The sequence below is a fragment of the Perissodus microlepis genome, chromosome 22 (assembly GCF_051167445.1).
Source record: "Perissodus microlepis isolate ML-2025 ecotype Zambia chromosome 22, ASM5116744v1, whole genome shotgun sequence".
NCBI classification, from domain to species: domain Eukaryota; kingdom Metazoa; phylum Chordata; class Actinopteri; order Cichliformes; family Cichlidae; genus Perissodus; species Perissodus microlepis.
In genome coordinates this window covers 26,187,920-26,246,988 of record NC_140481.1, presented here as the reverse complement: position 1 = coordinate 26,246,988, position 59,069 = coordinate 26,187,920, and the positions used below count along the sequence as shown (strand labels likewise).

At 41.9% G+C, this 59,069-nt stretch overlaps 1 protein-coding gene across 1 annotated transcript; it reads right to left on the bottom strand.

Moving 5' to 3' along the window:
• Window positions 1-2,911: 2,911 nt before the first annotated feature.
• On the bottom strand, window positions 2,912-50,578 carry nfatc1 (nuclear factor of activated T cells 1). Its single transcript, XM_084919489.1, has 10 exons — window positions 50,175-50,578; window positions 47,819-48,866; window positions 47,351-47,510; window positions 42,067-42,269; window positions 39,863-40,035; window positions 37,569-37,709; window positions 26,643-26,698; window positions 23,262-23,394; window positions 18,545-19,162; window positions 2,912-5,818 (listed from the first exon to the last, which is right to left on the bottom strand). The coding sequence occupies exons 1-10, from the start codon at window positions 50,191-50,193 to the stop codon at window positions 5,763-5,765; spliced, it is 2,607 nt and encodes an 868-aa protein (XP_084775615.1). The 5' UTR covers window positions 50,194-50,578; the 3' UTR covers window positions 2,912-5,762.
• Window positions 50,579-59,069: the final 8,491 nt, after the last annotated feature.

The window sequence follows — 59,069 nt, the reverse complement described above, 5'->3', positions numbered from 1 at the left end:
TGTGTATTATTAACTTTTTCTTTAAAAATAAGGCTTAAATAAGAAGACGACAACAGACATGACATGAAATGACATTTATGAATATAATCAGACAACAAAATAACACTGAAACTCAAAGTCTGTGCTTACCAGGTGTGTAAAGCTGCTGCTTGAAGGCCAACAAAAATGACAGACTTTACAGCGCACACAGTACAAATGACACCTGATTTCCCTAAAAGGCGACGAGTAGGTTAAAGACAGCCAAGCAAAACACGTCCTGATTTTCCTACTGGCAAAGTGTGAAGGATGTTCGTGATGGTACTGGCTGTGACATTCTCAAACATAAAGGAAAAACAAATGTAAAGAAACCAGCAGCTGAGCGCTGAGATTTATTGTGTTAGGCAAAGCAGAAATCCCACAGACCACAAGGTGTCAGTGTGGACCATAACTGAGAAAGAAATCCTGCGCGCTGCACTGAAAGCACTATAAGGAGCACACAGGTTATCACACAAGACTCAGAACAGTACTTTTATTTTTCTTTCTGAATATACATTTTATGTTGCTGCATCACAAATGTTTCTGCTGTGGAAATGAATGGTTGTGTTATTTATTTATTTATTTTTAGCTCCAATCAAACACATTTGTTAATGAAGAGCAGATACTGGTCTGACTGGACGAGTCAGGGAGTTAATGGTTGCAGGATTGATTTCTGCTTTCATGCAAGAACTCTGATAATCCCAAGAACAGTTAGTTGTTGTAAAAAGTATCAATATTTTTCTTTTCCTCTTTTTTTCTGGTTATATCATGTCACTTTATATTAATGATTTTTCTCTGTTAGTGTGATAAATGTAGCCTATATGAGAGATGTAGCCACTGTGATTTTAACATCGCTGTTTCCATATCAGATTTTCAGAGTCAGATGAAATCATGCTTGGATGGTTGTTCTAGTATTTTATGTCCCCATTACTTTGCAGGTATCTGTTAATGTGCATCGCTAACCAAGCTTACTAAAGTTAGGGGGTAATTTCCCGTATATAATGTACATAGCATACTAGTGAACATGTCATGGTCACTTGTGGATCAAGAAAATGAAGATAGATGAAGATACATCAGCTATAAACTTAAAGTTCAGACTTCAAAATGGACAAAGTGATGACTTCACAGTGCCAGCATCCACCTTTTTATACAGTCAATGGTCAGGTTTCTCAAACTTCGGCCGAAGGAGAAAGGAGCTTTTCTCTTTATTTTCACCTTGACCTTTATAGTCCTTATAACCTTCCTAACACTGATGAATACATCTGTTGGCAAGAAATGCCACCGCAATAATGGCTAAACAGCTATGAACCAGTACATCGATGATGCAGACATTAATCTGGAACATTTTCCTTGTAAAATAACAAAAAAGGTCCTCAGTCATACGTTGGCTTCCTAAACTGGCACTCTCAAAACTTAAGAAGTCAAGGTCTAAATGTTAACTCACTGAGGGCTAGAATCATCCAGGCTTCCACCCCACACTACAAACACAACCGCCGAATTTTGGATTCAGTATGTAAAATAAACACTGCATTTGGTTGTTAGAACTAAAATAAATACAATAAAAAATACTGCGAGTTGGCAAAAGTACTCGTTTGAATCACGAACACCCCAATTTATATATAAGTGTGTGTTTATCACGAACGCGTAAAATAAACACACTGACAACTATAGTAAGACTCAGTATAAAGAACTTATAAACACTGTCACTCACTATTTCACTGCTTAAATTTAATTCTGACTTAGGAAAAAACACACATGCAATGTATCAAGAGAAGTTTTTTTTTAACAGATATTTTTACTGAGAATTTTTCTTTAGTGTTCATATTTTACTTTTACCATAATTAAAGGAACCCTTTGCCCTCCATTCATTTCAATTCATTCATAACATATTTAAATGAATACACTCTTGGAACCTGATTTGTATATGATGTGTAACATGGAACATGACTGACATGACCTAGTTACCTTCAACAACAACCAGTGCTTAAAGCAAATATCAGCTGAGGTTGATCTTTATGCACAAACCGAGGTGAAGTGGAGCCTAACATGATCTTCTCACGATTTAGAGGATGTTTCAGAGCAAGGAAACGCTGATTACAGCTCCTCCCATGTAGATAACTCTGAGCCAGCAAGCGAGACATTTATCCTGAAGGCTTTTGTGACTCCTTGCATGCAAAAAGCGACACCACCTTCTTACAGCAGCTTCAGCGGCACTGGTAAAAGGATCACAGCGTGGGTCTGGCCTTAATCAAGAAGTCACAAAAGAAGCCAACATAAGAGGACAGGAAAGGTGGAGATGCAACTTTTGCTCTGCAGAAATACAGCAAAACAGGAACAAATGTGGGAAACACATGCAGAACTTCAAGGTTTCCTACCACTGCTATGAATCCACAATTTGACAATTAAAGTCGAGTTAGAGTTGACAATTATAAATGACAGTTATGAAAAGTTTTTTAAAAAAGATATAGCAGCAAGGGCAGCATTTAATGGTTGTAATGATTATACATGGTTATATAATGAATCCCAGCAGCTGGCTGTTATGTTTTCATATCTTTGGTAAAAGAGGAGAGGATATTGTGTGCTGTGAAAGCTAAAATAACACACTCTCTATGCTCTTTGAAACATTAATTGAGGATTAATAATAAATGTATTTATGCCAGATATTATAAATTCTGAACAGATGTGTTGTTCAAAGTTCAGTATAACAAACTTATTACGAGGGAACTTTTGGTCCATTATCTTTACCATATTACCAGTATGTAAACTAATTATTTCTTTTAGTCTTTTTTCTAACCTAAGGCGATGAGACAAATGGCTGCCTTTGTTGTGACAACACACATAACGTACATATAAAACTGCTGATTTCATTCCTACAGTAAAACTGAGACAACACAGATCAAAGAGATGAAGGCTTATTTATTGACAAGTACACAAAATATGACAAAGGAGAGTTATGAGTTACTGACAAAGAGTAACCTTCTCCTCTGAAACATTTCAGTATGGCTTCTCTCATGCTCTTCAGTTACACAGATTAAGACTCATAAATACATATAAAACTGGGAACAAGTGTGCGAGCGCTGACAAATTAGCAGGTAAACCACAGTATGCCGTCTAAAACAAGCTGTATGATAAACATGAATAAACGTTGAGCTCATGCTAAGAGAATAAATATGAAAATACAAAAACAAAAATGTGTGTATATTCGTATTGCTGTTCACCGCTGCAAAGTAATCTTTGGATTAGAGATATGACGGTGAATGTTTACATTCTCTCAGAGATTAATGCTACCTGCATGTTGCATAGCTTCCAGGGAGTAATAAAAGTCAAGCTTCATCAAAACTGAGATGATTTTTTTTTTAAATAGTCGAACCAGTATTACTGCAGCTAACATTTTATTTGTTACTTTTCAAGTCTGTATGTATTCTTTTTTTTATTAAAAATGACTAAAAAAAAGGTGTAAAAAGCAGTTAACGGCTGGGTTGGAGGAAATGACTTGTCAACTTAATGCAGTGGCTGAGCCAGACAAGTTTAAGGGGTGGCCAGGCTGAAACCATTATTTACACAGGGGTGCCAAAGAAACAGATGACTATTTATTTTTCCAGCTTAGCATTTTTTTGTGTCACTTATCATTTGCTTATGCAGGCATGTAGTAGCACATTATGACGGCTCATTTAACACTCAGTTACAATTAGAAAGTCTTATGCTGCTAAATTGAAGCTAAAGTTCATAAGATAATTACAATTTCAACTGATGGATGAGCTGTTAAAATGGTCATGGTGTTTACAAAAAAGTTCTGCTAGAAAAATAGAGGTTACTAAATGTAACTCCAGTTCTGTGATTATTTGCATCCCTCTTAAACAAGCTGAGAGCCATTCAAAGAGAAGTATTCCACTTCCTATTAATGCTATTGCACAAAAACTGGTTTGCAGCCGGGCTTTCAACAGATAGTCATCAATGATTAGGATTTAGTGGATGGCTAAGATAATTATTTATACAAGCATGCTAGACAAAACCCCCATTTCTACTTTGCTTTTTGCTGATACAGTACCGATAATGGATGAAAGTATTGGGACACAACTCTCAATCGTTCAGGTGTTTTCAGTCTCATTGCCACAGGTGTATGAAATTAAGCACCTAGCCATGCAGTCTGCCTTTGCAAACATTTGTGAATGAATGTGTTGTTCTAAAGAGCTCACTGAATTTGAGTGTGGTACTGTAAGGGGATGCCACTCTTACAAACAAGTCAGTTGCTTTCTTCCCTCCACGATCAACTATAAGTGGTATTACTGCAAAGCGGAGGTGTGTCAGACCACGTGAAGCTACAGAGCAGGTTGGCTGTGCATTCTGGGTACAAGTCGCCAACGCATAACAGTTTTTGTTACGCATAACTGCATAACAAAAACTGTGTACCAGGAATTCGTGGTGTGGGTTTTAATGGCTGAGCAACTCCTGTAAGTGTAATGTGTAGGCGGTCCAGTGCTTTTGTGCATAAGCTGTATGCCCAAATTGAAATAAAATGACACTCATGCTTTTGCTTTTTCCGAAAGGAAACTAATTTTGCCCAAAACACTAGCCATTTGCTAGTTGTCTGTTAAGGATTTAAGTCAGGACGCCGCTGCTGCCCACTTCATGGCTGAAATCAATACAGCAGTTGCCATAATGTGTCAAATAGTGCTGACACACAGAAAGGTATTTAACCACAACATACAAACTGAACTACATCTATAGTCTGTCAGGAAAAACTTTTACCCCGCAAACTTTCATTTTTGGGATACGGCTTCAGTTCATCCAGGACTATGTCGCTGGTGCCATTTTTTTTAATAGTTTTTCGAAGTCCTGGTTGGCTTCACCTTTGGCTGTCCTTGGCTCCACCCCTGCATTAATGAAACATTGACAGGAAATGCCACTAGTTTAGTGGATAAGTGCTTGTTGTTGGTTCTCTGCAAGCAAATTATGTCTGAACAATATGATGATGGGGAAAAATACAACTTTCCATTTCCAAAATGAAAGGCTGAACTCCAGACAGACATCACAGTATAACAGACAACATAGTTTGCTGACTACATGCAAGTTACACTGCACGTACTCTATCTTCTTGCATTCGCCATAATCCCTTAATTGTCACTTTTACCCACAGTATCCACTGTTCAGGAAAATGTAAGTTAAGTTGCCCCTAAAATATATTTAATTTGAAATTTTGAGGTTGAAAATGTGAAGCCAAGGCCATGTCTTTTTGCTTCCAGTCAAAAAGGCACTTGTCTTTTAAATGGTTTCTCTGTAAAGCCAGATATGCAAACTGGAGCACTACACATCCAAATTTATATACAAATGACATAACTCATGGGCGCCGACTCATTTACAAACCGCAGCCATACAAACAAAACCCCCAAAACAACAAAAAAACCCAAAGAAAACAACAACAACAAAGCAAATCTTGGTCCTCTAAAAGCACACTTTCTTGTAAAGGCTGGAAATGGCAGGTTTGGTTGCTACATACTTAACTTACATGTCAGTCATGTAATCTATACCTTGGATAGGTTCTATGTAACGTTATTATATATGAAAAACAAGGCACACGTTGGACCCTGATCATCTGGACAATACATTTAGAATTGTTCTCCTTGCGTTTCCTTTTGCTGCTTCCTGCATGCCTTAGTCCAAACATGTGGAGCATAATGTCAAATTCATTTGGTGCTTCCCTTTTTAAAAAAAAAAAAATTCCTGTCACTTTTGGTGGTGATGGGAAACTACGCGTGGCTGTGGACGGAGATGCTCGACAGGTCGTTCCTGATGATCTCGTTTACTGCAAAAGGAAAAGAGAGAAAGGATGATCAGTATTTCAGGTTTCCTCCAAAATACCTAAAAAGGCCCGTTCTAAGTCTCTTTTTCACTTCTTATTCAGTCCGAACTTGAAACATTGATGCAATGGTTTTTTTTGGTCACTTTTCAGTTCTTTTCGCAGTTTTGTCTCGGAGTGTTTTCATCAAAGTGGGCAGTGTGTCACCTTTATGCACACAGTGTTAATTTGGCAGGGTTACTGCTCCTGAAGGGAATTATTCTGAACCTGAACCTAACAAAGAGGTTGTAGTGCATTGATTTAACCAGCAAATAAAAACCAAGAAAAACAGTTGGTGCAGTAAAGTTCAGCACAAAAATGTCAACTGATAAACATTCATGATAAAACCTGATAAAGTCTTTAAAACACACGGATTAATTCTTGGCTGTATTGCCGCACTCAGTGCATCAAGGATCACTGCCAAAGATCACCTCGTGATCATCTCACCAAACCTCCTCAAGTGATGCCGTTAATGACAGTGCAGCTCCATCTTAATGCCCCAGTGAGGATTTGGACACATTTAAGTAAAATCCAACCTGAGCTTGTGCTTCTAAGACATGGCCAATCAAAATTTTCTTAAGGCTTGATTACAAGTGTCCATCTGGGATTCTTCAGGTTCATTTTTATTGTTACTTTTGAATTTCTAATGTTCATTTAATTCTTGCAGCAAGTTTGCATAAGATGAGCCTGAAATTGTTTCAGCAATCACACAAAAACAAACACTGACATTTTATAACATCTAACACACACAGAGTTTTCATTCATCTCAATTCAAATTTATTTATATAGTGCCAAATCACACCAACAGCTTCCTAAAGGTGCTGCAACGTAATAAGCTACGCAGTAACGGAGAAAACCCCCTACAATCAGACAATCTCCTTTAAGCAGCACTAGGAGACGCCTCCCAGGCTCAAAGGGGCACCTCCCCGAGCCTGGGTCTGCAGGAGGTTTTTTTCTGTTAGGAAGAAAATAAAGAGCATAGGGAGACAGGAAAAACACATGCAGCAGTGACATATAAACACCTGGGCAGGGAAAGGAGGAGGAGGCGAGAGGAGAAGAAATGCTCAGTACATCACAGAGTATAACATGAAGCTCCCCAGCTGTCTGAGCCTATAGAAGCAAAGCTTCCAGCCCTATCTATAAGCTTTATGAAAAAAAATGAAGGTTTTAATAAAGTTTTTGTTTTTTAAAGTCTTGGTCTAACTTTGCCTGTTAGCTGTTGGGTTCATCAAATATATGCATTTTTAAAAATGATGCCCTTATAAGGATAACTAGAGAGCCCAGAAAAAGTAAATGTGCTTAGTAAAACTTTGCTTTTCTCATTGCACAAGGCTATTATACACTTGTTAGTACATCTATAAGGTGCTATTTCTGCCAGTGTGAGCAAAACTCCTCTGAGCCATACAGAACCTGTTATTTCCTCTGAGTCAGTCTGATAGAATCACTTTACACTGGAGGTCCCCAGGCATTTTTTATCAGGAGAGATGATGCAACATCCTGCTGCCTCCAGGTGCACTTGTTTATCTGTTTTTATCAGCTGTGTACAGATGGTGTGGCGTGTTCAAAGAGCAGCTACACAGTCTGACTGACTGTAGCTGCTACACAAGAAAAACCTATACGTACATATGAATGTGCCGACAACGGGGAGACTCACAAATCAGTCATTTTTGGTTACTATCATTGATTGTGTTGTTTTTCGTCTGTCTTGATTTTTACAGTTCTTTAAACTGTGAATGTAAACACATTTATTACTTGGAAGTCAGTTTCTCCCTCATTAGTCTGCTGTTTACGGTTTTACCCAGTATCTAGGTTAAGCCCACATCCGCTCCCCTTTCATAATGATGAGAAATGTGAAAGGAGAAGGGGAAGACCCCTGGATCTGGCCTGAAGAAACCAAGCCAGAGGGCTGAGAGAGGAATTCCCTCTGTCTGGCTGGTCAGAGCAGCCTGGAGACCTGAGCCCCCCCCACCCACACACAATGGAAGGTGTTTTTTTTTTTCCTTCTTAAAAACATCTATTTTCATTGCAGGCAACAGAGCAGCTCTTTCCTCAGTGACCCAGCACTGGCACGGACACTTCCTACCAGAAATACCCCACACTTCCTATCGCAAAAATATAATGGGTTGCATGTGTTGCACAATGTCAGCATACACACACACCCACCAATAAGGAATCAGTGTGCGTGGGAGGCTGTCATGGTGAAAAACAAAATAATAAAAGTGTGTCATAATCACCTAAATGTGTGGATGCAAAACTTTCGTACCAAAATGCCAAAATCATCTAAATTCTCACCGAAGCTGTTTACAATTACAGAGAGATACGCTACGCTCGTCTAGACGTGAAGTAAATGTGCTTGGCTCGCTGACGGACTGCGATTAATAAAGGAACAATGAGATCTGTTTGGCACGTTTGATATCTACAGTACAGCAGCGGTAACTCCTGCTCGTACCACAGAAACACATGGACACACTGAAGCTATTATGCAAATATGAGGCTGAGATTCACAGCAATGTGTCCTCATAAGAAACAAAGTCGGGGAAAGGCAAGGAGGCAAGGCAGCAGGTGCTTTAAATCACTTCCTGTCGAAAAAACGGGGAGGACAAGCCTCTCCGGCATTATTAAAATGTAAAATTAGAGGTAAAATCTTCACATTTCCTCTTCTTCTAGGTCAAAGGTATTTGATCTATTCTTTCACTTTTGTACCAAAATCATCTTGCAGACAATAAACAGAAGGCTGCAAAGGAACCTTTTAGGTTTTAGCTGCATGCTGATGAACGGGGCTGAAATGATTTGCCAGTTAATGAATTAGCAGATCCATAAAAATGAAAATACACACACTTTATTAAGAACATCTGTTCTGCTGCTCATTAACACAAATAACTAATCAGCCAGTCAAACAGAAACTCAACTCAGTGCATTTAGGCGTGTGGTCAGGATGACGTGCTGAAGTTCAAATAATAAATCAAGGCATTTTTCTTCACTCAGAATATTGCTGACTACAACTTTTCAAATTTAAGGATTTTCTACTTATCCTTGAAAATTGAACCATTTGTCAGACCTACTTGGCATCGTGAAAATTATGACTGCGGCAGCAACAATTTAAATCAATGACATAGCCGAACATTTCGCAATAACAGCAGCACAGTTTTGGTGCTTAAACAAAGTTGACAAGTTGATCACCTCAGCAAATGTAGGAAAAAGACTGGAAAATGAACCTACAGCTAATCATCAGCTACTTTTATTCGTGCTTCATTTGAAATTCGTTGCAAAGCCTCTAATGATTCATCAGTGCAAACCGGCAGTGACTTCTTGTGCAGTGGCCTCCATCTTGCAGCTGAGGCCATGAAATCGTCTTGAAGGAGGCTTGACTTGGCTGCACGCAATCTAAACTCTCCAGAATTTAGCTTCAGGTTCTGTTGTTGTAACAGTAGAATCAGAACGGCCTGTTCTTGTGTGCATATGGTAAGGCGAGATGCTTTTGACGTGCGTCACCAGGACAGCGTACTGCCACCACTCATGCGAATGTGAGACCGGTGTTACCAGAAGACATACTTGAACCTGAAGAAATAAACTCCCAAACCTCATCTCCACCCTCCTACAGTCTGTCGCTCCACCGCCATGTGTGCTCTCCTGGCCCGACTGAACCAACTGACCTCCTCTCCTCTATTTGATCTGGCTTTGACCATCTGTGCATCTGGAGGTGGAAGGATATAACAGCCGAGTTCAGGCCTCGGGGGCACGTTATTACACCGACTTCTCAACGCGCGCGTCGAGCCAGGCCGCCGGCTGTAAATTTAGGACATCAAGACATCGTCAGGCCTCCACATCATGTCATCACCTGTCCGGTAACTATCCAAATCATGGATGAATTATGCCGTGCAGATATTTTTCTTACGCATCATCATGCGCCACATCTGGCTCAATGGCTTTCACATGAGACTGAAACGGTAAAAAAGACATAATTCCGTTTATTCTGATATGAAACAAAGGAAGAGCAGGCAGTAAAAAATTATCTTTTGCCTCAGTGAGGCCACGGCATGTACTGTTTATGTGCCTGTTACCATGGCCTACTTTTCGTTGTGGTGTCACATTTGATGTGGAGGGTCTAATTGAAAGAAAAAATAAAGTCAATCTATCGATCTCTAAGTGTGTTTACAACAAAGCTCTAAAAATAGGCCCAGCACTAGTGTGACATCTGTGTCATGTGGGTCACAGAGACGCTTCAAACAAGTCCACAAACACACAGAGACGCATAGTAACATCTGCCCTTATTTTATTTCACAAAAGGAAATAAATATGTGGTTTTGATCAAAACTTTGAGGGAACTAAATTTGTTTTTACGCCATAATCTGGAAAGGGAGGTTGCTAAACAAGATTTTTGTGGAAGAAATCAAAGAAATTGAATTGAAGCTTTATAGTGGTTAATATATTTGATATGTTGGTCTATTAAAGATAGCCTGTAGCAGTATAGGCATATACTCATCAGTGCATTGACTGCGGGTTATTTGCAGCAGAGTAGCTTAACAACGGGGCAGACAGGGTTACAGAGTGAAGCTCACAGCAGCTTGTGGAATAAGTTTTCTTGGATGGAAAAGGGGTTGTTCTCTAACAGAGTAAGTTGAGGTGGTTCAAGCATCTGATTAGAATGAATCCTCGACGCCTTCTAGGTGAGATGTTTTGAGATTCTCCAACTAGGAGACAAGCCCAAGACAAATCCAGGACACGATGGACGGATTATGTCTGCCAACTGACTTTGAAAGGCCTCGATTTTCCCTGTAGCAGCTGAAGGAGGAGCTGTGGAGAGGAGTGTCTGGGTCCTAACAAATGCCAAAACATGCTCTGACTAACTGACAACAGCAGGCCCGGCTCGAGTGTCTAAAAAGAATATCAGCTGACATATTGATGGATCATTTTTAGGTTCCAAAAATCAATATAGGCACTAGCATCAGCCACAACTTGGAGTATTGGGCAGGCTCTAAAATAAACACGAGCTCTGTTCAGTAGCTGCCTTGAGGCTTTCAGTCTTATCACATGTTCATTATCAGCAGATGCTGCTTTGGTTCAGTCATCACTGAATTACTCAAGTTTTCATTTTTCAAATTTTCACATGACAACAACTTAATCTTTTGATAAAGATCAGGAGTTTATTTTAAATAATAAATACTTTTACCGGCATGTTCATGCATCTAACTCTAACCCAAACTCAAAGATAATCATCAATATGAATATGATTTAACAGAAGATACTGAGGCAATCTTTATCAAGCGTTACATCTGTAGAGCGTGGATGTTGGGGTTTGATATGAAGTAATCCAGGAACTGGTTTCCTCTCCCATGGTGGCTGACAGCAGCTGGATCGGACCGATATAGCCCGGCTCTCCAACCAGGAAACCCCAAGGAACTCCCAAACAATTAGCAGGACAGCGCTGTTTGCCTCATTAAAGGCTGGAAGCTGCCAACACCAACCAGCCTGTAATAATACAAGGCTACAGACGAGGCGATCCGGCAGCGAGATATTCAGCAGCCTTGCTGAACGAAGGGAATACGTCAGCTTGGAGAGTTGCGCTGATACAATGAGAAAAAAAAAGCTGGGGGGCAGAAAACACCACGAACCCTCCCCCAGTTTACTGCCACGTCAAATCCAGGCCACAAGCCACAAGATGTTCTTGGCCCACATTATGAGGCTCCTACTGGGTTACTGCAAGTCAGTCCCACAGAGCGGTTCCGTAGTTCACCACAGATTCAGCCAAGTTTTTATTTTAAACTCAGGTATTATTTAAAAATGTCTGAACAATAGATTACTGGAAACTTTTTATGTCTAAATAAAATAGAATTACAGAAAGGGAGAAGAAACCGTGATCTTGTATTTATATCCTTTGTCAAATTTTGGTTGTCGACATTTTCTCCAAATGTTGTTAGTTCAAATGTGGAATCGTCTTTAGCCATGCCAGCAGCAGCCTTGGAGGACGCCAGAGCCGCTCTGTCGGTCTGTCCAGACTGAAATATCTCAAGAGCTCTTGGACAGATCACCTGTAGATATTTCGCAGGCAGTTATGGCCCTCGTAGGAAGAGTCTAACAGACTCCGGTGATGGCCTGACTTTTTATCTACTGTCACCGTGAGGTTGATATTTTTGTTTTTTAGTGAAAATGTCTCAGGAAGGAGGAGATGGATGCTATCGGGGTGAATTTTAATAACATGGTGATCCAGCAAAGTCACAAAGATTCGTTTTTCTGGTATCTAAATCCAAGTATCTGTAAAACTAATAACATTCCTCTAAACCTCAGCTGCACTTTGCATTTAGTGCCGATCAATAAATGTTAGTTTGTCTCTGCACACGCTATGAGACAGAAAAAAGGTTGGATTCATCTTTCACTATAACTTAGGCAAAGGAGAGAAAAAACAATTACAGCAGCAAATAGACTGCATTCATGCAGCGCTTTAACCTAAAAACTACACTCATCAAAGGACACATATGTAAATGTGTCTTTTACACTGTAGCTTCAATGCTTCTTCTGTCACACACACTGATTCCCAGCAACTTTTTAGACCGTAAAGACCGCCTCTTCAATTACAACTGCCCTACCAAATTCGTAAAGTAGTCTCTACATCTATTTTCACTCGTCTCCATCACCTCAGGCAGGTATTCAGTGCATAGAATCACCTGGTAATCTAATAAACTGTTTCTGGACTGCAGAAGGACACCAGGGCACCCACTCCACACGACAAGGAAAAGTGCAGTTTTGCAGGCGACAGTATTAACCGCTGCACCAAACTTTACATAATTAAGATAAATCTTTACCCTGGGACTTTTCCACTGCATTACAACATATTTTGTGTGTGCTTTTTTATTGAGTTTAATGATGCACCAGTAAATGAGCAATGAGTAACACATGGCAGATGTGAATATTGGTGAATAGAGCACAAACAAATAAAAAGAAAGCTAACAATTCCTTCTAAACATAATAAAATTTGTAAAACTGCCTTTTACTGTATAAAATCTGAGTGATTTAACAGAGTCAGGTATGACTCACAGATTTATTCCAAAATATTTTTCCTCTGATAGCCTAAATCTCTGGTCATCAATTGTACATTTCTGACATCTAACAAGCCACAACACGCCATAAAAAAGCATTTCATAATGCGCTGGCTCACATCGGGCTCAAATGCTTTGCTCGTGTTACCTCACCACTGACAAAAGTGTTGGACACACTACTGTGCAGTATAACGTATGGCTTTCGCCACCTCATCCAGACTCATTCTGAGCTAAAGGGAAGCATGCAAACCTCTCCAGTCAGCAAGTTTTATAGCAGTGTGGCAGACCTCCATCTCCCTCAGCAGCACCCTGCAGCCTATACTGTACCTTTGGCTCCAGACTACGCGAGTCAGACTTTCCACAAACAGACATGTTTGTGGCCTCTCGGGGGACGGTGTGAAAAAATGCGCAGCAGAGGTGGGTCCTGATGAATATTAGAGGCTGTGCAAACACGGATAATAAGACAAAAACAGTACCAGTGGAAGAGGGAGACGAAAACCACCTGTGCCACTTTCAGTTAAAAATGAAGCATAGTGTGGCTGTTTAACAGGATAAGTGTTTAAATTTCTGTGAAATTAAATCAAATTGGGCAAAGACTACTCGTTATATACTAAAAAAAATAAAATCTACCCGCAATCATATTTCAGAAAGTATGAGCAAAAAAGCCTCAGATATGGATGTCTGTGGTTTAACAAGCACGCTCGACATCACACCTGAGCGAGGCCGTAAAGCTGTATCAAACCATGCCAAAGGTTTAATGAAGTGAGAAGCCACAATAACGAAGGAATGTTTAGCAAAATTTCCCTCAATTTGCCAGCGAAAACACGTCTAACGAGGATGCCAACCCTTCAGGAATATCCATTATGGTTGTGATGGCGTAGTTAAATACTTTGATTTCATTAACTACACCTGGCTGGAACGTTAGAACCTGAAAAAAGCACATTAACAAATCAAATCTGGAGCTCCAGCCTGCCAAATATTACCGCAGACGGGGTAAAGAAGTGATAATGTATTTATCCAGACTGTTCAGAGGAAGTGGCATGAGAACAGTTTGAGTGCCGCAATCTGAGGCCCAACAACAGCATCTCACTCTCCATCATCACAAAGCTCGGCCAGACGATTCAGCGGGGGCTCTGGTGATGGATCAAAGCTGCGCTGCTCTGTCTGCTGATAGCTGCTGGTTAGTGTTTCTTCATCTACTGAACTCTTTCCGCTGTGGACCTTACACACAGCCACAAACTGGGGTTTTTTTCTGCCCCGAGGAAGATCACTTATCCAATTTATTTCCAATCACCACAATGCAGCGCACATAGCCCCCAAAACCTCAGTGGTGAGCGCAGAGGGCCAGAGCAGTGAGAGTTAGCGCTACTAAAATCCTGCCTTCTGTGACATAAATAAAGGGCGATGCAAAAAGGGCATTTATTTTTTCAGTGAGGTTTGAGCTGAATCGTCTTATTCTGTGTTTAAAGTCAATTATATCAAATTCTAGACCACCAGAGCTTAGGCAGCGAAGAAAGAAACACTTTAAAGCATTGCAACAGCAGTGATAAACATCTTGGCACACCGTCTCGTCACTACCATCTACTGCCTCAGCAGGCTGTAACTGACACAAGCTGTAACAGTGCGGAAGTACTGCCCAAAGCGAGAATTTAAATATGTCTTTCATAATTTCGACGCTGATACGTGGATCGAAATTTGGATTCCATTTTTTTTGTAGACATATAAGCAGGATGTTTTGTAGTGGACATAAAAACTTATTGCACTTCAGTTTTGTACTGATTACCCAAAGAAAAATAGCTGGGTTTGGCTAGATGTATCTTTGGGGCCATTGGTGGATGTTTTTTGGGCTGTACTGAGGATTGACAAAGTGCAGTTTTACACCACGTGAGGGGACCTTGAGAAGAAGTCAGTGCAGGTCAGTGCTTGCATGCAGTAGCACGTTGCTGCAGTGGACAGCTCTACTGCCTTTCTGTGTTGACTATACATGCTGTCTGTGTGGCTGTATGGATTTCCTCTGGGGTAGACGTGTCCTGTGATGGACTAACAACCTGTCTGGGGTGTACCCTATGACAGCTGTGATTGACTCAAACACCCCTGCCACCATAAGTTGGCTAATCGGTTAAGCAAATGAATGTAAGAATGTCACTCTGAATATACTCCCAGATAAGTGGGGACTTCCAGTTCAGTGCAGTTCAGAGCACATTGCAAAATTAAGCTCGTGTAACAGAAACGTGGTTATAAAGGCCACGTGCCGAAAAGGCTTAAGTGCATTTTTACTGTGATGTGAACTAATAATAGAAGATTTTTGTCCTGATGTTGTCTGTTGCAAAGCTCTTTGGCTGAGAAATAAGGGATTAAAGGAATTCAAGCAACTCAGAGGCTAACAGAGACGTTCTTGTAAGTCAGCTGTGTGTAGACCATCAAATGCAGATTTGGCTTAAACAGAGATCAATATAGTTAATCATGAAGAGGAAGAAGCATAAAAAAATCCATCAAAGATTAAAAAAAGCACTAACAATGGCTGCTGTTGATCCTTGTCATTATTTTTAACACTGTTTCACTTCGCTACAAAAACAGTTCTTTGTCTCGTATGACTTCTACCTTCTCTGCAGCTAAGCTAAGGCCCCAGTCACACTAGAGGAAAAACAGGTCAGCAAAATAACAATAATACAAATAAACAAATAAACATCAATAAAATAAAATGCTTCCAATCATGTGGGACTGATTGGAAATAGCTGCACTGACAAACTGGTCACCCAGATATTAAGCGTGCAGCATCCTTGTCCTCTGGTTGACCAATTTTTTTGTCACAAGGCGATTGCATGCAAGGTTGTGTGGAAGGAGGCAACCTGTCTCCCTCTGACTCATTCCGACTGCAATCAAATGCAGGCAAAGGTCTGCAATTAATCGCCATCAACTCTATAAATGGCAGACAAAATGCCAACTCACTGACTCAGTCAGAGTCAATCTGCGGCTGTGTGAAGCTGCTCTGCTCCATCATTTATTTCTCCAAGTGAGGACACAGGGTAAGGAACCACACAAGCCTAAGTTACTGAGGTTTGTGGTAGAAAATTTACTGTAAATTGTGCTAAATTTAACAGTGAAAAGCAGGCTTTATTTTGCCCCCGATATGTGTGTGAGAGTTACCGGTGGTTATTTATTTGGAATAAAAGACAGAGATGTTATCAGAACAAGTACGTAATTGGCACGGCTGGATGGTTCAAAGTTGCGGGCGCAGCTCCAAAACTCTTTAGTCAGTGCTGACTCGGAGTGTTTAGAGCTGAGGCACATGTATTCCTGCTCTGCAGTAATGCTGGGATTTTACTGAAATAGAGCAGAACTGAGCAGAACTTAACGGAGCATTGGAAGGAGGCAGGAACAAGGATACATCTGGTTTTCCTTTTTATACTGAACAGAGGAGGTTTCCACACTGAGACCCGCACACACAGCAGCGTTTGTGTTTCTTTCTCTTACTTTACTTGATAGGCGGTATTACAAATGTCAGAAAGAACTCAGTTATTAACTGATCTGTGTTAGAATATTGTCAGGATGTTACAGTGTGCTAAGTTCGTTAAATTAATATTAATATTCCCAATCTCACCGTTTCCTCTTCAAAAACTCAAAGTTAAAAGCTGAATGAAACCTCCTATCTACTGCCCCTTAACCTAAATATTTATTTGAAATAATGTCAAAATGCAACAGCACAAAATGCTGCCAGTTTATGAAATATTACACTGAGAAAATTCCTCAGAAACCAGTTTGCTTTGATGAGGGATTTGTTTCTGTTTACCCTGTACACGAAAGGAGGCATCTTGTTCTATTTACTGAAATCAGCAACAGACTTTCTGACTTTTAGACCTAACAAATATGCGAAAATCACTCGTAACATGTAACATGTTTTAAGTTGCTCTAAATGTGAGTGATGCGGCGGTGAGGTTAGGGTTGATCTTTTCATTCAGGGGTGTGGCTGCTCCTCTCCATCGGCCAGTGACAGGAGCGACACTAGCAGATGCATAACCAGCAAATGTATGCCTAACATATTAAGGCTTTGTAATTAAAGCACCTTATCTCTGGATAAATCCCGCGCTGCACCTGAGTCTCAGTTCTCAGGACCTCACATGGCCTCCAACAAGTTCTAACAGAAGATTTCACCCTTATATCATAAACATTCATTCTTCAGCCTCACTCTTGTCAGAGAGAGAAACATGAGTAAAACCTGCGCTTACAGCGAGTACAACATTCACTCCCTGAGCTGCTGGTAGAGTGCTGGTCATTAATGAAATTAACTTACAGCATCTGTTTGTTTACGAGCTTATACATGTGCCTCATTTGGATCAGGCCCAGGTTGTTACTGAGAGAGTCATGCCTGATGTGTGGATTCTGCTCAGTCTGCAACAAATGTTTCTGGCAAAACTTCACCTACTTCCAAGGTGCATGGAGAAGACAAAGATCTGATGACATGAAGACTCCACGACACTTAAAGTATTAGGGAACAGCTTTATTAAGGGACTTAATAAAGCTGTTCCCTAATACGGTGGAGTCTTCACATCATCAGATTCTGCTCAGTCCACCATTGTTGAGTCCACCTCGGCAGTATTGCAACAGATTTGAGATTTACCACAGTTAATTGTAAACAGACTGCATGTAAGTGCCAACTTGACCCTGTTAATTAAAAAACTGATTGAAGCAGACTGTCACCGCCTTATTGCCAATTTATCCCCATTTTATCACTGTTCTGATACACCAATGCTGCTTTGAAGAGTGAAACTGACTGGGAGTCATCACAGACCAGTTCCCCATCCCTGACCACGTCAAGCAGGGCCATTACAAGTTGATTGCACATGGTCACTATAATTTTGATCGTGTTGCGGTTTCAACCACTGTTTTTGCTAGTGTGACTGTAGCTTAAGCTAATAGAATAAAAGCAAAGCTAAACGAGCACACACACACACATGTTGCTGGTTGTGCCACATATTTTTGACTGCATACATCTTAGGCATGTAGATCTGAGTCTGAAAAGCTCTAATTAACACATAGAGACTACCAGCCATTTTTTGAAACACATTTTGGATCTTGGGTGTAGCGCTACACTACAAGTTTTATTGCTGAAGTGCAAATGTTTTATTTCAACAAGCTATATGACAAAGAAGGTGTAGTCAGTGCACTTTAGATGTGCTTGGAGGATTTTGTGCTTCCAGGTTTCCAGGCTAGTAGTTTCCCACGCTTCCCCTCTCCTTACTATGATGAAACCCTAAATCCTCCACTTGCTATGACTTCGTATTCACCAAAGACAAATGAGATCAATCTTATCTCTTAAGTCTCAGCAACAAAGCAAACAAACATTTTCCACAAATGTTTAACTGTTCTTTCAAATGACTATGAGTCAGAGGATTTCCACACAAAAAAAAGAGGAAAAAACTTCTAAGTTGTGATTTGATGGCCAAAAATTTCCTGGCAAAAGTGATAAGTGAGTCATATGATAATCAAAAATGCTATCAGTGCCTGGAGATATAGTACGGTCGTTTTGTGCTGGAGGGTAATAAAAGCCATATTGTTTCATCAATTAGGGGGCTCGATGGGGATTTCGCTCTATAATTTTTTCCATGCAGTGGATTAGAAGTATTTAAATTCGGTCTTGTAAAAGTAAAAAAAGTCTCACCATCATCAAGGTACATCTGGTCCAGCTCTTGTGGTTCTTGTTTGATGCTGACAGCCAGTGCCGAGGGACTGCCATCCTCCTGCAGGGAAGAGCGAGCCCTCTCTGGCACTTTGGGGTGCTGCTGAGCGGCTGGGCTTGTGCTGCCGCTCACCGGCTGCGCTGGTGTCATGCAGTGGGTCGGAGAAAAGGGGGCGTCAGTCGGGCTGGAGGCCTGCGAGGTTGGGGAGGAGGAGCAGCTGCTGGGCGAGTAGAGGTTGGGTGGCTGGTAGCGCCCGGGAGTCTCCTGAATGATAGAGACGTGCGGGATCGGGGACTGCGAGCCCGGCTGTTGGACGGCCGGGCTCGCAGGGAGGCATTTTGAGAAGGGTGAGGGTGGGAGATCGTGCTGTTTAGGGCTGGTGCTCGGAGGTGAGGAGGAGGAGGGCTTGGCTGCAAGTTTCTGCTGGCTGGCTGAATAAGGCCCGCCAACAACACATGGCCTGAGGTCAGAGGTCATCATCGGGGCCATGACTTGTGAGGGGTAATATGGCTTTGGGAGTAAGGACAAGCCAGGGCCATGTTGGGTGCACATCAGAGGAGCATCATAGTCATCGCGAGGCTCCGTCTTTATTGTTGGAACTGAAGGAAAACAGAAGGAAAAGCTAAATGAGTAAACACATATTCCAACCATCCTGCAAGTGTGAGTGAGCGAGTGAGTTAGTGAGTGGGTTTGTGGCTAGGATACACACTGCCAAACAAACACTCTCATCAATGAGTCTCTGTGTTAGGGCCTGAGCTCACCCACCCAACAGAAAACATTCACAAAAGTAGAAAAAAGAAGTAAAAAAAGGGATGAGTCATCAACACGAGAAAAATCTGGCTGCTTCTATAATAAAAGCCCTGTTTTCTTTGGATCCTGTTCTGGTGCTAATATCCACTACAGTACATGTGCGATATGATATATGTTGCAGCAGCAGCAGCTTCGTGCTCAGCAGGGTTCAGTAATTTCAAAGAAAACTACTGCCTCCTCACCGAGACAAAGCAAGAGTTTAACTGAACGCAAACACATGGAATTGGGTCTTTGGGGTGTCGGAGGATTGCGGAGGACCAACGCTGAGTTCAAATGAGCCACGTCTTGTTTTCAGTCGCAGTCATCTTGGCCATCCGTCCAGATTTCACAGCGAAACATGTTGGACACAAAGTTTCAAAATGCGGGCCATCAATCAGCTGCAGCCAATGACACCACATCAATCTTATATAACAAGCGTTTCAGTGCGGTTACAAGCACACGACAGCGCAGCTCTGACCCTGAACTGCATCACTGCATCACCAAACTGGATCTATTTCTTCTACTTTTTTTCTGCCGAGCATATTTTAGATCATAATATGAAGCATGTGCTTGAAATAGAAGCTGAAATACTTAATAACCCATGCTTTATTCTTCTTATTCTTGTCACGCTTGTTTGATTTGCAGACTGTCTACTGATTTTATGTAATTCAGCATCTTTCTCGGGGATGTCTCTTTAAAAAGATATTTTTAATCTCAGAGGGATTTCCCGAGCTAAATAAAAAGGCTAATTAGATTAAAAGGAGTGAAACTAGGACGTGTCATGCATGGTGAAGCCTTGCCTGTCAACAACTGTAAAAGAGGAACTGCAATGAGATAGTTACACAAACCGCACGACTAAAATAGCAAACGCACCCCTATTTTGGGTCTGTTTGGAGGAAGTGTGTCTGCCTGCTTGTGGAGGGTAGATGCATGCATGTGCAAAGAAGGGTGCAGAAGAAGTGCAAATAGTTTGTTTTGCCAGAAAAGAGAGCCTGCCCTTGGGTTTCCGGAGTGAGAAGATCAACCATGTGTACTACGTGTCCCAAAATAAATCTGTTGTTTTTGTGTGAGCTGTTGAAACACCTGCTGTTGATGAAAAAAAGAGAAAAAGGTACAGATGTGATTTCTTCAAAACAGAAGCAAAAAACCTGAGGCGTAAATCAGAGCGGAACAAAACGATTTACAGATTTCTTTAATTGATTATTTCGCTTAAACGCATCAAATTTAGAAATGTGATTGAAAAAAAAAATCACGCGCATTTTGAATTTGACGTCAGCAATGCATTTAAAAATGTTGGAGGACGACAAAAGACTGGAAAAGGGTTGTAATGCTAAAAAAAAAGCTCTACACAGCCCGCAACATGTTAGTGATGTGTAAAAACTGCTTTTCAAAATATAGATACTGTGAAAGACTACATGAGAATACGTTTTTCCAATCTAAACCTTTCATCATCTGCGTTCATACTAACATAAAATAATCCAAAGAATCTGCAGAAAACTCCAGATTTCAGTCAAAGACGATGCTGAAAACAACGCCAAATAGTGAATGGTTGTGATCGTCAGGTCAGATGTGAAGAACAGATATTAAAAAAAACCCATAAATGCTGCTGCCTTCTCTTTTTAGATTAACTTGGGTGAAGGGGAAAACTTCAAAATCTTAAGTTGTTTTTGTAAAACACTGACACAATACCCTTCAAGGATCAGTGATGACATCGGGGGTCCATCTTACTCGCACGTCTGTGAAGGCTTCATTAATGCTACATCATTTAACTGTCAGCCTGCTCACGTTACAATGGCACAACTCCATAGGAAAAGAGTGCGGGTACCAAACTGGTGCTCATCCAGTCCTGGTTTGGCATTTGGCGCTTTATGAAACAAAAAACAATGACAAAGAAAACACCTGAGGCGAAAATCCCATATTTAGGAAAAATGGGGAACTTTTACTTTCAAAAGTGCAGCAAAGACCTCCCTCAGTCCTCCTTTTCTTAAACAAATTGCTGTAATCAAATTTAGTATTTAGTAAATTGAGTATTTTTTTTTAGCAAACAACAGAACAGTTGAGCCTCAACATCTGAAAGGTTGTCTTTGTATTATTTTCAATTAACCATCAGGCTGAAAAGATTGGGAAATGACTGCATTCTGTCCAGACATCTCATTGAGGAACTGAGGCCTTGATCACTTTTTCCAGCTGTGGTTTTACTCAGTCTGTCCATTTGTTTAAACTTTCTCAATGATTTTCTCCCTTTCTAGAAGACTGGCAGATTATATTGTTCAGCCTGCTGGCTTGCTGCCTTAAAAGCTTTCACCTTCTAGGAGACACTGACCACACTTGCTGTCCCACAGTCTGTCCACTCCCTTACACTCTGCAGCGTGAGGACAATGCTCCACTTTCACGGCGGGGCAATCCGTCGCCCACGTACAGGGCCGGGCCAGTTCAGCTGAATCGCAGCTTTGAACCACCCACTGGATTTTCACTCCAAGCCTGGAGTGCAATTAGCAGTGGTTTTTACATTTCAGTTGGTGGGTCAATGTTTATATTTAGCTTGGCAAAAGGCTCTCTATTCAAATAACATGTTTTTCCCATGCCCCTTTCCCCACCCTCGTGTGTCCAGTTGCCTCAGCATTCATGCAGCAACAGGTATGGAAAAGAACAGATTTTATGGATTTCTTTTTACAATGGAGGAATAATAGCGTTGCTTTGTTCCTCCCTAGAAAACCACCAGACAAGGGGGGAATACAAACTGTTTGTTCTCGTCTTCAGAAGTAAAATCCCAGCGAAAATGTTTCTAATTAGTCTGTGATGTGGAAGGAAAAGAGCAGACTGAGAGTAGTGAGGGGCTGGCATGGTGACAAAAAAGTCAAAAACAAAAAATTAGCCAAAAGTCTGGAGATTAATGGAGGGTTATATATGTATATTTTATTTTACTTTGAGACCAAAATGGTTTGACTATTTGGGTTTCAAGCTGACGGGACTGTTTTGTTAAATTAGCAAAAACTCAACTCTACACTAAACGATAATGAAAGCAGCTGTTTTTTTTTTTTTTTAATTATTAAAACGTGAACAAGACTAAATGGTGAGTGATACTATTGATCCCCAGCTTAACATATATCTGAAGACAGTTTTTACCTTATTCACACTATATTTTCCCTTTTTTTGCAGCTTCATCACATCAAAATTTGCTGAAAAAGAAGTTACAACATAAAGTGGATCCACTATGCTAATGTCCATTCACAGAGAATATTTTGCTGATTCAAAATAAATTCATCCAGAGTTCATGTTCAGGCTAAAACAAGTTGCTTTAGATCCCTTCCCCCTCCCTTTAAGATGGTAGTTCTCATGATTTGGACCTCATTTGTGAGGTATAGAGCCACTACAAAAAATATGTTTAATGAATCAAAAAAACTTAACATTTTTTCTAATGCTGTGGTGCTCACACTTTTTATTGTTAGTAATTGACTAAAAAAAGTGTGGTGTGGGTCCGGAAAAGCTTTGAGATAAATGTTTTAAGTGACTTTCTTCTGATTGGCTGCCCCTCTAAACATTGACAGCAGGTGGGTGGGGCTTGTGTGCTCACAACCAGATTCAGGAGTAGAATTAGCCAACTTGAAACAAAGCTTTTGGCTAAGAGTGAACATAGACTGACAGACTATTTTGAACTTTAGCCATTTTTATATGAGCATCCCTCACTGTAAGAGCATATGTAGGTGGCTTGATTTGGCTGTTACGAGCCCACAGGGATTTGGAGCTCCCCCTGAAATTGAACCAGAGAACTTTTTGTATGGTAAAAAAATGTGTAAGCCACCACACTATGGACTCACTGTAACAGCAAACATATGAAAGGAGTTTAACATCTTATGAAGGACAGCAGTGACCAAACCTATAAATTGCAGACTATAAAGACAAGTTTACCGGTGGCAGGGACGTAGGTGAAGCGCTGGTACTGGCTTCTTTTCCTCTTGCCATTGCAGATGTAGAAGTTCACGTGGACGGGAGTGGACAGTCTTTGGTTTCGGTAGGGAGGGATTTCAACAAGAAGCGAATTCTGCAACACAGAAAAAGTTCTGTCATTAAAAACACACCATCTATTTAAATATCCATTTAATTAGCTTATAGCTTTGCATTTGCACTTAAACTTCTTAATTAGTACATATAAAAGGGGGAAGTCGTCACTGTGGCTTTACTTCTCTTGTTTGTCATCTTGAAGAGGTAGTTGTGACAAAGAAACTGAGAACACTACATGCCCGTCTGTGCCAATTTGACAATCACAGGTAAACCCTGACCGCTACACAATCTGATTATTTTGGCAACATGTGTGTCACCCCCTGTTGGCCATTAGAAGGGGGAAAGAGGAACACAAAATCCAGGCTGCAGTCCCTTCCACTATATTGTAGCTTAAATTTAAGGGGCGGCAGATACAATATAAAAATCTGGTTGTCATCCGAAAGCCACAAAGAGGCCATGAAGTAAGGTTAGAGGGAGCTCTGGTTGTTTGCACAATGAATAACTCAGTCAAAGTGAATAAATTGAACCTGGGAGTGTCCAGATAGTTTATTTCCCCAGCAGAGCTTCCTGCTGAGAGTGAAGGCCAGAAGTGACCACACTCCTGGGTTCAGCCTGTGGACGCATGAGCCCCATGTGTGTGTTTCTGTGCATGTGTGTGGGAATATATATGACCGAGTGTGTTGGAGGCGCTGCTCAGTAGTCAGGGAGGAAGTCATCCGTCTGCAAAACTGAGCTTCGGAGGACGGCCGGGCCTGACATGTACAGGTGAGAGCTGACACACATTATATTAAATCACTACCACTGTAAAGCTAAGTGGAGCCAGATGAGGCTTTTCTACTTTTCTTACTCCCTGAAATCCATCGGCCCTTCAGAGAAATAGCAATTAAATTTCAGGAAAGGGTTCCTCATTTGGACTGTGTAAACTGTGTCCCGGTTAGGCAGCTGTATTTGCAGGATTCCACTGGTGTCACATGTAATTGAAGTCATTCAAATATTTCTGAAAGTTTTATGCCTGCATTTTGTGTGTTACATCATAAAATTGAAAATTGAGTTAAAACAAACACAAAAAGCAAAAGAAAATCTCAAAACAAGGTCTGGGAGGTTTAATATAATAAAACTGGTTCCTATCATGCAAACAGTGGGAAGAAAAAAATGTGACAAATTGAGCATAGAGGAGCATTTTTGGACTCCCTAAGTGAGTGCATCAAGACCATCTATCTAGGTTTATATGAGAAATCTGTATCTAATTATAAGTAATTCTTAAAAAGAAAACGTAATCATCCCTCGTCTTCCCAGATCTGCGCTCATTGGGGCAGGTCTGTCTGTTCAGGTGACGTATTCTGGATTTGTTGTTTGGTCTGAGATTAAACTTGGCCAAAGCAGCGTCAGTGTTTGAAATGGGACCAATCCAGCAGACTGGACTGAGTGGGGAGGGACGGAGAGAGGGAGGCCCTTTGTCTATTCAAGCAGACAGATGTGCCCCAGCAGCCACTCTAAGTGAGTGTGTGTGTGTGTTTTGCAGAGGGAAGACACTGGGAGCAGGTGCAGAGCTTCACATTTATACACGCTCTAATCCCCTCGTCTATCTCCCAGACTCCCACCACGTCTCTGGCTCTGTCTTTCCCTCAGCTGTCTGAGCGCAAGACAGGATACACTGCCAGGCTCAAACCCCCACAGGTGGAGGGCTGAACTTTTGAACACCTTTTCCACACATTTCAAACACAACACTGAAGCTTCTGTCCTGGGCTGAGGAAATCAGCACTGTTGTTACAGTCACAGTTCGCTGATTCAGAACAAAAGGCAACGCTGGTATTGATACTTCATTAGGCATTTCATTAGGTACACCTGTTTGGTTGCTTGTTAATGTAAATGTGTAATCAACCAATCACATACCATCAGCACAATTAGACATGTAGACATGGTCAAGGTGATCTGCTGAGATGATTTAAGTGACTCTCAATTGCATCATTGTTGGTGCCATTTGAGAAACTCCTGATCTACTGCATCTAGTGCTGAGAATGGCTTGAAAACCAGACAATATCTAATGAGCAGCAGTTCTCTGGGTGAAAAAATGCCTTCAGGTTAATGCCAGAAGTCAGAGGAGAATTGCCAGACTGCTTTGAGATCTCAGGAAGGCAAAAGTAACTCAAATAACCACTTGTTACAACCAAAGTAAGCAGAAGATCATCTCTGAATGTGAAACCTTGCAGCAGATGGGTTACAGCAGAAGAAGACCACACCGGCTGCCACTCCTGTCAGCTAAGAATAGGAAGCCAAGGCTGCACTTCACACGGACTCATCACAACATGAAAGCACGGATCCATCCTGTCTGGTAACAATCATCAGGCTGGTGTAATGATGTGGGGGATGCTTTCTTGACACACTTCGGGAGTGTCGCATAAACACCTGAACATTGTTGCTGGCCATGTCAATCTTTTTACGACCACAGTGTATCCAACTTCTGATGGCTGCTTTGAGCAGGATACCAAACCATGTCACAAAACTCAAATAATCTCAAACTGGTGTCTTGAACATGACATTGAGTTTACTGCACTCAAATTGCCTCCACAGTCACCAGATCTCAATCCAATAGAGCACCCTTGAGACGTGGTGGAACAACAGATTCATGTCGTGAATGTGCAGGGACTGTGCGATGCTGTCGTGTCATTATGGACCAAAAATATATGAGGAATGTTTTCAGCCCCTTGTTGAATCTATGCTATGAAAAACTGAGGAATTAAGGCAGTTGTGAAGGCAAAAGTGTGTCCAGTACAAAAACATGAAGTGTTTGGTAAGTGCCCTCTTAGTTTCTTCCAGACTATAAAATATTTCTTGTAAATAAATAAGAGATCAGATATAAAAAGTATAACAGTTGAATAATGAACACACATTCTTTTTGTAGTATTAGCTAAGGGGTTGGGTTATTTTGCCTTTCCTTATAGGCTTATGCTAAGCTAGTAGATGAATGACTAGAATAGTTTACAAATTTTAAAGACTTCTTGAACTTCCCATCTAATTATGTATAAGTTTACAGCAGATTTGTGATTCAATAAAAAAAACAAATGCGTTGTTGTTGCTAAGGCAGGTTGTTCTTCATCACACTGAGTGGGGCTCCAGTCGCTCTTGGCTCTCTTAATTTAGACGTTAGATTGTTTTTCAGATGCGAAGACTAAACATTTTGGCATCGAGTTCAGATAAATGATTGGGAACAGCTGCTCTTTACACAGCGCTTTAATCCTGAAATGAGATCAGCTTTGTCACGATCACTGTGTCACATGTATCACTTACAGGCTTCGAGGCGTCTCTCTCAACCTTGGCCTCAGTCTCCCAGATGTGGTGACCGTCTAAAAGAAAGGACAGGAAAGAGAGAAAGACTTAGCAACGACGGTTCAGAAAATAACCCACCTACTTGGCTCCCAGCAGAAATGAAGAAATGCAATGAGTGTTGTTATTATTATCGGTTACATCAGTGATTAATAAAACAGCTCCGGAGAGCGGAGGATATCACGAACGTCACACTGTCTGACCCACGGCTCATGAGCTCATATCCTCGGTCTAACAAACCGGGGACAGACTTCGAGACAGCAAAATCGCACAGAGAGAAATCTGATGCAATCCTGAAAAAAAAAAAAGAAAAGCAGTCATACCAAAGAGATGAGCGACATCTTTGGTGGATGAGAGAAAGCTTGACTTCATCGCTGTGTGGAATCCCAACATGCTCGAGCAGCTGGTTGGCTCGTTAATGCGCGGCGACTGGAAACTGACAACTCGCCTCGACTTTCAAACCTCTCATTTCTTCTGTTCTCATAGGAATCTTTCTGCTATCCCCATATAATGATTGTTAAACGGTACTGGTACTTTTTTCTCGTCTTTTCTGGTAATGTGCTTTTTTTTCTGTTTAGCTGCCACAATAAAAAAGGTTTTCCCATCAGGCAATAAAACGAGGCATCATGTGAACTGCTGGAAACACAGGCCTGCTAAAAAAAGCTCGGGTTTGATTTGTCATTTTGCCCAATGAGGTGTGAGTAAAACTATAATTTTCAACCAATTTATTAGACAGAGGGAAACCACTGTGATTTCTTTAGACCCCTGACTCATTAACAAGGCTCTAAATTGACATTAAAGGGCTGTGAAATTGAAAACTGCACTTTAAAAGAAAGAAAAAGTCAGCCAAGGCCAAATTTTTTTTGAAGAAAATTGACTCAGTGTCGCTCAACATGATGCCTGGAGTTTGACAAGTGGAGCGTTTGAATGGAGCAGCCAGCTCAGTGGAGACGGACGGGACGCTCGATGTTTGAGTAGACGGGAGTTGTGAGGTGGCACAGATGGAGGAGGTGCAGCTTGGCACTGACTGGAGAGCCGCAGACCTCTCTCTGCTCTGTTTGATCTCACTTTCATTTTTCTTATAGCTGCTGCACATGCCTGACACTTAGCATTAGAGTTTCAGGGTTGCTGCTCTCCAGGAAGAAGCGATAACATTCGTTTCGAATGAGTAATAGGGCTACAAATTCCTCTCAGACGATTTGAATCTTCGAGTGTCAAGTTTACGCTCATTATTTCAACTTTAACTCTAAACACAAAATAAAAGTCTTTTTTTTAAACCAAATGTTTCCACAGAACTCCTTCATATAAAACAGATGGACTATCATCCAAGAAAAACCAACGAAAAAGGCTGGGATAGAGTGCGCTGTCACTTTAGTAATAACTCGAGGGAAACCTGAGAGGGGCTCAACTGAGAGCTGAGCTGTCACTTCTGGAGACATATTTTCAAACTCCTCAACAATCAGAAGCCTGTCTCAAATACTGTTTTTACAATACAGGCTCTGCTTGTTATAATTTAGTCAATTTTTCAGTGCACCTGCTGTAAGTAAGAATGTGGAACTGGGGCTGAGCTATTAGAGCAAAGTTTTCTTTTTAAGCCTGCTCTGTTAGACATTTAAAAGATCACTTATTATTTCTGCTAAATATCAAACATCTGACATGGTTTCTGCTGCCATTAGCCACACAGTGCTTAATAATGCATAATGTTTATGCTACAGTCAATATACACATGTAAATGTAAGTGGTTGAAATGACTTCAAAGGGATGGAAAGAACATTTCTGACGAGCTGCAAACCAGAAAAGAAAAAAGGAAACAATGCAACGCAGCCTGTGAACGCTGCAGATACATCAACAGGTTCGACTTGTCTTCCAGATGACACTTAATACGTCTCTTCTAGCAGTGCGTGCAACTCAACATATATCATAAAACCTTGCTATTACTTGTTGTATGTTTGTCTTTTTTCACTGGTAAAATATTTTAATTCCATTTCAAGTAAATTTTCCCTACACGGTCTCTTTAGTACTTTAAAAAACTAGTGTAAATATTACATTATCATAGAAAGCAAGCCCACAATACAATAATTAGTATAAGTAAGCACTTATACAAAAAACAAAATGAAAAAAAAAAAACAACTTCATCATTCAAATCTTCATCCTCGTGACCGTTCTAGATGAAACATGAAGGTATGAGAGGAAGACAGAAGGGGAGTATACGACAACCTCCTACGTGAAATATTTATAACTTACTGACAGGAACACTATGAAACTTCTGAGAAAAAAGGGACAGCTTATGACAATAAATTTTTCGTTACCTAAATTTTTCACTCTCTCTGTGGACGCTCATTATGTTCATGTCTGGCTCCACATTTCTCTTCTTGGACTCTACTAGAGATGCTTTGCATGATTCACAGTTCAAAATAATCATCAATCATCTCCAACTGGGCCTCCCCTCAGCTCATCCTCTGTCTGAAACAACACGTGTTAGCTCATCTCCCTTTAAAATAACTTTCTTCTGATTGGTTGCCACAAAAGAGTTGTGGGTGGGGCCACTGTGCTCACAGCCTGAGCTGTACTGACATCATAAAGATCCAAAAGTAAGAAAGACTGTCTGAAACGAAGCCTTAGCTTTTGCCTCAAGGGGATTGCTTCTACATATAGTTAGTTAATTATTCAACTTTGGATATGTTCAGTAGGAGCATTCGTCACTGTAAAGATACAGGTATGAGAGAAATGAGGGGAAGCATAAATGGTCTACTTTCATTCTAAAAACAAAATGAAATCTCAGAGATAATAAATGTAAACAGCATTCTGGAAGCTTCAAGATAATCTGGTACAGATGCAAGGTGTAGAGTTATGGGAAGTGCACACACACAGACTGGTGGTGGTATTATGATTCAAACATAAGATTTATAAACAATATGGCAAAGAAACCTCCCTATAAACAGAAAAGAGAAGAAAAACAGCTCGTCATACAGGAAGTTCTCAGTGAAAAGAATATCTTTACGTAAGCAGCGCTGACTAACTTTAAAAATAGTTAACGTGACTAACACTAAAATCTGCGCGTTTGTCTGTCTTTCCTCAACCCCACTCTGTCTCCTCACTTCAGGAAGCTCTCCAGAAGGGAAGCCTTTCCAGTCATTGTCAATCCACAGGAGATGAACATGTTTTTTAGATCTCCCTCAACGTCTCTGTCTGTTTCTCCCCGTCTGCTTTTGCCCTCGCTCTCTTTGACTCACGCACATCATTTTTCACATCATCACAGAGATAGAAAATTTGAATTGAGCAATTTGTTCTCAGTGCCCAGCTACCTACTGCCAGGAAACTTCTCAAGAGCCAAAAAAAAAGAGAGAGAAAGAGCTTTGAAAAGTTGAATGCGTGGGATGCCTTTGTTTGAAAAGACTGTACCGGATAATTGATAACCACAGAATGTAATTGATAACCACAGAATGTTCCAGAGTTATAGGGCAACATCTGCGCAAAGCCTGCACCGATCCAATGAAAAACTTCGGCAGCAGTTTCTCTCCAGCTCCCCTCCCACCAAATTTCAGCGAGCACAATTTGGTTTCTAACTCTCTGGCCCACTGTGCTGGATGATATCCAATATTATCTAAGTTAAACAACTCAGCCTAAAACCACCTCGACCATATAAACCCAGCACCCCTCCCCAGCTCTCACAACGCCCAAGCTCCACCGGCCTTGGCACCGTCCCAGCCTCTCAGAAGTCGTACAATTCACATTTTGTTAGCAACGGTCTACACAAATCATTACTTTCTCAGAGCAGACATAACACAGAGCAGTCAATGACACAGCGGTGGTGTGCTGCAAAGAGTCATGGCAGCCGAGGGGGATCAAACAATATACAATACAGTTATTTGTCATGTTGTGTTTAGAAAGAGATTCAAACAGCTCCTTGTGTGTCTTAATTGAGGCTGGGTGGAGTAAAACTCTGGTGCCCAGAGTGAAACAGCGGGGTGGCATGTGCCCAAGCCCTCATAACGTACAGTAAATATAAACATATGCTCTACCCAAGTCCATGTGGCACACTGAAAGAGTTCCCTTGTCCTCTGACTGACGACTGAGACCTCTTCCTTACCACCCTGAAAACATTTGGATTTTGGAAGCTGCTTGGAAACTGAGGCCAGCTCAAATCTGATAAATGGCAGCAGATACTGACACAGAGCCCTCAAGAGCACCACTTAAAGCTACAGCGGCGCCTGCCACTACACAACGTCACCCGTTTCATAGAGAAATCAATCTCTGGAGTTTCTCAAAAAAGCTGTCTTTTTCTTTCTTTTTTAAGAAATCATACCCTATAATTTATGAAAACATCATCGCATCTGTTTATGTGACTGTAATTGATTTGTTTATGAAAAATAGCCATTGTTCTCAAAAGTGTCCGAAGCAGCCAAACCGCTGAACAGCCATTGTTCTGTTAATGTAATGAAAGTGAAGTGCGCCGACCATGCGCACCACCAAAGCAAAGGAAGCCTCCCTCCAAACCAAACCACCGCTCAAAAGATAGCACAGCTAACAGAGCGTGCAAGTTAAAACAAACTCATTCACCCCAAGGTACATTACTGTCATTACGCTACTGTCATCTCGCTCACAGCTCTCATTAGTTTAAAGAAGGAGGGCTGTCTGCAGTTTTCTGCCGGTAATTTTAGAAACCATCTCACGGCAACGCAGCGCGGTCAAGTTCAATTTTCAGCTCGTCTTACTTGCTGCTCTGACCAAGAACGATTAGACAAAATTGTTTGGGTGTTTCCGTCAGACGAGGAAAGCTCGGCTTTTCTACCTGCTCGGAGCTCCAACTCGTCGGCTCACAGAAAGAGCGACGGGTGAGGAAGATGGTTCAAGGAAAACATAGCTGTAGGTTTGATGGATCAGGGAAATTGTTATTCGCAGCGATGCTGATTGCAGCCGACCAGGCAGCTCTCCAGAATACCAGGCCAGATGTGAAAGTGCTCTTTTCATTTGGGGTTTTTCCTCTGAAAGGATTTCCTCCAGGATCTCTCGCTATTATCAATCATTGAAGGGAAACACTGTGCAGAACCACACTTGATTAAAAATACTCCAGCAAATAAAAGGAGGGACCCGGTGAAAGCAATCAACGGTGTGCATTACTTTCAGATAACTGCAGTTGTGAAACAGTCCAGTTGTTATCGTTTCAAATGGACGCTTCCTGAACTATACAGTTATCATCAAATTTGGGGGGAAAATGTCAGCATCCAGGTGACGCAGCAGGCCTCGCTAAAATCTAATACTGAAGACAGAAAAAACCCCAAGAAAATCATTTTTTAGCTTCATTAGTCAACACCATTTACTAAATGAAGACCATGTGATGCAGCTGGAAACTAGTAAGTGGGTCTGAGAGGTTTGTTTATCATGTTAGTCATATAGTCCAAGCATGATTAAAACAGATTTAAAAAAAAACAGTTGGGAGAATAAAATCAAACCAGCTTCTCAAACCCAAAAAAAACCAGCAACAACAAAAACAAGACTACAACAAAACTTAGAACTTGGTCATAAAGGGGGGTAACTCTCCACATCGCAGGATCCCAAACATTAAAAGAGAGGAGACAGCAACAGCAGTTCTCATTCAAATTCAAATACTCAACCCTAGCATGCTATTGGAGAACTTATGTTTAACTTTAATAACTTTTTTCTATTTTCTTTTTCATTGTTCAGATGCAATAGGGTAGCACATATGGTTCCTTGGCCAATAAAGGGTTAAGAGGAAGAAATGTTCAGCAGAATCAAGCTCATCGAGGGCGTATCTCCAATGACTGGTTGGGATTAAATATGAAGGTTTAAGAGAGAGAGAGAAAGATCCTGGCTGGTTATGAGGTTATGAGGTAAGGTTATGAAACATCTTATAACTTAACAACAAACTTGTCACATTTTGTAACCTTATATTGGACCTGCGATGCTCACTTCTAGCTCCATTTTCTTTGAGTCGCAGCTCAGAATAATCCTTGTTTATCTTTAGCTGGGCTTCGGTGCAGAGCCTCAGATCATCGCCCTTAAAGATAGCTTTCTTCTTTAAGGGTATCCAGTCTTCTGATTAGCAGCCCTTCATAAACAGAAGTTTTGAGCACAGGCGGGTGGAGCTTCTGACAAAACCACATTAGAGATATCTGCTCTCTTTGACATCATCCAGAGCCAAGAGTAGAAAAATCTGTCAGAGCCTAAGCTTTTAGAGTGGCCTGAAACCCAAAGCCTTGTTTCACAGGGATTATTAGTACATACGCTGACTCCAATATGTCTACGTTTGCCCACGTTTAACATAAGCATCCACACTACAACAGCATAAACAGAACATAATATGTCTACTTTTATCGGTGCATATCTATTTTTTTAAATAACCAAGGTACAGTTTATACTTCTGCTGACAACAAATGAAGTCTTCCAGTACTAATCAACACAAAGAGGTGACTAGAGGACAGCAGGGCCTAATTTCCCACATGGAGTGGCTGCGACTTATCACAGAAAGCATCTCCTGGGCAGTAATTTTGCAAATGAAAGCAAGGTGAGATCGAGTTAGGTTTAGATTACAGGCTGATGTCTGCAGCACCAAAGCCATACAGTAATCTCTTATGACTGATTGGCTGTAGTCACGAGTGGCAGCTGAACCGATGTTATCTTGGCCATTTCTGCTAAAGGCGGGACATGCAGGCTAGATAAAGCAAAGCCAGTTTGTGTTTTCAGACTGTGTTAAAGAGCAGGTGACAGAGTGTGCAGGTCTCTATGGGAAACAGGGATTTCCTTCATGAGCGTGAGTCACAGGCAGCAACAAAAACAAACTCAAAAACATGAAACTGCACATGCACAAAAAACACGAGGTCTCAAGGTCACCCCCTCTTGTCACGTTCGCACTCCAGAAGTTTTTCATTATTTACCGCAAGAGGGAAAAAAAATCCATCGGACACTAAAACAAAAACCAAAACAAATTGATTTTTTTTTTTTAGCAAGTTGGCATCTCAAGGCAGGGTCACTCATCCCGGCTATAATTGCAGGGGAAACTCTGACTAAAACACACACACACGCATACACACACACACACACACACAGACGTATTCACTTGTAAGTACAGGACGGATGCAAAAACACAACTCTCAGGAATATTTGCATCTGTCAGCATCCGCATGTTCTGTTACCGCAGCTTTGTGAAAGTTATTTTGTGAGAGCGCTTCATTGGAAGATTTGCAGGAAAATTGTCCATCGGTAAAAATAAATGCTTAAGCCCTTTATGGCAACTAAATCCACCACTCCGGATTTATGAGTTTGATTGTTAAATGGTTTCTCAGAGCTCCACTTTGGCACGAGTAAAAAAACAATAAAAGTCTATAACTTTTCCAGAGCGTACATGTTCTACATGAAGATTTGAAAACAGAGATGAGTTGTATATTTTTTTAAATATGCAGATATGAGCCTTTAGTCCTTGGCCTTATTAGTTAGTATCTTATTATATCAGTGATGCCATTTCACCCCAGAGAGTAATGACGTCTCTACTAGTCTCTATTTATCTGTGTGTTTATACAGAGAGCAGCTGTAAAGAAGAACCAGTTTGATCCACAGGGAGCCCGCAGCTCATAGAGTTAATGAACTGAGAGCTGGTGGCAAAGAAGCAGCTTGGATAAAGAGGTGGAAGGATGGAGGGATGTGGAGGGGGGGGGCAGTGTTGTGGAAGCCTGGCTCAAGGGTGTTTCCATGGTAGGATTGCCCAGGAATCTGATGCTGGTGCCAGACGCAGGGAAACCCTCATCAAAAACAAGGGAGCACACCCATAAGCATCAGTCCACGAGGCCCTAAAGACGGCCAGATTCAAAGCTCAAGGAGAACCAGAGTAGCTAAAGACCCAAACACGTTGGACGTTTCTGTTTTGTTTCCTTTGTAAATGAACCAGATGAATGTATTTACAATGAGCTCAGAGTTTGGGTCAAACAGAAACACACAATTCAGTCAGATCCGCTTCAGCCAAATTGTTATTATTTATATTCAGCAACATGGTTCTGTTCTGGGACCTCTCCACCCTTTCGAGAGGATACGTGGAAAGCATAAGGCGTGGTCACTGCATCTTCCTGCTCTTTCATACATGGAAAACGGGAGGCAGCAGAAGCAGCAGCAAACCAGCCATTCAAAGCAGAGCAAGCATCAGAGATGACACATGCATTTAATGAGTCAGAGACAGCATGGAAAGGAAGAGCTGGGCTGGAGATGGGTTGCCAAGTTGCTTATAGATGTCCAGCAACTGACGGCAGGTTAAAGCAGATAAAATAGTCCACTCTGAAGCTTATCTTAAATATCAGTTCAATATCAACTGGACGATCAGCTACTGTGGAGCGGCTCTGAGAGCAGCTCATCTGGCGAGTTTACAGCTGAGGCAGATTTCACGGCTTGTTCGAACTAATGCTTTGCTCAATTTAGGGTCAAAAATATGTGGTTTGCTAAGCAGGACACACTGATTGGATGAAACGCCGGGAGGCAGAGCTAAAAAGGTTACATTTATAGAGATAATTGGTATCGATGAAAAAGGCAGTTTGGTAGTAGACAGTAGTTTGACAGCACTTTCACACTTGTGTCTGAAGCTTTCAACCACATTTCATATCTACCTGCAATGTGGTTTATCTAAATATTCAACAAGCTATATATTTTTTTAATAATTTAATACACTATGGCTATAAATTTGAAATGTGAGATAAAGGAAGAAAGTTTAAAGATTAAAACTAGATTAAAATTCAGCCAGTATCACTTTACACAAAGGAAGATTTCCATCTACATTATTGTGGTATTATTGTATTTGGGGACATCCATCTTTTCCATTTGAATATATGGAAAGCATAAGGCAGGGAGTGAAAGCTCGGTACACAACAGAACAGATATCAGCGATAACAAGGATGACGCTCATTCAGTCAGGCACAGCACTGAAACGAAGAGGTGGGTTGTGAAGCAGCTTGCAGAGGCAGAATCAACTAGAAGCAGGGTAAATCAGCTTAAAGAAAATGTGCCTACAAAATGTTCAAAGACGTGTCAACTGATAGCTCTGCTGTGGGCTAGCACTGAGATCAGCTGTTATCAGGTCATACACCAGGACCGCAGACAAAGCCTTGTTTTGTAACCTGCCTTAAGTGAGTAAGTAACGCTATACTCACTTTATGCATCACTTTAATGCTAAATTTAAAAAACAGAATGGACTTTTCTATTAAATTCAAGTCAAATTTACAGTCCCCAGTTTGTTTTGCAGCATGTTTCACAAATGAAAAATACGTAATGTACAGAGCCAATATCAGATTTAAAAACAGGAGGACTTAATGTAAACTTTAAATTTAAAGTTTATCAAGCGCTCTTCTTCCTGTCTTTCTTATCTTTCTCCATCTCTGAGTGAAGTTAGCTCTCTTTCCCTTCTCTCCCTGTGAAATACAGGAGCTGGACCTTTAGCTAGCAACACACTGTGTGACAACTGCACGTAAATTCAGTTCTGGTTTTAACAATGAGCCAGTGAAGAGAAGCTAATATGGGAGCAACATGAACTTTATTTTCTAGCTCTTCTTAGTACTCTAACTGCAGGGTTTTAATCAACTGAAGGCTTTTTGGGGAAATTTTACGTTAGCCTGATAATAATGAATTATGCATGATTTTTTTTTCAGCATGACAGGATGGCAGAGGATGTTTCTGTTTTAGTAAAGCTGTCCTAAATATTAGTTTAATGTCTGCATAGAAACATATATCCTGGTGAAACATGAGTCCCAGGTTCTTTACAACAGTAGGACACAATTTTTATGAGGTTGTTTGGGGTTATTACAAACCTTTATGTCTTCAAGACATGCACAAACTAATTTTTGTTATCAGGTCTCATTAATAAATATAGCTAGGTATCATCTGCATAACAATGAAAACGTATCCACTGTTGTTTTTAATTACATTATATAGGGGAAGCATGTATAACATGAAAAGTATAGGTGTCAGGACAATTCCTATGAGACTCCAAGGCTAACATCAGTTTATTACAAAGTGGATATTGCATATTTTTCATTTCTGTTCAACCCAGAGCTTCATGTCGTGCTCCAAAAAATGGTTCTGGTGTCAGCTCTAATTCATCACATGACATTAGTTCTGCCTCTGATCTGCCCTTTTCACCTCATGAGATCAGAGTTAAACAAAGAGTTTGCGCAGAGAGGAAAAAGATTCTTCTTCCGAGTGTTAATAAACAATCTCACTACTCCATCGTACAGTGCTGGAGGCGCGCTGCCTGTGTGCCCGTGCAGCCTTGAATTCCTTCTTCCACAGGTGGAACAATGAAAAGGCTTCCTTTGTTTTTTTTTTTGAATGAGTCACCGTCGTGATAGGATCACACGTGTTTACATTGCTCAGCCTTGGCCCAAACTGTACCTCACGTTGCTTTGCTAAAGCTAATCAAGGAAATTGCTGTTTGTAAACCTTGTCGTATCAACATCTGGGAGCAGTCCCCGCTCCCTCCTAACCAAAATGGCTTAACGTAAGAAAAAGAGAAACAAATACTGATGCAAGGCACACACACACACACAAAAGTGTCCACACCACGTGCACAGCCACCCACCTACATGCGCACGCACACACATATGCAACACATGCTGCATTTGTGATCCATTCCTCTGCTGAACAGGCAATGGAAACTTCTGCAAAAGTAAATCTGCTGGGTTAAAAATACAGCGCATTAATGTGCACCACATGTGGCACTCTGGCAGAATGGAGGATATTTTGACGGCGGGGGGAGAAGAGGAGCTGGGAGGGGAGGAGCAGTCCTGGGGTTTCTCCAACAGCAGAGAAAGGGAGACACACACTCACACACACACATACACACACTGCTGCACTGAGATGAAACAGCGCAAACTCCCAAATCTCCTCCGGCTTTACCTTGAGCCTTTTCCACGAACACCACCTTGGAGTCGTGCTGGAAGTTGTGTCCATCGAGGAGCATCCTCTCCCCTCCGGGGGCGGGACACGTCTCCAGGCTCTGCTTATCCACCAGCGGCAGCTCTTGGGCTGATCTCTGAGCTGTGGGAGGGAAAAAACAAACCGGGCCTCATCGCTCAGCTAATACACACCCACTCCCCATGCAGACCTGAGCATCCAGACCGAGGCTGAATCACTACCTAGACAGCTTTCACAGAGCTGTAAACCTCAACTTCTCCATGTTAAAATTAAGATCCGTGTTTGGCAGTAAGCATAGAGAGGCTTCATGTTGTGTTTATTTGTGTTTCCCTTAAATTATAGAGGATGTTTCCTCTCAAATATTTCCTCTCCTGATCCTCCTTACGCCTCACTCTTAACTTTTGGCCTGTCTTTCTCATTCCTTGTTTGCCTTCATTCCCCCCCCCCCCCCCCCCCCCCCCCCCCCCCTCCAAAACGATCTATCACACGCCACAAAATACTCGCTAACCTTGTTCTGTCTTCAGCTAGATGTAAAGCTGATGCCTTAGCAAAGTTTAGCCCATGTAATTTCATTCTGATTGACCTGGATATATAAACAGAGGCTGAATATTTGCCTCACATGAGAATCATCTTTTTGTAATTTGATGCTGCTGTTTTCTGATTTTGATAAAACTCTAATTCCCTGTCTTTGGAAACGATCAATCTCTCCCACATCTCTTTGCTGCTCTTCGCCTGTGTGTCATTTTCAGCCTCGCTCACACACCAGGCGAATTTTGGTCAAAAACAATTGCTTTGTGGCAGTCGTTCAAAAACTAACAATGGTCTATTTCAAGGGGTTGAGCTCATGGTTTAACTACTGTCTTTCATTTACCTCATAAGACTTAATCTGTGTGGCAGCCCTTGGTGCCAGAACCACATGAAGTGGCTGATCTGCCTGAATTTAGCCCGGTCCATTGAAAGGTCAACTCCAGTGCAGTGCAGTCAATGGGGTTTATCGAGCCAGTCTTAAAAAGCTTTTACAGGGTTAATGCTATTACATTAAAGTGTAGTTCACTATCACATGAACCGCATTCAGTGGCTCTCGTTACATGGCTGCATCTTTTTCTTTTATCTTTATCAGCGAATCTACAGCTGTTCTCTTCTTTCATAATTTTGACTCAGTCCAACGTTGCTCATTAATATTCTCTGATCTGGTCGAGAAACGGATAACGAAATTTGATTTGCAAAGAAAAAACTGACATTTTCAGATTTGAGAAGCTTACGTCAATTTGGTTAATCAATTAAGGATTAATCAGTTCTCATCGTTTCTGATTAATCTACTGCCCAGTCCTTCGGTCTTGTGATCTTTTTAAATCGAGCGGCATCCACTTACAACCACCAGTCACATGGACTTTTGTTGTCTTTCTAATCTCACTCCATTTGATTTGAGGAATTATTAAAAGTCTAAAACTGGAACACGATACAGTATTTCACAAAAACAAGCCTGTCTGCGTCCCTGTCAGCAGCTGTGTGAGTGTCTGTCTATCCAATAAATGTTGAGATATTCGTCTGGTACAAAGCACCCATTCACACGGAAGAGTTGTCTCACACTGATTAAGTTAAATATAGTGGATACTTCTGACCCTTTAGAGGGGTGTGACAGCCATTTAGGCAGCACAAGGCTCAGTGGTCAGCACTGTGTCTTGTGGTAAAAGGGTGCTAGGCTGTATGAGTTCCCTATGATTTCTCCTGCCATCACAAACTTGTTAGGTGAATTTGCCTATCAAAGGAACTTAAACAAATAACTGGTCTAATTGTTATCGTTATATTTATCACACAATCCAGATAATTTTTCAAGAAATTTAAAAAAATCACTGATTTTGCATCTCTTAAATCATAATTCTACTTGTAGTGCTTTTATTTTGAAGGACAAGCTTGTTTAGATGTCTTGTTGCACTGCAGGTATGTCAGGAGATTCTTACACCATACCTGAGAGCCAGCAGCCAGTCACAGTTAGAAGGAAACCTCTGGAGACTGTAGTCTATTTTCTTTAGTATTAACAAAATGACTTTTCAGAAAATTACAACTGGAAATGATGCATCATGGTGGATGCTCATTGCTTGTAATACTTAGAGTCTGTTAAATGCACAGAATGAGTTTCCCTGCTGGGATCAGTGACACTATCTCACGCTTTTACCCGTGTCCACGCTAATGGAGCCCTTTAAACGACTGTAGAAGGCTGATGAGTTCAAATTTGGCATTTTCAAAGCAGGACAAATATGAGTGGATGTACTTACAGCACTCGATGGGATTTGATGCCACCTGCAAAGACACCGTTCTCCCCGTGGCTTGGTTGATGTGAACCCTGAACACCATCCGCACACGCGTGTTCTTGCGTCCGATGTCGGTCTCCCCCTTCCTCAGCTCTATGTCTGAGTTACGCAGCTTTAAGATTCCCGCGCAGTCAATTCTGTGTTTGCAAGGACAAAAGACAAAGAGTCTGCTGGGTCCGTTTATGACATATATAATCTCACACTTAATCAGGATTTATGTAGCAAAGACTTTCACTCTGGACTTCATCACTGTAGCCCCGAAGAAGGCTGTCAACAGAAGATTAACATCCCCACTCCCAGCAGAGCTTTTACGCCTCAGTGGACCTGCTCTGGGGTAAAACTGAAGCTCTACAGAAAAAAACGCCTGGAAGCATTCAATTTTTCATGAATCTGTTTGTTATAATCTGGCTCCTTAAATATTGTTGCCCCTGCACAAATCTCACCACCAGGAATTGGCTATAAGATGTATTTTGAGGAGTCAAAGTCTTCATCGGACACTTAATAAGCCCCTTCTTCACTGAACTCCTCTAACTTTTTCATACTTCAGTACCTCAGGCCTTTCCAAACGGTTTCTGGCTTTTCCATCGCTCTGCTACTTGATGCTGCATTCCTCAAAGCCTACTTAATGTCAACTTTTACACACACTCGGACACTCCCTTACATTCTTCTGGGCAGACACCAGGGTCTGCTTCACTGGTGAAGTAACCAGGTGTTGATGCTAAGGACCCCAGCTGTTCTGCTCTCTGCCTACACAAACAGACTGACTGCAAAAAAAAAAAAAAATCACATACTGAGGGATCTCATCAGTGAGTTTTGGGGTTTTTTTTCATTTTTTTTAGAAGAAGAGGACAAAAAAAGACACTTTTTTTCTTTTACGGCACTAATTTATGAAGAGTTAATTGAATTCATACCAACTCGACTCTTGTGGCTTCATTAGCCGCAAAAAACAAATCTGCGTTGGCGTTGCTTAACAATTTAATTTGAAACTTTTCCTCCTAAATCATCTTGATGAACTATTCCAGGGATATAATAACGCCTGTATCCTATACCGCATTATGAAACATATATACGTCACACTGGACTGGAGCACATGTCAAATCCACCACAAAACCCTTCGTGTACTCTGTCAGTACTGTGAAGAAACCATACCCCGAGGTGAAGTCGTTGTATAAGTGGAGCTTATGTGTTACATCCATTAAAAAGCAGGGAAAGTGCTTATGGTAGCAGGATGTTACTACCTGCAGCACAGACAGAGACCCCGGGTACCCTGTTAGCAGCCCGAAGACTTCCCAGTAATCTGATCTCTGAAGCTCATAAAATGGGAAAAGCCACCCATCTGTGTGCGGAGAGTAACACTTCAAGAGCAAAACTAAAGCCCTAAAGGAGACATGCATGCTCAAAGACATGCACAGATAAATCAAAAGCAGCAATCTAACATGCTTTGATGAGGCTTTAGAAGCCCGAGAGGAGTGAAATTCCCTTCTCACCAGACCAGACTGATGCCTCTGTTGAAATAAATTCTCTTGATTTTAGTATCCCTTTAATATGATAACAGTGAAGATGCATTTTTACAGCTACCACAGCAGCTGGTGTTTACTGGCTGCACTGAACTCCATCATAGCAAGAATTATTATTTCAAGTCTTTTGGACTCGTTGTGTATTTGCTGCGAAATCTAAGTCATTCATTTAAGATTTAAACGTTAAAATATTCAAGTCGAATGTTGACTTGAAAGAAAAATCAAACAAGTCAAAGGACTTGATTGCGAGAGCTTTGAAGGAACATTGATGAAATTGTCCACTCTTAACTTGCAGCTTGCTCGTGGACAATTAAAAGATTTGACTTGGACTTGTTTCAGCTGACTCAAAACATGGCATGACTTTTCTTGATGGGCTTGAAGGAAATTTCTCAAGGGACAGCAGATTTCACTTGGATTTCCTGTCAGTGACCAAACGTGACATGGGCTTGTACAAAATGTGCTTTCTTGGTTAATGACTTGAGACTGGCATTGCTATTGTCTCAAATGACTCTTTAAAAGGTTTCACTGCCAATCAGATTCATCCCAGTTTAAAACCAGTGCTTCATTCCAGTGCACGCCAGTTCTTAAACAATTTGAGACTGGATGTCCAAGTCAAGTCTTGAGCTGTTTTTTTAGTCTGCCGATACTCACATGGCCCGCATGTTGTTCTCTGGTAGCAGTGGGATCTCCAGAACCTTGGTGTTGTTATGCATGGCCTCGTGGCTCGGGGTGGACACCGTCTTGCCTGTGATCCGGTGGACCTGGTAGAAGGCGTGTGGCCTCAGCAGCCTGTCATCAGCTGTGCCGATGAACAGCTGCAAAGTCAGGGGTTCGCTCTCCATGTAGCCGTGAAGCTAAGAGACAAAGAAACGACGGACATGTGCGGTCAAGCTTACAAACTGTCAGAACAAAACGCAGGTCTTTCAGAGGTCAGGCTTTCCAACAAAGTAGCCTTTTAGGACCGTGTAATCATCACCCTTTTCATCTTTAATTTACTACCAACAGCCTGTGCCCACTTCCTCTACGAGTTCATGTCAGGTCTGCCAAGATGTTGATCCAACAGTGGCTCAATCTCATGGGGCCAAAGAGCGGTAAAATACACCTACAGTCTGCAGCTTTGTGATTTGTGAGCACCATGCTCGCCTTGTGACATGACTGAGGCAGTGTTTTGGAAAAGTCAAGGTTGAGCCGTTTAGACCCAAACAGGGACAATCAGGGTCAAGTTAAACTCTCGGAATTGATTCTGCTTTGATGTTTATCAGCAAAACGATTGCAGGCGTAACAGAGGCGGCGCGGCAGCGCTGCTTGCTACAGTTGGTGGGCTCGTCCCAGAGCATCTAAAGTAATCCCAGACCTTCATAGGTGTTGCCTGACAAGAGGCCTCCTGCCAGGATGACCTCAACCTCCCAGACTGCAGAGTGCAGGCATGAGGCCCAAACCCGCAGGCTGAAATTTGAGAACAGCAGCTACTATTGACACCCTGTCAGAGAGTTATGTATGTTATCCATACAATGCAGCAGAAGAATTACAGCAGAATATTTAACATTAGTTTTATGTTTACATCTAAGTAAATATGAGTGAGGCTCGACATTTTACACCACTGTCAATTTAAACTGAGGAAACTAAACAGAGAAAAGCAACATTTTTTTTTTTTTAAAACCATGATTAATATGTTTCAGCAAACATCAACATGTGGATTAAAAATATAAATAAAAATGAACTTTAAAAAAAAAAAAGTGCTCTTTTTTTTCCAATCTGTAATTTTTTAGGCTCTTAAATTTCCTCCATCTTTAACCAAAACATCCCAGCTGGACTTGCTCCTGTTTGGCTAAACAGTCTTAAAGTTTTTCCATCTTTTAAATTACATTAAGCAATTCTGCTTCACTTGAAATGCCTCCAGTAATAAGGTTTGAATTAGTGTCGGCCATTCAGGGTCAAGTGTTGGGACGTTTTTTTCCTCTCTCTATGGGCTATTAGTATTCAAATGTATTCAAAAATACAGTTTAACTAAGTAGACTTTATTGCATGCTATCACGCAGAACAGCACTTTATCTTGACTGATTAAGAGCTTCTAAGAGTCAAACTGGTCTGAGTCTGCAAGAAAAGTGTTATAAAACAAGCACTATACACACATCGTCATCCACAGACCCGTCAAAGCGTAATAGAGGCCGACACTCAACCCCGACTAATTATAAGGCACTTTGGAAAAGAGTGTCGGCTGAAACAATCAGTGTGGAAATGTTGAAATGAAGACCGCACTTTTCACTTACATAAGGGGAGCACTCGAGGCGAGCAGCGCCCACAATGAGAGTGAAAGCCTCAGACTGGGGAGGCATAACATGTGATTTGGAGGAGGATCCCTGTCAGGGTTAAGAGCCTGCGAAAGCCCCGTATATTTGTGTAAGGAAATGGGTTGCTGCCTAGCAATGCTGTTTATTCAGGCAGCAGGAAGGAGTGTGATGAAGTGAGGTAGTCTGCTCGCGAGGTTAGTTACTCTCAAACTGTAATTACTTACAGATTACTGATTATCTGCTTTGAATTATTATCAGCAACAAAGTCTAGACAAATAGAAATAATCAAACTTGATAATATCATCTGACTGCTTTCAGCTGTTTTTGGTTTCTTTGCTTCCAAACCTTTACAAAGCATCCATTTAGAAATGCTTGTAATTTATGTCAGCATCATCATCCATCATTTTAAGACACAAGCAGCAATCATGAAATTAAGAAACCTTTCCTTTTTAGTTTTTCTGCTCCGTGATCTGAATCATATGTTTTTACAAAGCAATTCAAGCAGACAACAGTTATGATTTGTTGATGCAATTAAAATCACTGAGATACAGCTTCATGTAAATCCACTGCTCTTTCACTCTGGCAGTTTGACGCTGGCGAAGCAGCCAAGCCTCCCCAGTTCACATTATCACCCACAAGAGGAATGCCGAGACTCCGGCCGGGTGAGGGCGACCAGCGCTTCCTTTCCATTCCTGTGATGCCCCAGCAACTCTAAAATGGTTATAAATGGGAATCCTCCATCTTTATTTTCAAAGAGAGATAACCCAGTATGTCTCAGACGGCATTTGCTAATTACACAGGCCAAGAAAAAGCACATGACGCCAAAATAACAGCATCTAAATCTACAAAAACATACTTCAAAAGAGCATGTTGGGTACTTTTTGGTCAGATCATAAAAGCTTACTTCAGTCAGGGTGAAAAAGAGGACCTCACAGACATGAATACAGAGCATTTCCTCTCCACCAAAGTACAGCTTGAAACCCTGAGCATAAGCTGCAGTGAGGACTGGACGCAGCACTTCAGAGGGGCATTCTTCAGTCTGCTGCTGGTGCAAGGGCGGGTGTGGTTGAGGCAGGCAGCAGTGATGGCATTGAAAAAGAACAGAAAACAGCCAGCTTAACTGTGCTGATGCTAGAGGTGGAGAAAACGTGTACCACACTGAACAGGACCTTCCAGAATAAACTCTGTAAAGTCTGGGCAGGGTTTGAGTCAGAAAAGCGACGGGACAAGCCGCAGAGGCTTTGTCAGCCAGCGTCCGCGGCAGAGGCTGCGCGCACCGTGTAATCAGGAAGTCGCAGAGATGGAGCTGCCTTGTCTGAGGCTCCCTCCAATATCTCCATCACAGCCTGCCAGAAACGTGTGTGGTTTAGCTTGCTGCCGCCTCCGCAGGACGCAGGGCGCGATGATGTCAGCCGTACAGAGAGGAACTTTCCTAAACAAAGGGAAGTCTGTGTGGTTGGGGTGGTAGCTGGCAGAAAAAGTTGGGGGGGAGGTTTAAAGAGAACACACACTCTCTATTTCAGTTGAGGTGAACCCAGACCCCTGTCATTAAATCATTAGCACCTTCTCATGGTGAGCCTCACACAGATGTGCGGCTGTAGTTGCGACACTATGGCTAATACAACGTGTTTTGCTTTCCAGATTTTTCTATTCCAACGCTGCATACAAATATAATATTTCTGTCCAACAAACAGAGGACTTCCATTCAAACACTATTACGTTTAACCTTTTAGTAAGATCACTCCAGGAAAAAAGACGTCACTACATCCTATTTTTAATACCAAATGTGACGAATGCTGTTTGCAATTAGTTACACGAAATCAATCACAGGCAAACTTTTTCAACTGCAAAATTAGCAACAGGAAAAAAACAAAACATCCTAAAATTGAGTATATGTATTTTGTTTCCTGGTGCTCCTCCATCCTCACCATCACTAGCCACAGCTATGAGCTGCTCCTCCTCATCCGTGACGCACTCAAAGGTCAAGAGTTTTAACTTGTGTTGACAGACTTTTTATCACTATTGCGCAGTTTGTGCACTCAACAAAAATGCCAAATTCTCTCTCAGATAAATACACAGTTGTATAAGCTCTTTGTTAAATAGATTTAAGGGCTCTTTGACTAGCATGCTGCTAGTTCTTTCCCTTTCATGATACAAAATAAAACTTTATATCATATAGTTATCAATATCCAGTCCAGCTTATTTTATTATCACTTATTTTAATGCACTTAAGTCCAAATGTGTTGAGAGTGAACATGTTGCATGGACATGAAACCAAACAGCAACCTCAGCAGCAGAAAAATCCAAGTAAATTTGAAATATCAAAAACTGCAGTTCTTCTAATGGCCACTTGAGGCTGATGAGTTAATACCCACTGGATTAAATGGCCAAGTTTGGAGATGGGATTTTTTTATAACCAGTTTAAATTGTATTCATGTTACGTGTTAGTAAAGGCTGCTTTGAGTAATGGGCGCCGTATCATATTGTTCAGTATTTGGTTGGATTAAAACAGACAAAGGAGTCAGAGTCAGTTTGTGAGGGAAGGAAACTTTCATGCCACAGTTTGCATCTAATTCTATCCCAGTGAAATACAGATACACCTTGCTAACCAAGGTAGTAGTTAGCACTCCCTGGCAACTAATCTAAACATGGGCATGTCTTCATCACAACAAAACAAACAAAAAACAAGAAAGCAATGCCCCATATACCAACGTCAGGGCTTCAAAACAGCAGTTCACAAACTGGCTACATTAAAATCACTCTTTAGCTATGTAAGAATTCCCTGATGCCCGAAGAAACATGCAAAACTGCTTAGTCTAAAAAAATATTTTATCAAAAGCGAAGGAAAAACACAAGAGTGTCTAGTAAATTCGTTGACTTTTTGTAACGTGTTAAGAAAAAGCCAGAAGGTGTTAATAAAACCAACAGAACTCCTTACACTCGCTTTGTCTAACGCCTCTCTGCAGACCCTTTATTTATTCAAACACTGAGGTCAGCGGTGTGGCGTAATGGTTGGGGGACCAGATGGGTTTATAACCAAAACATCTGCAGATGTACACATTTTTTCTTCTTGGACTCGACCACCACAGCTACTGTGGTTAAAGTTCATGACTAAGCTCTTACTGGCCATGCTACATTAGTTCGTAACTGTCTGCGTTGCACTTGAAAACGCAATGGAAAAATCTGAGTCACCCTCGTCTGGACAGGAACTGACTGCCTGAGTGGACTGGTCTGTCTAATAGCATACCTATGGTATTCCATTCAGAAATGTGACATCTTTAAATAACATAAGAGGCAGGTCATGAAACACATGTCGCTCTAATCTTTTTTAACACATGAGGTAAAAGACAAGAGGAGGGAGGTGCTGAGGTGTTGAGGTGAGAAGTGATGAGGTAAGGAGCTGGAGTAAAAATGAGCCTAATGGCCGAACCATGTGTTGCTCCGATTACCGCAGGAAACCGAAGCTTCAGGCCCAGTCAGTGGATGATAAATGTGAATCTCTTTGTTTTTTAAGCCACTTTCTTTTGAAATTCTAGATTGCGTTGCTTATTAAAATGCTCATATGATACAAAGGAATAACATTATTCTTCACATAAAGTCGCTGTAAGTCAAAATGCAAATAAGAAGCACTGGTTCTAGCAGACCTGAATGACTGGGTGTCCTCCCGCCAGAGCCTTCACTGCTCCCCTGCTGCCCTCTGTCTCGTAATGGGCTCGGTGGTGGGACTTGGGCTGCACTTCGATCTGCAGGCTGTACGGCCCAGAGCTGGATGGCAGCTGCCAGTCGAGAGCTGGCAAAGATGGGCTGTAGTGGCAAAAAAAAAAAAATACATGTTCAACATGTCACCTTAACAAGAGGAGGGCTTATTTTAGATGGGCTTATCAAGGTAGAATGTGCAGAATGTGGACACTGCGATACGCCAGAGCATGTGATAAAGCCAGTAGCTTAAAGATACTTAAACACACTAATCCTTACTCAAAATTCACTCCGGTTCCAGGCATAGTGAAAGAATAACGGTCTTTGAACAACACATCTGATCAAATGCCAGAAATACTAGAAGAATTTTACATTTAATTGCATTTTTTCATGCTTGCGTAAACCGCCTTCCTTACCTGACATACTGCTTTGGCTTTGACCAGGAATATGGGTGTTGTGGTACATCCAGAAACCCACCACAGTAGCCCTCCTTCTTCAGGGACATGCGATTTGCTGGGTGCTCATCCTGACACAGCTCCCTAGGGCTCAGCTCCTCACCTCTAGGCTCCACCTTCAGGTTGATGGTGGGGCTGGGCTCCAGGCTGGTTTTTCGGGCCTTCATGGGGATTCCCTCTCCGAGGTCAGTCATTCCATCTGTGGTCAAGGCATTGATGGCTGCCAGGATGGCTGAGTTGGTGTACTGGTTGGTGTTTGGCAGCCAGGTCTCCTCTGTGACACTGAGGCGAGGAGATGTCTGTGGGGACAGACCTGGGGAGTGGTTGGGTGAATAAGGGAAGTGCTTTTGTGGCGCTCTGCTGCCATTTAAGCTGTACTTCCTCTTTGCACCACAGGGGGAATTGGGCCTGGAGCCACGCTGTCCCATCCAGGTGTCGTCCGTTATACTCGTGCGAGGGGACGTGGAGGGGGAGTGACGAGGAGAGCCACCGGAGGCGCAGCCGTCGCTGGGGAGGGTGAGGGTGGAGCCCTTGGGGGACACAGAGGGAGACTGCCAGGGGGAGTTCTGGGGTGAGTTGTCGTAATTGTAGGAGAAGCTTGACTCATAGGAGGATGCATCGGACAGGTTGCTACGTGATGAGACGCTGCTGGCCGGACTCAGGCAGCTGGGGTCACGGTAGCCATCTGCACTAGGGATGGTCAGTGTCACTATGGAGTTGACTCTCTTAGCAACAGGAAGGTTGCTTTCCTCCACCTCATCCTCAGGAAACTGACCGTAAGCTGTGATCTCGATACGAGGGCTCTCCAAGGTCGGGGCTCCGTTTGGGCGGATGCTTGTGGATGAAAAGTATCCGGCCGCTCTCATGTCATCCTGGGACTCATAACTGTGAGGCTCGCTGACAGAGACAGATATGGCAGGGCTGGACTGCAGGCTGTGGTACTGGGAGGGAAGACAAGGGTTGCCCAGTGGGAGAGAGAGACTGACGTTTGGCGTGTAGCCATATGCATCTGGAAAGCAAACAGATTGAGTTTGTTACCATGATAATCAAACACACATTCACTGGCTGCACTCACTGTGAGGGAGACCGATGCCAAAGTTAAGTCTTATGAGAGCTGTTGCAGAGGCGTTGGCTGTAATGGCAAAAGAACAGCTTGCCTACTGGATCTGGCCTTGACCATTTCCTGAGGCAGAAGGTTTGCAAGTTGAAAAGGTATATAACTCCAGTCTAAAAATAACCAAAAGCAAAACCAGGTAATTTTTTTCCACTCCACATTTGCCAGATTTATACCACTTAATTCACACGGTGCCCATAAACTGTAACATTATGAAAACACACTGATGCTTTTGTTGGCCCGTTTCATGTTGTAGCAGCCATCGAAAATAAACACAGGAGGGACATGACTCGTTTATTTGCATGCCGTAAAGGTGCACGCTGTACCAAGCCAGGAGAATTTTGTGAAGAAGCTTGTGGTGTTGTGCCAGTGCTCCCGCTGGGACACATGAAACTCTGCCCATCTGTGGTGATGGCTGAGGTCACAATTAGGTGCAGAGGGCGGGGGGGTTGACATGGGAAAGGCAGTTGTGGTTATATGGTGCATGAAGCCGGCTGAGTGTGACCACAGCAGGGCACATTGATACGCATGGAGACGGCGGCTGCAGACAGACATATGCAGTCACCGCAGCTCCTGTCTGCTGTAAATTAGAGAGAATTAGGGGCCCAGCCATAAAGACTATGACATCAATGCAGCACCATATGACTCCTTGTAATAAAAGAAAATTATGCCTACATTTAAAATCCTGCTTGTGGTGAGTGATACAGTAGCACTGAAGTGTCTGTTTTCTAAAATTAGCTGACATCCTGACAGTTTGCCTTGAGGGGAGGGGGGCTAGCTGCACCATCAAACGACTCTGCTCAATACTGTCCTCTGAAGCACTCGCACACTGTTACCCACAATGCCCTGTCAGTCCTCAGCGACTAACATTATTGGGCGCACTTTTTAGTCATGAGAGATTCACAGCAACAGAACCACGCCCACCTCGTCCAAATCAGCAGGGAGGGGCACTCACTAAATAGCTACACCGCTGCTTTAATACTGTAATTAACTACAATATACTGAGATAGTGTAGATAAGACCCACGGTTCAACAACACATCCCAGTTTAATGTATCGCATACGCGTGTAAAGTGTCAGGCACTGACAAGAAGCTAAAAAAAAATGCCACGTTAATAGCCGCACCTCGCTGTGATTAAAATAAAAAAATAAAAAATAAACTAAACACTCTGATGGGGAAGCCTAGACAAAAAGTCAAACTCACCTTCTTCAGCAGATTTCATTTTCCCCTTTGAGCAGAGCAACTTCTGAGATCAAACTCTGAGTACAGCTGCAGGCGGATACGATTCCTTATCCATATAGTGGAGCGGATAAATTCCCCCAGCTGTTGCTCAGGATCCTCTCTCGCTGTTTCACCACGATCAGAAATCACAAATTATTTCGGTGGAAGGGAAAAACGATGATTCTCTATTCTTTCAGATACAGGAGGGGGAAATGCATTCAAAGTGGGGGGAAGAAAAATAAGCGACGAAATGTTAAAACACGTGGAATAAGGTCATGACTAGGATGCAGACGTTTGCGCTAAGAAAGGCTATCTTCGTCGCTGTGCTGAGATATCTGACTCTTTGTTGGGGGATCCTGCCTCTGCTGGGTCTCCGTGACGCACTGCTTCGGCGCACAGAGAACTTGTGCGCTTTTAAAGCTGGGGATCACCTCAGCACCGACGCGCCGCCCTTCCTTCGCTCTGACGCATCTGCGCGTCCGACCACCGCACGGGTCCAGCGGAGATCCTCTCTCTCACTGGGGGTTTCCAGAGGCAAAAGAGGCCAATTAGAGAAGCTGGCAGAGAACCTCGAAAGATCCGAGAGAGTAAAACAAGCCACGCCAAACTGCCGAGCTCTGAGTGATTGGAATGAAACATCCAATGCAAAAGCTAATCCTGCACAATATGAGCCAGGGCGAGCATCCTGTTGAATATAAACAGTGGAATAACTTGAGTTGGAATGACACAGCACAGCACAACACGCTATGAACTGTTAAGGTAACAGATCTTAAAAGAAAACGTGCAACTCAAACTGTGCCCTCGTCATCTATTACTGACTAAATGAGCATGAACAGCGTTAATCTGCAGTTTCCACCCACTTTATCTGCTGAATCTGTTCCTCTTGGCGTCACTTTCAAAGGAGTGATCAGCGCGCTGCTGTAAGACACTGCACATGGAAATCAAGATTTATGTGCAGTCTAATCCTCACGAGCATTTTACATTAAACTGCTGCCATTTTCACCCTGAAAGAGCCATTCATCATCTGGTTAGCGTAGGATGTTAAGTTAAAGGCTGCCTGCTTGTGGAATTTCAGATGGCGCTGCAGAAGCAGCAGAGCAGGTGTGCTGGTACATGCAAGAACATATAGTGACCACCTTGTGCTGTTTCATGACCAACATATAAAGCATGAGAAATCCTTGAGATCTTGTTTAGGCCTCTCGTGGGTTTTTGAAGTTATTGCAGTCCATTTCCATTTCCCCCTCCCTGACAGAATGCAGGTCTGCGGGGCACAAACACATATAATTATGTGTTTGCATAGGACTTGCATAGGAGCACTATATAAAAATCAAGTGCTATACCCAGTCATTTGACACGCTGAACTGAGAATGTTCATAGAGTTTTCCACAGGCCGCTCCGTGGTCGGTGTAGACTTATTGGGCTTCCCTATCCTCAGCACTCGCAGGCTGGGTTGTTGCTATCTTTGGAAGGTCTGGACCTTCCAGCAGCTGGCAGCAGGCCCGAGGTTTCTGTGATGACAACAGTCACATGAGGCTCTCTAACGGTCTGTCCATCCCTGGAGGTGGGAAGCTACTTTACAGAATCATATCAGCAGGCCCTGTTTGGTGTGATACTGGTGGTGTCAGGCTAAGGCCACTCTCAGTTTGGACGTGTTATGGTGCACCTTTATTTGAAGGTCACTCTTTTATCTTTTGATTTTAACTCGAGTGTCTGAAGCATTATCTTTCCAGGAACACTTTACCCATCTCTCGGGTAATCCTGGAGTGTGCTTTGCTGAAAGATTTTTCACCGCGACGACGAGTAACACATCTAATATGTTGGTATGTAGAAAAGGGGACTTTTGCAGAATGCTTTTTGCATTCAAGACATTGTTATATCAAACTGATTCTACCCTTTAGTCCTGTGTGCAAGAGCAAAACTGCAGCTCAACCAAGCTACATTCCACCATTTTTAAAAGTTTGTTCACAAATATACCGTATTAACATAAATAAGGCAACTGGTTTCAAAATTTGGGAGACAAAGCATTTTAAATTCACAGTTAGATATGGTAACTGATGCCAGTAGCAACTCTGGTATCAGATAACTTTGTTTGATATTTGCTTTTTGCTTTTTCTGACTGCAAAGATGAAAAATTTAAATATTGCCATCCTGCAGACTCTCCTCAGAGTGGAAACCTTTTTTAAAAACAATAGAGATTTCACCAAAGCATTGTCTGAATATTTACCACCCAGATTTCATGGCAATAGTCATGACATTTCACTCAAAACCACAAAGGAGGTTTTAGGCTGTTCTAAAGGAAAATCCCACCACTAAAATAAAAAAAAAAGCCTCCCCCCTAGTTTTTGCTAAAATTAGTTTGTTTATCCGATGTTGAGAACTAAAGCATAGTTTCCTGTCAGACAAGGTAACACAAACTTGCTACCTTTACTGCACATGGACTGTTTGTACTAACATACATACACAGCCGCCTGTCTAAAGGCCTGCTCTAAGCCAGGAAAAACTCTGATATAGTAATCGCATGGCAGTACTGCAGGAAATGTAAGAGGACCAACAGAGTCAACAGGTTTCATCCTGTGAGAAACATGAGCATTGGATAGAAATTCATTTGACAACTGTTTAGATATGTCGGTCTGGACTAACTGAGCTGACTAACACCAGTGGGAGTAAAAAGCCTCAATTTCACCAGAGAGAAATATTTAGAATAAAAATAGGCCAATTAATATGTTCTCACTTGGTTTGCATATAGTTAGCAGCCCATTTCCTAAATTAAATGCAGAAGGTGCAAACTCCACTACTTCTGTGTGCGTGTTCCGCACCCATTAGTTTATCTGTGTCAAGGTGCAAACTACATCATGCACAATTTTCCTCACAGTACGACTCCTTCCCTGCACTTTGTGGGACTTTGTGCGACTGGCTGTTAGAGAAACAGTTTTAGAAATCAGCTCTTAATCCACATTTATCTCCATTATGCAACATCATGGCATGCATGCCCCCACATCCAAAGCAATATTCCCTCCTCACCCACTGGGATCTCATTTTGGCTGAGCTTTCTCTCCTCACCAGAATATCTGCGGGAGTGACGGCACTTGTGAAACCCTAGCCGTCTGTTTCATCACGGGGACGTGGCTCGGTGGCTCTCCAGTCATTTAAAGAGCCCCGCTCGTTTCTTTGACCTCATGGAAAGCTCTCGTGGGGCTGTGGGGGGGGGGCCTAACTGGGGCAAAAAAGGGGGGCCGGGTTGCCACTCCACAACTATGTGTAACTGAAACATGTGCTGCAGTAAACACTTCCACCACTCCGCAGTTAATAAATAGCTCTGCTGCTGATTGACTCGTGGACTCTTCTACGTCAGCGAGGTGCTGGGGCTCGTAGTTTTTCCAGCGATGCCTGTTGTTGGTTTGTGGACCAGCCTTAGTAACAGGCCACTAAAGACCAGATTGGTCCAAAGCCACAACTGAAAAAAGAATACAGCAGATAATGAGAAACAACGCCAACATCCTGCCCTGATAATGTAGGCAGAGCATGTCAAACAGAAGAACTGCTTTGATATCAGCAAAGCTACTTGTCACTATTGATGCAAAGTGACACAACATATGTTGACCGGATGGACTCATAGAGCTGTTTTAGCTCTATGGGATTGCTCCGAATTAAGCTTCAAATATGTTAAGACACCATCAAAGTCCACATCAGATCTTGGTATTTGAAACATTGGTAAAAAAACAGGTCTCAAACACAGATCTGATTCTAAATAAAATCTCTGCTCGCAAGTTTGTTTGGTTTTTTATTATGACAAGGCATTTGTTTCCTCTGAAGCCCTTTTCAAGTTCTCTGATTTAAGGTGGAGCTTCCTTTCTGGCATGTGGACAACATTTTATATTTAAGGTGGGTATCTGTTCATGTGCTCCTTTTGACTGTCAAACTCTCAAGCCATACATTACTTTTAAGTATGGATTCATGCATTTCTGCAGCCATTGGCAAGGCTTAGAGTATTTTTGTGATATGCAGACATACTCATCCAACATTTTTTTTTTTACTATGAGTTAGTTTAGTGTAGTAGAGAAGGCCTTACTGGTAAAGCAGAACCAAGCAGGAACACCCCCCCCCCCCCCTCCCCCCAGGCTAAAAAACCAACATACAGGTGCCTATGAGTGCAGTTCCTCAAATGGCCACTTGAGGCTAGCTCCAGCAGGGTCAGTCCCAATAGACTCCCATGTTAAAAACCTGCTAAAGTCATGTCATGAAAGATGAAATTATTAGGAATCTAGCCACATTATTATTATTATTATTATTATTACAGAGTTATTACAGTCTTGTAATTTGTAATTAGTCTTAATTTTGACTTTAAAAAATCAGTTTAGTTTCTGTTAATTCCCAGAGTGGATTTCTTGTTTCTTGTTTAATTTGAGTTTTTAGTGTTTGAAAATGTTTAGTTTTAGTTTATTTTTTTATTAGTTTCATGTCTTTTTCGCCCCTCCCTGAGCCTGGTTCTGCTGGAGGTTTCTTCCTGTTAAAAGGGAGTTTTTCCTTCCCACTGTTGCCAAAGTGCTTGTTTATAGGGAGTCATATAATTGTTGGGGTTTTCTCTGTTTTCTTTGCATTATTGTAGGGTCTTTACCTTGAGGCAACTGTTGTTGTGATTCCAGTTGTGAAAATCAGTACAGGTCTTACTGGTCTAAATAAATACATCTATCAAACTCTCATGAAGCAATTTTTGATGACAATATTTTTTACAAAACTAACAAACACTAAAATTAAGGATATTTCCTAATTTCAATTAGTTTTTATTTTCTTCAAAAGTCTAGTTTTTATTTTTACTTTTTAACATGTTTTTTTCACATTTAGTTTTTCGTTTAAGTTAACTATAATAACCGTGGTGTCAACATATGGCCAGATTGCTAACGCAGACCAAACTGGGTTTTGGCGTAAAAAAGAGCACTTTAGGTGTTTACGAAGAGAGCGCAGCAATAAGATTATACGTAAGAGGAGGGAACTCAGAGTAACTGAACCTTTTTTATCATATGTATTTCTGGGAGTTGATGCATCACTGCTTCCAACACGCAATCTACTGTTAATTACATCAATATTTAACGCCGGGGAAAAAAAGCACGTCTTATTTTTTACGCTTGATGTTGAAATGAACTTGAACTCTAAACTGCGTGTAGAAAACAGCACAACTTTTGTAAATCACCCATAAAACTAACCACACCTATTAACACTATTTGTGGATTGCCCTTATTATCTACTCAGACAATTCAAATCACCAATTTAGACCTGCTTACTTTACCTTTAGTAGCTTTTTTTTTAATGTTATCACTGATCAATGATATGTCAGGATGTGTGCTAAACTGCACTAACAAACTGTCGATGGATGCATAACTCAGGATCCACCCATCAACCATCCACCCACACAACCAAACATGGTTACTTCAGGCTAAAAACAAACTAACAAAAACATCATACCAACAGCCAAAATCTTACAATCCAGGAGGTCACAAAACAGTGGGTCATGTCACGGTGTCTGTGTCCATCATCTATCTAAGGTCTATGGGTGTTTCATTAACCACACTCATTTGCTGTGTCACAATGCACTGACACTGACTGCAGCAACATAAGAAGGAAGAAAAACACAGTAGGAGAGTTAAAAACAGATATTCAGCTGCAGTTAAGCTGCTCTTTAATGTAAAGATTGACTTTGTAATACACTAGCATATTGAGGGTTAAGAGCAGTAAAACACAGGGCACTTGTTGGGCAATAAAGATTGGCAGCAAGCAGCTGGCTCAAACTTTAATCCCAAATGAACATCTTGTAACAAGGGAACAGTCCCTGTGGCACACTTGAGTTGTTTGCCAAAGAGCATCCAGCCAGTTAAAAGTCTTAAGGTGGTGTACATGTGAAATCACGACATGACTGCAGCAGGTTTGAATCCCTGGACTTAAAGTGCATTTAAAGGGAGGCCTTCGCACGGCACGGTTGTGTGACCTTCGCTGTGAGCCAGCGGCGTGACTTCGTTTGGACAGCACAAACACAAACACAAAGCAGCGCGCTGAACATTTTCTTTATGGTGCAATCTCTCTGCTAATGAGTGACACAATCGCATTGCTAATTTAATCAGGCTGTAAATCATGTTTGTGTCCAGGAAACTTTTAAATACATGTTTGACCCCACGTCTCCCTGTGTTCCCTGCTGGGAGCGCTGCCGAGCTGCTTTTCCCAGAGTTTCATGTGGTATATCATTTTAAGGGTCTAAGAGGGAGGGGTAAATCCGATCAGGGTGTTGGGGGTGGTCTCCCTATCACAAACCCACAGATTTTTGTCGTCTGCCATCCCGTGCGCGGCCGCTGCCAAATTTTTGCGAGCGCTCTGCCTGGTATGACGTGGTTTGGACACAGCGAGGTGGAAAAGACCTCGACTGGATTTTCTTTCCACAGTTCTAACCCTCAAACTCCAGAGCCCGGCTTTATTTGGGTCTGAACAAAAACATGATGGAACATTGGGCGGCATTGTAAGTTATACAAAAACCGAGAAACAACTGGCCCAAAATACCAGCTTTCCCACTGCTCAATCACCTGTTTGTTTTGGAAAAATAATTTGGAAGGAAAGTGAAAAATTAATACTGTAGGTCTTTGTGTTTTTAAGCTTCCTCACACACCCCTGTCACCATATGTGCTCTCATAACTGCTATTTTATAAAGTGTTTCTTGATGTAGAATAATAAAACATTAAAAATAGTCCCTGTGACCAAGAGTTGAGTTCAGACTGTGATCAGAAAACTGGTTTCAAGGGACATGAAGTAATCTGGTACTGGCACAGCTTTACAGTGGCCTGAAAAGACACGAGAGCGATGAAAAGAAAGGTATTCAGAGCTGAGATCAAACAAAAATGTAAGAGTGTAAAAGTATTATATCACCATGAAAACACTCTATGAACAATTCTGCTTTATAACTGCTTAAGAATGAAGCATTGGAAGCCAGATGTCTCACCACCTGGTTGAATCATTGGTACTGAGTGAACCCTGTACTCTTATTATCACCTGTTTGAGCTATATTAGGGAGTAAAAAAAGAAACATTTTTGGAGTTTTTGGACTATAAAAACTTTGGTGACCCCTCACCACACCCCACCACCATGCCCGCTCTTTCTTACAGTCAGACTTCCTGTCTCCCGTCAATGTTCTCCTTTTTTCTCGACCGCCGTGACGGAATCCCCTGCTCTGTTTCCTGTTTTGAAGGCCTGTTGCTTAGTTACATGCGAGGGAGGAGTTTTTAGAGCTGAGGGAGCATTTGCAGCAGACGGCCGGGAGGTTCGTTCTCCCTCTCTCTCTCTCTAACAGTCCCAGAGCTGGCATGAGGCTCAGGCATAACAAGGATTGAGCAACAGCTCCGTGAGGCACACAGCAGGTTACTGTCTCTTAACTGTTGGTCATGGTTGCAGGGACACCGTGTCCGAAGGTCATTTACATAAGTGAAGAATGGCGATAGTGTAACTGCAGGGGAGTGTGGTTACCAACAGACTAGTTTGTTACTGTGGTACAAACCGAGTTGGGAAGGAGAAGAAGCTTATTGGCCCAAGAGGAAGTTTGCACTCGGATGATTCTGGTCTGCAAATTCTTCAGTTAGTGCAACAACCTCAACGCAAATCTGTGCTCTCATCACAAGAAACGAGTTTTTATTTTTACTGTACATGGAAAAATATTGCAGCAGTACGAAAAGTATTAAAAGTAGATACTGTATTCATTATGATTATCACAGAAAGTCTAAGTGAAAATCTAAGTACAACTTTACTGCTTCCATAAGAATTAAGAGGGTAAGCAGCAGCCAGGTGCTGCTAATCAAATGCACTTAACTGCTCATCAGCAAGTGTGAGCGCCTCTATAAAAGCAGACGTTTTGGCAGTTTGCTGGAGCATTCAGGTGCCAAGGAGGAATAACATTAGCAATGATCATACAGAAGTACTTGTTGCTGCCCATCAATCTGGGAAGGATTATAAGGCCATTTCCAAACAGTCTGACATCCATCATTCTGCAGTGAGGAAGATTATTTACACGTGGAAAACATTTGCCAATCTTCCCGGATGCCCCGGCAAATTCAGTCCAACGTCACTCAGAGAAATTGCACTCAGTTCATTCAACTCAAATCCTTTACTTCTCAGCCTTTCCCTCTGACCACTGGCGTGCCCCAGGGATCTGTCCTGGGACCCCTTCTTTTCATTATCTACCTTCTACCGCTTGGACATATTTTCCATAAATACAATATCCATTTTCATTGTTATGCTGATGACACCCAGCTTTATCTGTCCACTAAACCTGATTCTGCTCTTCCCCCATCCTCCCTTAAACCTCTGTTTAGCTGAACTAAATTCATGGTTCTCTTCTAATTTTCTCAAACTCAATAGTAATAAATCCGAGCTCCTCTTGGTCGGCACTAAATCAACATTATCCAGAACCAACAGTTTCTCTATTACTATTGATAACTCACCGGTCTTCATTTCTTCCTCTGTGAAAAGTTTGGGTGTCATCCTCGACAGTACTTTGTCTTTCAATTCACACATTAATAATGTTACTCGGTCTGCATATTTTCAATTGCGCAACATTAATCGTCTCCGTCCTTTTCTCACCCCACATGCCACTGCCATTCTTGTCCACATCCTTGTTACTTCCCGGATTTATTATTGTAATTCACTTCTTTTTGGTCTTACTCAAAAATCCATCCACAAGCTCCAACGCGTCCAGAACTCTGCTGCCCGTATCATCACCAGGACCCCTTCTGTCCACCACATCACTCCTGCCTTGCAGCAGCTTCATTGGCTCCCGGTCAAATATCACATCAATTTCAAAATACTCTTGTACACATTTAGGGCTATTCATCATCTCTATCCTCCATA

Bases quoted from the DNA above. Each gene is read 5' to 3' on its own strand.
- nfatc1 (XM_084919489.1), bottom strand. The intron at 47,511-47,818 runs GTAAGGAAGGCG...TTGCCACTACAG, and splicing joins AAGCCAAAGCAGTATGTCAG to CCCATCTTTGCCAGCTCTCG. The intron at 5,819-18,544 runs GTGAGACTTTTT...TTCCTTTTGCAG, and splicing joins CCAGATGTACCTTGATGATG to TAAACGAGATCATCAGGAAC.